This window comes from Mauremys mutica, chromosome 6 (genome assembly GCF_020497125.1).
Source record: "Mauremys mutica isolate MM-2020 ecotype Southern chromosome 6, ASM2049712v1, whole genome shotgun sequence".
Taxonomy (NCBI): Eukaryota; Metazoa; Chordata; order Testudines; family Geoemydidae; genus Mauremys; species Mauremys mutica.
This window is the reverse complement of record NC_059077.1, coordinates 18,211,760-18,283,848: the sequence shown is the minus strand read 5'-3', so window position 1 is coordinate 18,283,848 and position 72,089 is coordinate 18,211,760. Positions and strand designations below refer to the sequence as shown.

General features: G+C 41.4%; 2 long non-coding RNA genes across 3 annotated transcripts; both read left to right on the top strand.

The window, feature by feature from the left end:
• The first annotated feature begins 35,234 nt into the window (after positions 1–35,234).
• Positions 35,235–43,579, top strand: LOC123373005. Of its 2 annotated transcripts, none has more exons than XR_006580514.1 (3): positions 35,235–35,352; positions 35,514–35,685; positions 43,534–43,579. It is a non-coding gene; the product is annotated as an uncharacterized LOC123373005 (long non-coding RNA). The 2 variants fall into 2 exon arrangements; XR_006580513.1 differs by lacking the exon at positions 43,534–43,579 and adding an exon at positions 39,103–39,197.
• Positions 43,580–43,857: 278 nt separating this feature from the next.
• On the top strand, positions 43,858–63,981 carry LOC123373006. The gene is made up of 3 exons (XR_006580515.1): positions 43,858–43,939; positions 57,040–57,206; positions 61,884–63,981. It is a non-coding gene; the product is annotated as an uncharacterized LOC123373006 (long non-coding RNA).
• Positions 63,982–72,089: the final 8,108 nt, after the last annotated feature.

Here is a 72,089-nt window from a genome sequence, read left to right as displayed (position 1 = left end):
TCTAAATGTTTTTTGCTTATTTTTAGATGCAAATCTAAAGTGTGAACTAGTGGGAGCAGATGGATGGGTCTGTTCTACTACACCAGGGCAAAATATGTAATTCTTTGCTTTTGCAAATGGGGGGGGAAAGGTGCAAGTTTTTTCGAAACCAGCTTCTTCAGGTTTCAAAATGTTCATCTGCATCTTTCTTCAAAGTCACTGGAAGTTTTGCATCTCCGATCCCACAAACACTTAGATCGTTTTCCCTTTGTGTGCGGACTACTGTGTGAAAACACATCCTTGAGAAGGCATGTCATGGGTGAAACTACAGTATGGTAATCTGCAGAAAGACTTCAGAGGGTGAGTAATTTAGTAACCTCTTTCTGAGTATAAGAGCCTATTTTAAAGTTCTAAATGGCACCATAAATGTAGTCAGGCATATATTTCCATACTGATACTGGATAATAAACACAGTAGGAGTCTAAAGTACCTTGAGGGACATCCTACTGTGCTTATTATCCTGTACTTCTCCACTAATTACTAGAGCCTAAACTTTAATACTCATGTATTTGTTTACCTACCACTTTATCAGCTGCCGTATCGTAGCTTTTCTATGACTGCACCTATGTTGCTGCATTTTCCTTTCAGAATGGTCTCCAATATTTTGGTTACCCTCTGTCCTTCCTCTCATGTATCATACAGTATGCATTGCTGTGCATTCAGAGAGACCTGCCCCATTGCCCCATGGCTCAGTTTGTGAGTTCAGTGCCTTGCTGTGTGACTCATTTCCTCATGTTCATAGGCAGGGTAAATGTCAATAAGGAAGAGATTAGGTGAAGGTGGTAAAGAGAACGGCATGTTGTTATTGGCTGGATATTCAAAGGAACTTAAGCACTCAATTCCCATTTAATTCTCCACCTGTTATTTCTGATGCTTTTGCTCATTTACTCAGTATATTTTCATTAATGATAGCTGAACTACTTAAACAACAACAACAACAAACACTACCCCAGCTCTGTCCCCCAAACGGTACCAAAGATTCAGAAAAGTGCTTCCATTCACTGAGTTTCCCTGGCCCCCTGTACACTAACGCCCTCTCTGACCTCCAAAAGATCATGACTTCCAGTTCTCTCCAGCAGACCCTTAAATGTCAACTCCTTCTTGTGTTCAAGCAAATTTCCTGGCATACAATTCCTGTTCCCCTGGCAATTAGACACCCGTGGCTGGCCCATGCTAGCCAACTCAGCCTTGTGGGGCTCTGGCTGCTGGGCTGTTTCATTCCTGTGTAGACTTCTGGGCTTGGGCTGGAGCCTGGGCTCTAGGACCCTGTGGGATAGGATGGTCTCAGAGCTCCTGCTCCAGCCCAAGCAATGAAACAGAGTAAAACTGATTCACATCAGCACTCCAGCCATGAGCCCCTACCTCCATGGCCTACACCTACAGGCTCCCTCCCTACTGCTGTTGTAGTAGCTCTACAAACCTCAGGGGAGTGGGAGTGGGGCTATTCCCTGGCGACTCTTTCTGACTTCTTTATGCTGCCAGACCAACATACAGGGGCTGAGCAGCAATGGAAAATCAGCCCCAGGGATTCCACTCAGAGGCAAATTACCGAGAGCCACGAGTCTCAATCAGCTGGCATGGGCCAGCCATGGTTTTGTCTTTGCAGTGTAAACATATCCTAAGTGATATCCCTACCCTCATGTCTAATAGGGCTATACTAGTCTTGCTGGTCTCTAGCAGGTGTTTTCAAAGCTGGTGTGCTCCAGGACTTTCCCATGGCAGAGGTACATCTTTATTCTCCCCATATTTTGGGCTGTGCCATGGCATATCTGGTCCCTGGGGCAAGTTAGTGGAGCCCTGAGGCTCTTCCAACTTATGCTCAGTTTCCTTGACCACTTCTAGGCGGTGGGGACCAGAGTAAAACTGATTCACATCAGCACTCCAGCCATGAGCCCCTACCTCCATGGCCTACACCTACAGGCTCCCTCCCTACTGCTGTTGTAGTAGCTCTACAAACCTCAGGGGAGTGGGAGTGGGGCTATTCCCTGGCGACTCTTTCTGACTTCTTTATGCTGCCAGACCAACATACAGGGGCTGAGCAGCAATGGAAAATCAGCCCCAGGGATTCCACTCAGAGGCAAATTACCATCCATGAACCATAGTCCATCGGCCTGACTCCACAAACAGCCTTGCTGCAATGAGCGGGACTACTCGCAGAGTACGGTACTTGCTGAGGGTAAGGGGAACAGAATCTGGCCATGAATGAGATGAACATACCCAATGTTAACAAGAGACAGACAGGAGCACACATGAGCTGACCCCACTTTTAACAGTGTTTCCTGAAACATGGTGAATTTTGCAGTGCAGATGGGTCGCAATTGGTGTGTCCTTCATCACTGGAGCCTTCCTAGGCATTTCTTATGAATTGCAAGCCATTCTGCGGGAAGACCGAGGTTGATTTTCTTCAGGCAAACTTCCTTTAGGCAGGTATTCAGGGCCTGTTTTATGAGCCTGACCTATATTGGTACAGTGCCAAACACACACATCCCGCTGGTGCTCAAATAGCAAACATATATAAACCTATAGGTATAGATACATATAGAGAACACACATGCAGAGGGCCTTATCGTCAGAAGGCTGAGCACCCTCATCTCTAGTAAAGCCAATAAGAACTGTAGGGGGGCTCAGCACCACTGGAGAAACAGGTCCCTATTGGGTTGAATTCCCCACTGCAGGAGCAGCTGCAGCTACATTGGCTTCAGTGGTGTTGCCTCCCCTTCATTTGCTCCATTGGCTGGCTGTGACGGAAATAGCTGTAAATCATTGCCAAAGGACAAAAATAGCTCCTGACATTGTGATATGTTGCCTGCAGCCAAAGACACAATTGAAGGAAGTACGGTAACTTTTTCTTTTTGGATAGTCTGTTCTATTGCTGTTGCTTTGGAAGACAGTACGTATTTGCACTGTTTATAGTTAGGGGACTTCTCTACCTGGTGAGAGCAAGTTCCATTGTCTCCTTAATCCTTGTAGGAGCAGTCTTTGGAAGACTGGGCAGGTTCTGAATCAGGGCAGGGGAGGTTGTGTAGCTGGAATCATTTTTGTTTTAGGGATTGGACAGGCCCTAGGCCCTTTGATTTCTCTAGGAGCAGTTGTGGGCTGATGATTGAGCCGACTTCTGCATAGTTATATCCAGAGACTGCAGTTGTCTTGGAGGTGGGAGGGGGTGTGAGTGAGAGTTGGAATCCATACTTAGGGGAGAGATTCCACAGGAAGGAGACACTGGAGCCAGCCAGTTTGTGTCTCCACTGAGAGCTTTCAGGAGGGCTTTCCTCTTTGCAGAGAGATCTTGGGGCCAGATATTTCCTTTGAGACATTAGGCCAATTCTGGTTATGCAGCAGAGTTGTGGTACAGTAATCAGAGTCATAGTACCAAAGATTTCTGTCTACCAGTACTAGCTTTCTTTTACTACTAGCACAGATCTCTTCCCAGGTTAGAGGGAAACATGCATTTCTGATGTACATAAATGCCTCTCACCTGTGCTGCTGTCTCGCTTGCTGGAGCAATGGCACACTAACCCCACATTGTGGAACACTGCTAAATACTTGCTGCATTTCACAGACTTTGGCTGCATTTCAATAGTGGATAAAAGCCATTCCTGCATGTAGTTCCTAGCATGCTTAAGGACCATTTGGGACACCAGGTGGTACACAAATATACATTGATATCAGTAACAACAGTAGGAAAATACTGTAATTTTATAAAATAACAATATGGAACAATGTTGTGCTGAGGACCAACTCTTTGGTGGCTTCTAGTTGGTCCTTGTTGGCTGTTGTCCTTCATTTGGCAGACAGCATACTGCTGCATGGCACCTAGAAGTGCTAATTTAGCTGACAAAATTCAAAGCATTCAAGTCCAATAAATTGGATTATCACCCTTTTGTTGGATTAAGATGAATGACTTTCCACATTTTTGGCCTGTTAACTTTGGCTGTGCTTGAATCCTGTGAACTCTGTTTCTGATAACCATGTTAAAAAGAGGGATACGTGGAAAAAGATTGAAATGGAAATACATAATCAACAAATTACTTTCTAGATGGTTTTGTTTTGTCTCCAAACTCTGAATCCCTCTGTAATTGCCTTCATTACTCTTGACCTGAGAAGTGAATTCAAAAGGCAATTTAAAAAGAGATTAATAAAAGGATTTATGAGGAAGAGAAAGTATTACAAATAATTTTCATGTCTGTCCTGCATAAATTCAATAAAGTTTTCCATGAGGTAGACAGGATTACTGAATAGCTGGAACTCTGGCTTTGGCTAAATCATAATGCATACTTGCTGAATCTCTTTACTTAGCAGAGAGAGGGTCTGGGCTTTTCATTTGCAATTTCATTTGTACTTTCCAAACAAATCCCCTGTTTGAAATCTGTTCATTGCTCTTTTAGTTTGTAGTGCTGTAAATATACTTTCCATTGCCAAACTTAAATCACTGAAAAGTGGTACAAAGCCATAAAAACACAGTTTTAAATCCGCAAACTGCATGGCCTGAAAAATATATCCAGGGTCTTAATTTTTAACAATGTATTGTCAAACAGTGATGATATTCTGCCAGAGGCAGACAAAGCTGAGCCCCTGGAGTTAAAGTCCTAGTATTTCTAATGATTGGTGGGCCTGAACCAAAGCCCCTTCAAGTCAGTGTCAGTCCTTCCATTAACTTCAGTGGAGATTGGATCAGGCCCGATATGGTAGAGGCCCCAGGCCAACAACTATTGATGTTATGCCCAGTTACAGGGCCCAAAGCCGTAGTTATCTGTGTAGTCTTTACTCATAGGAGTAGTTCCATTGATCTCATGTGAACTTGCAGTGTAAATTAGGACCATTTGAGTCCTAAGACCACACCTACTGCTGATCTTATAGCACCCCACTAGATGACTCCCCCAAATTGATATATTGCAGTCTATTATTACTCTTTGTTTGCAGTCTGTTCTGATGGTTTCTTTGATTGTTTTTCAAATATGATTTCATCTGCCACAGCTTCAAATGCTTTGCTAAGGCCTGAATGTATTGCATTTACTCTGGTCACCCCAGGTAAGACTGTGACTGGTAATCATGACTGTATTTAACATGGTTACACCCAGGAGTGTAAGGGGGCATTGAGATATATCTTGCTTTCCTGTCCACCATCCCCACATCACTGACCTGTATGTGGGAAGGAAAGCAGGTTGGTACAGAGGGGCAAATTTGCTCTTGGTATTCACCAGATTACTTCCCCATGGAGCAAGGAGAGAACCAGGAAAGCAGTTATGACTCTCAGACCTCCAGAATGACTCTTATTCAGACTGAAACACAAAGTTTCAATCTTGTCCTAAATTTACATTCAGTCAAATGAGAGAAAGTGACCAGTTTTTTCATTGTCTTTATAAAACCTCTGGCCAGTATTTTCAAAACTCAGTGCTTAAAATGAGGGAATAGGAAGTCCATGAATATCATAGGTCATAAGCACATTTGAAAACCAGGTCACTTATTAAGGGAACTAATATATGGATATAAATGCCCAGCTTGGGAAATGTTGGCCTAGGCTAGTACTAGCTTATAGATTGTTTATTGGCCAGATTGTCAGCCCTGATGGGGAGTCCCTCATTAAGGCTGTCTTCATCGGGAACCTGAGACTAGCATAAAGATGCCACAAACTCCCACCACTCATTGTAGGAAGCATATCAGGTCAGGGATGGTGTGAGGAGGGGGCTGGCCAGGCAAGATGGAGCAGAATACACAGCATTGCCTAGACTACTAAATTATCCTGGGGACTATTCTGCCCCTGGTCTGGCTGAGAATCAGAGGTGTGAAACCTCCACCCCAAATCCATCAGCTTGGAACAGTTCACGACCGAGTCCCAGATGTCTATGGATTATTTTTCTTTTTATATTCTTTCCATTATCTTAATAGGCCTGGAACTTTGTCTGATCAGTTTTCAAAGTTAGGTGTGTGCAAAGCAAAGGTATGACACACAATTCTTAAAAACCTGAAAGCTTTAAGCATTGTAAATTGCAGGACTGAGCCCAAAACACTATTGGTGCTCCTTCTTCCCTCACCCAGCCTGTGTTTCCCCCCCCAAAGGAAATATTCCTATCATGGAACCAAATTCCATTTTCCATCTGACTGGAGTATGAGTTGTATGTTTACCACAGGGTAGAATCTGGCTTATGATATGTAGAGGGCTCTCAATAGCCCATTCACGAGCATAGTTATCTGTCATGGCACTTTGATCAAACACGCTATTGAACCAGTTGAAATCTTAATTTCTTCTCAGCAGAATAAAGTCACCCCTATTAACATCCTTGCTTCCCCGCAAAAGCTACTTTTAAAAGGATGGTCCTGTCCTCCCGTAATCCAGTCTTTGTGTGTGATTTTAGTTCCTGAAGTGCCTAAAGGAGTAAGCTTTTCATTAGGATATGCTACAGAAGCAAATGTCAGAGTTATTATTAGTACTTATGTAATGCCAACTCACATGGGGGCGCCAGCAGTGGAGATCAATCCTGGGAACTCTGGAGCTAAATGAATGAGCCTCTACTGCAGGGGTGGCCAACCTGTGGCTCCGCCCCTGAGCCTGCCATGCCATGGCTCCTCCCTCTCGCCCCCCAGAGCCTCTTGCATGCCACAAAACAGCTGATTAGGAGGTGCGGGGCGGGAGGGGGAGGCGCTGATTGCCAGGGCTGCCGGCGGGCAGGAGGCACTGGGAGTGGGGAGGGGAACTAATGGTGAGGGCAGCTGATGTATTACTGTGGCTCTTTGGCAATGTACATTGGTAAATTCTAGCTCCTTCTCAGGCTCAGGTTGGCCACCCCTGCTCTACTGGATGAGCTAAAAGACACCACTCTGTTAGCCCAGGCTGTAGCAGGCTCAACAATTGCTATGAGGCATAGCCACCACTAGAGGGGGAACAGAGTGCCACTCTGAGCAAGCAGGAGTTATAACAATATTGGAAGAGCCAGTCTGTCTTGTGCTGCTTTTACTTGCTCAGTATACTTTGGAATGTATCTCTGAGAGCTCATCCTGCAAGTCTCAGATCACTGGTATTATTATTTCATCTCAGTCCTCTCCATCTCTGTCCTCCGTTCCTGACATGCACATGTCCTAGATAGCTCAAACCATGGGCCTGATTCTCCTTTACCCATCAACATCAAACAGGCATAGTCTACTAATGACCATTGTGCCTGCCAGAGTGACCTCGGCTGATGGTGTCATATCATCACCAAGACCCCTTTATGCCACTCGGGCTATGTAAATGTCCTTAAAGTGGATATAAACTGCATTTGTACCAAGTGTAAGACAGTAAATGAGAATCTGACCCTATCAGTTTATATAATCATGAATTTTTAACAGAATGGTATATTTTGCCCCTCTCCCATTGTTTGTTGCTGTGGGAGCTCAGAGTCTAGCTGGGCTTTGATTTCTCATCTTCTCCATTCAGGACTTCTCACTATTTCTCCTCCTTTTGCTGCTTGTCATTGCTGCTGGTATGGGGAGAGAAGGGAAAGTCTAACTGCTCTCTCTTCCTATGCTGGTGGTACCACATGAATGGGGAACCTGATGGACCAGTATCAGAATCAAGTGGAGGCCTCAGGAAAAGCTTCAGCACGCAGCTCCTAGCACAAGCATTAACCTGAGACCCCTCCCTATCACCAAATGAGCTTTGTGCATTTGCTGGAACTAAGAAACATAAAAATATTGAAATGACCATTGATGATGAGACAGAATTCTGTCTCTAACAGTGGCCACCACCATGTGCTTCCCAGAAACCTTATCGAGCTCAGTTACGGAATAATGTGTTCATATTATAGCAGTGGTAGGCAACCTGCGGCCTGTCAGGGTAATCCGCCAACGGGCTGCGAGACAATTTGTTTACATTGACCATTGGCAGGCACGGCTGCCCATAGCTCCCAGTGGCCATGGTTCACCGTGCCTGGCCAATGAGAGCTGTGGGAAGCAGCGTGGGCCACTGGGAGCTGTGGGCAGCCGTGCCTGCGGATGGTCAATGTAAACAAACTGTCTCGCAGCTCACCAGTGGATTGCCCTGATGGGCCATAGGTTGGCCACCACTGTATTATAGGCTGGGCTGGTAGTGTCATCTATTATTAAAGTTGCCCAACACTTCCTATTATTAAACCCAATTTTCAGTTGCTCCAGGACTTGTTGGGGTTGGGCACTGGAACTAAGAGCAAAAATCCTTTCTCTTGTGCTCTCGATAACCTCCTTCTGGCACCTCGGCAGAAGGGAGGTAGAAGCTATCTGACTGACTGAAATGCAAAGGGTACAAAAGTCGGACAATGGGGGAAGAAAAGGAGCAGATTGAGACAAGGTGTCTGGTGAGACAGAAACTGGAGGCGGGGGGGGTGGGGCTGGGACTACCTCCCTAGGGAGGGAGACTAGGGGTATGTCTAGAGTACCCGCCGTATCGGCGGGTAGCGATCGATTTATCGGGGATCAATATATCGCGTCTCATCTAGACATGATATATCGATCCCCAAACGCACTCCCGTCGACTCCGGAACTCCACCAGTGCGAACAGCGGTAGCAGAGTCGACAGGGGGAGCCGCGGACGTTGATCCCGCGCCATGAGGACGAGAAGTAAATCAATCTAAGATGCTTTGACTTCAGCTGAAGTTGCGTATCTTAGATCGACCCCCCACCCCCAGTGTAGACCAGCCCTCAGACTGGGAGTGTAGGAGGTGAGACAGATTGGAAGAGGATCTGGGAAGGGAGGAATGGGACATTGTGGGCAAGGAGACTGGGACTGGGAAAATAAGCCTGAGGAAGCAAGGAGAATCAGACTCAGATAAGGAGCCGGGTGGGGAGAGAAACAGGACTAGGACAAGAACCAAAGTTAGGTAATGCCGGAATTAAGGTTGCCTGTGGAAAAAGTGTTGCAACCACGATAGGAGAATTCTATATTAGGCTTAGTCTTGACAGATAGAAAGGAAATGATCACAGAACTAAAAATTAATGATAGCTTAGGTACAAGTCATCATGACTTGATCACATTTATAATGTGCAAATGGAATAAAGGACAACCCAGTAATATATATTAGGTGCTTTAAAATGGCCAATTTTACAAAACCAAAAACAATTGTGAGCCAAATCAGCAGGGAGTAAGAATGTAATCATCAGAAAGGGAAAGATTATTGGAAAGTGTTTAAGAATGCTTTACAAAATGCTCCAAATGCCACAATCGAGGAAGAAGGCCATATTGTAAAAAACAAAACCAACAAAATTACACCTAGTTTAGAAGGGAAGTGAAGGCAGCTCTAAAAAATAATGTATATGTGTATATAACATATGAAAGAAGGGGGAAGTTGATAGTAATAAATATAAAGCAAAGGCACACAATGAGAAGCCTATGGCTAGCAGAGTTAGCACAGGAGTTTTTAAAGTATATTAGGAACAAAAAGAATCCTGACAATGGTATTGGTTCATTATTAAATGGACATGGTAGAACTGTCAATACAGAAAAGGCAAAAAGGTTCAATAAATTTTTCTGTTCTATATTTGGTGAAAAAATGAATGATGTAGTCTCATCACATGATAACACACTTTCCGTTCCAAAAGTATGTTGGGAGGACGTTAAATAGCAGCTACTAAAATTAAGAAATTTTAAAATGAGCTCACTGGACCATTAATGCTGATTTTCAATAAGGCTTGGAGAACTGGGAAAGGTCCAGAAGACTGGCAGAAAGCTAATGTTGTGCCAAGATTTAAAAAGGGTAAATGGGATGACCTGAGTAATTATAGGCCTGTCAGTCTGACATCGATCCTGGACAAGAAAATGGAGTGGCTGATACAGGACTAGATTAATAAATCATTATATAGGAGGGTAATATAACTAATGCCAATCAACATGGGCTTATGGAAAATAGATCCCATCAAACTAACTGTTCAATGTTGACAAGCGCAAAAGACTACACATTGGAAAACATAATTCCAAGTATACATACACAATAATTGGGTCTAAATTGGTTGTTACCACTCCAGAAAGAGACCTTGGTGTCATTGTGGATAATTCTCTGAAAACATCCACTCAATGTGCAGTGGCAGTCAAAAAAGCTAACAATGTTAGGAGCCGTTAGGAAAGGGATAGCTAATAAAACAGAAAATACAGTAACTCCTCACTTTAAGTCATCCCAGTTAATGTTGTTTGTTACGTTGCTGATCAATTAGGGAACATACTCATTTAAAGTTGTGCAATGCTCCACTCTTGCGTTGTTTGGCTGCCTGCTTTCTCCACAGCTGGCAGCCTCCCTACACCCGCTCCCCACCCCGAGCCTCCCACCCGCTGGCAGATCCCACGGATCAGTGCCTTCCCCCTCCTCCTGCTGCCTTCTGCCCGTGACAATCAGCTGGCTTGCGGTGTTTTGGAGGCAGGAGGGAGGGGGGAAGAGCGAGGACTCAGCACGTAGGCTCCCCCTCCCTCCCCTGCCTCCCGAATGTGGCAATCAGCTGTCTTGCGGCATTTAGAAGGGAGGGGAGGGAGGGGGGAGGAGCCAGGATGCAGTGTGTGAAGTAAAGGGGGAGGTAGTGGGGGGGGGAAGAAGAGGTGGGTCAAGGGTGGGGGCTTGGGGGAAGGGGTGGAGTAGGCGGGCTGAGAGTTGAGCCCCCCACCCCTGGTGCTTGCAGCGAAGGGGAAGTTACCCATTCTCACTGGGTAAGTGTGCAAACACTTCTGGCACAAATTATTGCATGTGCATATTTAAAATTCAGTCTGTGTGAGAAGCTTTGACATTGGCTTTCTATAAACACTTGTGCCAGTTGAACATGGTCACTTGCATGTCCGTGAAGACTAAATGCAAAAGCACAATGAGCTTGTACAAAATAAATTAATTAAAAATTCAAACAAATATTCACAGTTAGGTCTGCAACCAGATAAAGAGAACAGGATGTTATGTTATTTCTTGGGTATCAAACCAAGAGTTGTGAAAAGAATAAAGGGTTTCAAGAGGCATTTCCATTTATTGTAGTCCGTGTGTATTGGGGGAGAGATGATATGATGGTGTATAGACACAAAGACTTCAAAGGCCAAGGAACAGAAGTGACAGCACGGCTGACCTAAGTGAACTCCACAGACATTCTTCCAGTGCTAATACAAATGAAGAAAGGTGAAGACTGATACTTGAGCTCAGCTAATGGTTGTGCAGATGGTGTGGAGAGGAGTGTTGTTGGATTCACTGAGTGCTTTTTTTGATGAAAGGCAATGGTTTGGAATATACACAATCTCCACTTAAGCAGCTGGGTTACCACCTTCTGGGTTCAAAACTGGCAGGTTTCTTAGGCAAGCTTTTAGGTTGGAAGGGAACAGAAGAGTTTTTGGGTAGTTCAGAAAAATCTGCCATGTACCTTTTTAACACAAAGCTAAGACAGAAAAGAGAAATGTACAACAACAGAAATACCAGGACTAAAAGATATTATTTGTGTACCTAAGCATCTAACTACATATGCAAGGGACATTAGCAATCCTCATCATGGACACATAGACCATTATTGATACGGTATTTGTATGCAGAGTTCCATTCTATACAGATTATATTTGGATCCCTGAATATCACCTGTTCCCTCTGCAAAAGATTGGAAGTTTTGTCTTCCCTTGTGAAAGACCCAGTCCCTCTTACCTCTCAGTATCTTTAGGGGTGAGTGTCTTGGTGGCATTTACTGTCCCTTCTGCAAACCATTGGCTCAGGCAAATTCAGCAGTGCAGAATAAATGAAAATAGTAGAAAATGTTTAAAATACGAAGACGAGCTACTTTTAAAAGCAGGTAGTAGAGAGAGGAATAGCTACTAAATAGAACATGAAGCTCAAATTATTTGGGAACCTGCGTAGGGTAAATATTTTATTCTGAGTCCTTCTAGCTCTAGTTTCCTCCCTCAAAAAGTTTAAAGCAAAAACCGTAAAAAAAATAATAATACAAAAACTGATTTAAGTGCTCTGGCAAATGACCACAGACTACTTTCATTATATGCTACGTTCTCTTCTCATAGGGGTTGTAACCCTTAAGGGTTAGAGGCCTGGTGCCAGCTAACCCTAGTTGCTGTACTTAGGAAGCGAACCTGAGCATGGAATTCAAGTGCCTCCAGAGTAACTAGGGTTGGCTGGCCCCAGCCCTCTACCCTTTCAGGGGCAAGCCACCCAGTTACAGAAGCCATCAGTGGTGTCTAGTAATGAGGGGCTAATGGGGCTAAACCCTGCCTTTCTTTGTAGCAGGTGTCTCTTTTCTCACTTTTCTGCAGCAGCACAATGGAGACGAATACTAGAGATGAAATCCTGGCTTCTTTTAAGTTTAATGGGAGTTTTGTCATTGACTTCAGTGGGGCCAGAATTTCATCCTGAGTCCCACCTCAGTCCTAGCGTACCCTGACTTTCAATCTAGCCCTTACTAGGAAAGTACCTTTTATTATTGTGTTGAAATCTGCATCTGTAGTGCTGCTAATGTGAAGAGTCAAAATGACTAATTATGCAAAAAACAACTTTTAAAAACAGTAGCTTTCACTAGATTCTCTAGTTTACTGGCTGTGATCATTTCACACATACGTTGGACATATACATGTCAAACACAAGCTACAGATAGAAATTGCCTACAGTTTCAGTTTTTTTCACTCATGATCATTCCTGTATTGACACACAGTGAGGCCCAAGCTGTAATGTTCTGATCCAGATGTGCACTTCCCCCAAAATTTAGATTCAGGTTTTGATTTAGCCCCATTTCTGGAGAGAAGGCTAGATTGTTCAAAATTAGGCATGTGCAATTTTGAGCAAATACCACATGTGCATGTTTGCTCTAAACAGGAATGTGTGCATGCATGCCCAATGAGGTAAATAACATGCATAGCCATGCATGTGCGAACACACCTGACTTCTGGGTATTCATGGGATATATGTTCAAAGCTAGGCATGTGTAAATTCATATATGCAATTATACACAGCCAACTTGAAAAGTCTGGCCAAGATTGTCCATTGTTACAATCAAATAGTGAACCTACTTTTGGGCTCTGGCCATCTGATCACCCTGCTTCTGATAGGAAAGGAATTAATTACATAGTTAAAAGGTATTTAATGGAATTGACAGCTACCGTCTCTGTTGAACACTGAACCCAGGCTAATGGGTTTATCATGAGAACCTATTTCTAAAGGACAGATAGTCCCAGCCCAACATGGAGAGTTAATTAAGAAAGTTGTTTCTGATGACTTTGACTCTGAGGCTTTCTGACATCCAGTTCAGAACATGTGGAAGGAAAAATGATTTTTTAAAAAGAGGAATTAACAGTTGCTAGGAGAGAGGAAACTGAGTATAGTGTATTTTATTTTTAAAAGCGACCAGGAAACTTACAAGAAATGTGCTAACTTTCATCTTGATCACTGTAGTTGTATGTTGTATCCCCTCCCACTTTTCCATTGGTTTTTAAACACAGTAAGATCATCAGGGCTGGGAACATGTTGTTTTGTGTATTTGTATAGTACCTAGTGCAGTGATGCTCAGACTGCAGCTCGCAAGCCACAAGTGGCTCTTTAATGTGCCTCCTGCAGCTATTTGCAGCACATGATAGTAAAACACTGGATGCTTTTATTCTGTTATTAACCATTTAAGTTATCAACTTGTCCTAAGTTATTAACTTCCTTGCTGTGAGAATAATATACCCTAAATATTTCCCCCGTCATACTGTTTAAATATGAACAGTACTATAGTAAATGAAACAATGAATTCACACTATTGTGGCTCTTTAGGTAATGTTGATTGCTAATTTGGCTAATTGGCTCCTGAACCACTGAGGTCCGAGTATCACTGATCTGGTGCAATGTAATGTAATTAGTGGCCATAGGCTTATTAGAATGCAAAGTAAATAATAATGATAATTAATAATACATCAGACATGAACAAAGCCTATATTAGGTGAAGGAGACAAAATCTTTTGGGGCTAGAGTCAACTCTCACTGAAGTCAACAAGAGTCTTTCCAGTGGCTCAGCAGGAGCTGGGTCAGATTCTGGGTGTACATCCTGGAGCTACCTTGTGTCTGCTCTTAAGTGCTTCTTTTTATCAGCCACACCTACTGTGACTCTGCAATCTCCCATGATAGAAATAACACTACTGAATGGTCCACTTTTCCCGGCAGTGAGAGGGGGGTTGACAAGCAGCAAATCTCACTTAGGAAAGAAAAAGGGCTCTCCGATGACAAGGTGTTGATGGTAAAACAAAACAAAAAAAATGTTTTTGAAACCACTGAGGAAGGAAACAGGGGAGAATAGAGAAATGCATAAGAAGTTGTAAATGATCAAAACCCAAAGGGCATCCTTGAAAAACTTACTTCCTCTTATTCTCTAGGGCTGTGTGTCATTAACACAATCACACCCATCCAAAGACATCTGAGCCCATTCCAGGTGTCTTACCAAATGGGAAGATATAGCTCATGAACTTGTATTTACAGTGTGAATTTCAGATGTTTGCCAACCCTTTGAATAAATGACCCAGGGATAGGTTTCCTGTAAGTTAATATAAACAAAAGAAAATGAAAATGTCTGAAGTCTGGGGTAAACATGTACAGTGGTCAATCAATTGACACATTTATGCAAGCAATGCTACTATGGAGCATTGTAATGCATCTGTCTCAAGGGACAAGGAACATACCTAGTTAATGTGTCTTGTTTTAGTTGTCTTAAACTTTAATTTTATCATCAGAAATATAGCCAAGATCTTATTAGTTTATCAGGGACTTTATTAAAAAAAAAGAGCAGGACTGAGCCTGTCAAAAATGGCTAGTGATTTTGGGTGCGTCACTTACCGAGTCCCCAACTTGACAGCTTTAAAGCATGTTCTGATACTAATCGTCCCTCCTTCCTGAGAGGCATCCTGGGATGTAGCTGTGACACTACCAGGTCAGGTGGTGCTGTCACCTGGTACAAAATACCACCTTGGACACTGCTGGTGCTTTTCCTCTGTAGGGGGATGGGGATCAAACAAAGGTTTCCTGCTTTAGGTAAATCCTTGTTAAGGCTAGGGAGGGGATTAATGTGGACTCTCCTCCATTGCCTACCCAAGAAGAAAGGCTGCTGAAAATACGTGACGGGACAAAGGCGCTAACTTGAGGGGAAAGGCGAGGGGGAGCTCAGACTGGGGTCCAGTCTATAAGAAGAAATAACTGGAACTCTAAGCTACAGAAACTTGCCTAAAATAACATTTAGGGTGAGAAATTTACTTCTTGAAACCAGTCTCTTTAAGATCTTAAGCTTAGTATGCGTGTTTTGTTTTATTTGCTCAGTAATCTGCTTTGTTCTGTTTGCTATCCCTTATAATCGCTTCAAATCTGCCTTTTCTAGTTAATTTGTGTTGTTTATTATTTAAACCCAGTTTTGTGCAATTTCTAATTGAGGGGCAAGAAGTTGTGCATCTCTCTCTTCACATCGAGGGAGAGGGCACATTTTTATGAGCTTGCGCTGTGCAGATCTTTTTATACAGCACAAGACAGGATTATTTTGGGGTTTATTCCCCAAAGGGGGTGTGCACGTGAGTTCTGGGTGAATCCTCTCACAGAGCTGACTTCAGTCTGTGTCTGCAGCTGGGCGCGCGTGTGTGTGTGCAAGAGGCCGGAGAACCTAATTCAGCAAAACAGGGAGAGGGAATCCAGGCTGGTGGAGCAGGAGGGGCTCAGTGAAATCCCAGTACATCAGGTGGCACCCCAGAAGGGGGGTGGTGTCTAACCTGTCACAGTCACAATAACCTATTATGACAAATGTTGATGGGAAAGGGTACAAAAGGGAGACACTGAATTAGTCCAACAAAGAGACCTACTGATACAACTCAAGGACTGTGTTAAGATCATGCTTGGTGAACAAGAAAAGTGTGAAACCAGATATCAGTGAGCCAAATTGGTGTGTCAAAAATTAGGCCTAATTGGTGGACAAAATAACGAGGGGATGGGCTGTTCCACCCACCACTCCCTGTGTGGGTCCTTAAAGAAAGACACTTTTGGCGGGGAAATTAGAGCAAGTTTCACCATCACCTGGGACCCCAGGCCTTTGACATCCTCGTCCTGAGAGATGTTTTGACCAGACTGGGCTGGAGAGAGGGATCCAGGTGAGACAGCCACCTCTATGGCTCCAGCTGAATGCCAAACCCCTGGGATGAAAGGGGATCACATTTTAACAACAGCAGTAACTACTCCTTTCCCCAAAAGGGCAGTTATTACTGTCTCTGATACCATCTAAAAGACTGTCAAACAAGGGGTGGGGGGTTGCTTCTAAAATCTCTCTCCCGGGAAAGGGCACAAGGGATGCCGTTAAAATGAAAGCTTTATTTAATACATTACATGTCAAATACTTTAATTGTTTTTCCTTCTTTTCTTTATCTTTAATAAAAAAACGTTTAAAGGATTTTTTAATGGTGCGTTTGCCATGGTACAAAGCAGGCTGAGGCCCCAAATCTGTTTAACACTGTTTAGTGTTCCACAGGGACTGAGTTATGTTTAGCCCATATATTCCATCTACATCAGGGGTCGGCAGCCTGTCAGAAGTGCTGTGCCGAGTCTTCATTTAGTCACTCTAATTTAAGGTTTCACGTGCCAGTAATACATTTTAACATTTTTAGAAGGTCTCTTTCTATAAGTCTATAATATACAACTAAACTATTGTTGTATGTAAAGCAAATAAGGTTTTTAAAATGTTTAAGAAGCTTCATTTAAAATTAAATTAAAATGCAGTGCCCCCCGGACCGGAGGCCAGGACCTGGGCAGCGTGAGTGCCACTGAAAATCAGCTTGCGTGCCACCTTTGGCACCCGTGCCATAGGTTGCCTACCCCTGATCTTCATAGAATGCAACAGGGAGCAGATCCCTGACTCCACCCTTATTTATCCACCCACTGGGGGAGTATCATGCACGCAAAGCCACAATCTGAAGCAGACTAATGCAGAGGACTGGAGCTGAGGCCTTCTCTCCAGCACAGCTACATTAGACTAAGCCCCAATCCAAACTAAAGAAATAACTGGTGTTTAGTCCATAACACTTGCAACTTTACATAGTTAGATGGAGGAACAATGATTGCTATTTTGGAGAAAGGAAAGAGTTTGCCGGAATCACACATTCTGGTGAGAGTACTACAGGTATTTTGTCTTCACCAGTTTTACATTTTTTACTCTTGGGAGAGTTAATTACAAACAATTTAATTAAAATCTCTCTCATTAATGTTCTAGTAGCTTAGCAAGTTTGGGTTAGCTCAGCAGGTTGCAAAGGTTTTATTCTTTCAGTTATCCTCCCATTAAGTCATGCAGCATCAGTACTGTGCTTGTTTATCCTTCCCTGCCCCGGGTATCTAGACAATTTGAAATATCATTAAAGGAAAGATTCAAGGATCTCTCTATTTTTGGGTTGCCACCTATCCTGCTGAGTGCAGGACTCTCCTTCTCTATACTGTGCCTCATACCTGGCCATAAGCTTTACAATGTTCCACATTTAATCTTTACAATATCAGTCATGAGGGTAAACCAGTTGTACATGGGAGAGTTGTAATGGCAATGGTCAAATCTTGCATTGTGGGTAATGTAGTTCTTCAGGGGTGGGCTGTACAGTATTTCCCATAGCATACTGTAACTGCAACTTTGTAAGGGTTACCGAGAAAAGGGTTGAGGGGAAGGATTGGGAATGACTGGATAAAAAGAAAAGAAAAAAATCTGTTTGGATTTTACATCAGAAATTTAGGTCTTATTTATATAGGGGAAAATCTTTGGTGCCTGAAGAACTAGTGAAACGATGTCAAAATAATAGGCAAAAGACTGAAAAATGAGAAATTGTATTTTTAGTAGACAGTTCAAAATTCTTTGCTTTTGACTGTGATTTAACACCCACTTAAATTCAATAAGCAACGCTTGTGCAATGTATTGTGGTTTCCATCTTGCACTCTGGAGATGGTTGCACTTCAGCTTAGAAATAACCCCAACAACAGCAAAACATCAGTTGCTTCTAAATTGAGCAAATTTGATTCTGAGACCATGAATGTGAAATCTCACATTCCACTTTCACAGGCCTCTTAATGGAGTAGTATCTCTGAAAACCATCCTCTCTGACTTGTATCATCCCTATATGGTGATTAGCTGTAATTGGCATAGTCTTTTCAGCTATCTCTATGCCTCTGGTTTTGAAAGCACTTGTCCCACTGAATACCTAGGCAGCATAGAGATATACCACTGTCCCACTGAATACCTAGGCAGCATAGGGATATACCACTGTCCCACTAAATACCTAGGCAGCATAGGGATATACCACTTTCCCACATGTCTTTTATGATAAGAAATTTCAGGATTGCTCCTAGGAATTGCGCTTTTTATTCCAATCTTGGAAAATAACAAAATGTCAACCACAATCTGAAATTATTGTCTTTGCTTGTTTGTTTGATTAATCAAAACTGAATTCAAGAGTATCAGGCAACTGTAACTAGCATTGGCTTCATTGTATTTTCCTCTCTCAGGTTATTTAGATTATGGTCATGACTACCCTGGTAAATTTCAGGAAATGCCTCACAGATGCAGCTCAATCAGTGGCAGCAGTAGTGGGAGACCTAGTGTAGACAGGGCTCAGACCTTTTTACTACAAAGTCATGCCTAGAGCTCTGACATGGGGATAAAAAATGTCAATGGCTGGTCCTTAACCCATCACTGGTACCACTGATGGAGCTGCATCAGGTACAATGATGGAAGTCTGCTCCAAAATGGCAGGTGTAGATGCAGCCCCAGAGAACGTGGCACATGGCCTCTCCAGTTTGGCTATAAACAAAAAAGTATCATGGATAATGTATTCACACTAGCAGTGATGATTCAAAGAGAACCTCTCAAATGGGTGCCATTTCCAGAGCTGTCTAGGTGACATGAATATCAAAGACTACGAGATCCAAGTGTCTAACCTACAGCAAAAGCCAATATTCTCTCTCAATTTAAAATGGTTCTCAAATGCATGTGATTCTCAGAGTGGAGGGGAAATAATCTAATATGTTGAAGAACTTTGTTTATCTTGCTATAGTGTTTGGCAATGTTATGTATATTGATTTGATTTTTGTTTTTGCAGCATCTGAGTGAATGACATACATCTGTATCTATCAAAACAGTAATGCCTGCTTTCACAGCTGCTTGTCAAGCGAAAATTTCTGCATAAACCATTAAAACCAGTCTCACAGGAGAGTTGGGCAATGATATTTTATTGTGATCTAATGAAAAACTAACACTATAACATGTGGCACAATTTTCTTTTCATAACGATTGGTTAGAGAGTGTATATTTAGTAATGTACTGCACTCAGTTGTACGGCATTTGTTTGTGTAGCTGTTACACAATCAAATAAGCTGGACAAGTGTTTCAATTGTAATTGTCTGTGGTAATATTTGTCCCTGGTCTATAAATCTGTTCTCAAAAGCCTTCAATCAGGAGTTTTTGCTCTTATGTGGCCAGAGCCACTATCTGATGTCTAATGCAGAGGTGTGAGGGTTGCTCACACAGCTATAATTAGACCCTGACACAATCCAGCCAAAGGGAGGAATGGCTTTTGGTCCCTAATAATCGCAACTTTAAATAGCTAGAAGTAGGAACAATGATTCCTTTTTGGATAAAGGAAACAAGGTTGAGGAATAACATGCTCTGGAGAGAGAGCAGATGCAACAATGGATTTGAGCTGCGCAAGGTTCCAAAGTGCATCTGTAGACTTACAAAACCTCATAGTACTTACGGATTGTCACTGTTCATGTGTATTCCACTGTGAATAACTATATAATACTTCTTCAGTGATTCCTTAACAAGAACAAAAACCTCTTAGGTATAAAAGACCAATTTTACACTGACCATAGAGCTGAGCAAAATTCAGAATTCCCATCCCAGGGAATGATTGACGTTTCTTTACTTGTTTCCATCCTGAAATGGGATGAATTTTTCATGGAATGGAAATTTTGAAAAAACACGAGTATCCATGCTTCATATGTGAGCAAATGTTCTCTGCTCCTCCCTGTTAGCTGGCTTAGATTTATATGATTCAAGTATTCCCTGAAAGTTTTGTGTGTGTGTGTAGCAGTTCAATTAAAAATAAGTTTATAACAAAGATTGTTTGCTATCAGAGTAATTCACAACTTTGTGAAATATTACTACTTTCATTTTAGGTTGAATCATTTATTTAATAAGAATTTTTTCTTTTGTGTTGGGTCAAAAGCAACTTAACCTGTGATGTTTCTTGAGTGCTCAGATACAATAAACAAAGTATTCTTTTGATTGTGTGCCAAAGTCATATTTGAATGGAAGGAAACAGACTGCTTTTTAATAGCATATTTTCTACTGTATTTTCCGCCAGGTAGAAGCGACTCATAGTCAACCTTTTTTCACTATTAGCATCCTCAGCTTCTGAGTATGACAAATGTTAACTCTGTGTGTGTTTGTGTGTGTGTCTGAAAGAGAGCTCTGAGACGAGCTGAAAGAAAGAGAGAAAAATGAAGAAAATTAATGAGTGTGACTTAGTCACATTTATTGTTTTCCATTCAAACGGTCTCACAATTGATGAATAACATTAATTCATGAAAAAATTATTAATATTATTAGGTTAAGACAGGTCAACCTCCTTTTGCTTCAGGAACTATGACATACAAGTTGTCAAATTTAAACATTTTTAAAGGAAAAGCACAACTTTCTCCTAGGAAGGTGCCAGCCTTTAAAATATTTGTTTGTTAACCCACAGCCTAATCAGACATGCATGCAAAACTCCTTTTGCAGTCGGGAGAGTTGTACATGCACACTCTCAGGGGAGATCTGCCCTGCAACCTTACTTATTACCCACAGGATGGTTGTTAAAAGATGCTGTACAGACTTTCAGATAATATATACAACTGAAGTCTGGGCCACGTATGGCCATTAAAGCTTCCATGGCACTTTTCAAAAGAGCAGAGAGGTATTTAATCTTGGTGGCTTGGTTAAATATCGTTTTAAGTAATTATTATCTTCTGCCAATGTAAATTACTCCTGCAGTTTCAATTGGATATATTATTTTTCATTTCCTGCCTTTAAATCCTCTGTAGTTTTGCCCTACAATGTTAAACAACTGACATTCTCCACCTCAGCAGGGGCTGCATGTCTGTGATGAGTGAAGTTATTAGTGTGTATATATGGAATCTGATTCTCCAATATTCCTAAAGAGTCTGAACCCTGAGACTGGAAATTAGGTTAGTGTGCAGCATAAATAAGTAGGCTGAAGACATCTCTCATTTAAACCAGCTGCTGTTGTTTCCCTGGGGCTATTAGAGCAGCTAGGGATCAGCAAGGCATCAAAGAACCCAGGCTCTGCCTCCTATTCTCCTACCATGCCCCTCACGTTGGGAGCCAGCGAGAGATTGGTTGAGGAGTTTGTTTGGAAGTGTTATTCCACTCAAGAATCTTCATACCATAAGGGACATGCTCCATTGCATAGATTTGCCAGATGTAGGGCTGATCTGCACCAGTGCGTGGCAGAAAGCAGCCTCTGTATCTGAAAAATCAGTGCTGTTGTTGTAAAGTCCATTGTGATCCCTAAGAATGAAGGGTACTAAAACATTATTATTTTTATCACTGTTTCTTGGGTACCATTGGATTTTCTACCCATGTCCTTCCTACAGCTGGCTGAATAATATTTGCTGACTAATTTACTAATTTGGCAGAATTTTTTTAAATACTTTAAAGATGGTTTTTTTAAACTCATAGATCAACATGACTAATTCACCAATTTATTGGTATAATAATTTACCTGATGAATTTTCAAGAAAAATTTCACATGACAATGCTGATGAATCTTTTTTTCCCATTATCCTCCCAGCTGTAGGCAGATGTTTTTAACTGAAGCAAAAGTGCTACCATCGCGTTCAGAGAAAACTCTACACAACATCTGCTGCAAGACCTTTATCTCTTGACCATAGCGCTAGATCTTTCAATAGTTTATTCACAGGATTCAAGGGAGAAAGGAGGGGGGGGAGTCTTTGGATACAATCTAGCTCCTTCCGAAGTTAGCATCCAAACTCCCATTGGCCGATTAATAGCAGAATTGTGCCTTTGAAGATTGTTTACCCTGTTTAGGAGTTAATATATCCCAACCACATTAAGGATGTTTTCTTTTGGTGAATTTTTCCCCAGTGATGCTGGATGATCAGCAGCACAGGAAGTATTTCTAAGACCATTTTCCTTTGTTTGTGGCAGGGCAAATCTCCTCCTCATACAGACACACCCGCCCATCAGTCACAATCAGCCCCAACTTGCTGCACCTGTGAAGTTTGCCAGGCTTGGGGGAGGTCCCTTAAAAGGGAAGAACTCAGGCCAGTTGGGGTGCCCCTTTGTACCCAGGCTTAGCGGGTTACGTACTGAAGAATGGCTCAAGAGCACTACCAGGCTGTGTCTACTGAGGAAAGGAGGTAGGCCAGTTTGTTTCTTTTGTTCCAACTCCTAGGACTAAGGTTTGGCTTTTAGCTATGCAGGGGCTGAGACTTTCTGTGAAATCCGAAAGACTGTTCCCCCTCCATTGTGTGAGGGGGCCTGGCCCCTTGTGAGCTGTGGAACTAGTTTCACTTTGTGTTTGGACAGTTTTGTTACCCCCTGGAAGGGGGTGGATTTGCAAAGAGGTGCAGTTGGAAAGCTATACCACAGGACTACTGTGACCCAGGGAATGATGTACAATGTAAGTGAATATGCAGTGAACTCAAGACATATCCTTTGAAGTGTTCTAGCATCTGTGATTGCTATTTGCTTCTGGTAGCACCCAGGATAGTGCTAAATGCTGTGTAAACACACAGAATATGGTCCCTTCCTTGGAGAGCTTACTGTCTAAACTGGTTGGACCATCAGCAGGGGCGGCTCTAGGTTTTGGGCCGCCCCAAGCAGTCATGCCCGGGAGGCGCCCCCGAGCCGCGGGAGCAGCGGACCTCCCGCGGGCATGACTGCAGAGGGTCCGCTGGTCGCGCGGCTCGGCTGGACCTCCCGCAGCTGCGGGCGGTTCGCAGGTCCGGCGGCTCCGGTTGAGCTGCCGCAGTCATGCCTGCGGGAGGTCCAGCCGAGCCGCGGGACCAGCGAACCGTCCGCAGTCATGCCTGCGGGAGGTCCACTGGAGCCGCCGGCCGAGCGTCCCCTCCGCAGTCATGCCTGCGGCAGGTCCGCTGCTCCCGGGGCTCCGGTGGACCTCCCGCAGGCATGACTGCGGCAGGTCCACCGGCCCAGCCTGCCGCCCCCCCGGGAAAGGGCCGCCCCAGGCAGGAGCTTGCCCCGCTGGGCTCTGGAGCCGGCCCTGACCATCAGTGAGTAGAGTGAAAGGCTATAACATGCAAGCAAATTGTGCCAGGCCATCTGGAGGGATTTGTTTGCCAGGGGAAGTGTCCTAGAGGGACTAAGTTTCTATTCTTATGTCCATTGCATTCTGGGAGTTTTGCCACTGATTTAAGTGGAAGCAAGATTGGGAAGTAAGATTCTATACCCAGTAATAGTAGAAATCACGACAGTAGCTGTGGCCATTAACTGTGTCTCTTGAGGTGGTTCCCCCCGGCTCCTCCAGCTCTTGTGATGACCTTGATGCAGCTTACAAAATGTCTGATTGGGTAGATACAGATTTCACTGTTCTGCTGGGATGCAAATCTATTTCAGACTGAAATGAATTCAATTCAGCACACACGTAATGATGTCAACGTTGCTATATCATATAAAAGAAGAGCATTATGCTCTGAAAGGGTGGTTTGGGATTTACTGAATACAATAAGGAAAAAAAATAGATGTTTAGAGAGTCACCTGAAGCCCTGATTGAAAAATAAGTTACATTAAATATTTTCTTAATTTAATTATCTTGATCATAACATTACTTAGATGGAGTTCAATATCTGAGCAAATTAGTTGTGCCACTGTTATTAAAACCTACTTAGAAATCTCAGTGAGGTTTAATACATACTATGAACATGATGGGATTTTTGCAGGGGGATGTGGGAGTAAATGAATTTTTATGATATAGATGTATGACATAATATTGTTTTAGGAACTATTTTTCAGTTTAGCTATGCTTAGCAGAGCTGGGTCTGTGAAATGTAATATAGTTGGTCATGGTCAATCTTCACACTGACCTGATTCTCATTTACATTAATGCCCCAGTGCTGGTAGTATAAAGGGATCTTAAGGTAGAGTGCACTTATTATTTATATGTAAATGATATTTACACCCATTTTACAGATCATAATGCTAGAGTGATGTAAAGGGGCCTTGTGGTATGTGAGAAATGGACTCAGTTTAGTGTAGCAGGTCTTTGTATGTGTTTGTATAGTGCCTAGCATAAGTGGATGTGGGGGAGACTATTGTAATATTTGGGCCTACAAATTTGCTCTAATTGTTAGTTCAGTTGTGAAAAGCAAGTAAAAAGTTCATAGTGTCACAAGAGCCCATAACAATAAATGTTGATGGGGAATAGGTGCAAAGGGGAGACATTTTGAATTAATCTGAACAAAAAGACCTACTGATATAACTCAAAGACTATGTTAAGATCATGCCTGGTAAACAGGAAAAGTGTAGGAGTAGAAATGAATGAATTAAAATTGGTGTATTGGAATTTAGGCCTAACTGGTGGATGAAATAATGAGACGATGGGCTGTTCTACCCACCATGCCCAGGGACCTTTTGATGCCAACTGGCAGAAGGTACAGGTGGTATTTAGGATTTTATTGGGACCCCGTGGATCAGGTATGTACATATTAGTTCAACAAATGGTGGCAAGTAAGGATCCTACCAAGAGCCAGTAGCTTCCTGGTCATCATAAATCATTGCAAAATGGATGTAAGAATAATATTGGAGAAGTTATGTATCTATACTGGAAAATATCTATACTGGAAAATATGTTCTTAAAGTCTTGAAGGTAAGGCAGGTCACCAGGAGGTGCCCTGCCTAAGACAGGTTCTTTAAAGACAGGGGTAACAAACACTTATCTCCCTGTCTGGTCATTTTGGGTATTGTGTACTGTGTGCTTCACCATGTATGCCTATTTATATACTGAGCCTAAGGCTAATCAATAGATTCCAAAATCTACAAGAAAGAAAGTATACAGGAAAAACAAACAGCAGGAGGGAAGACAATGGATTTATGGAGTATATCTAGGAGAGCAGAGGCACCCCTTGAATCTTCCTCTTAAGAGGCAAGCTGACAATATGACTTGTCTCATGGACAAAAGATCACAGTCAGGCCTGGCTGTAAAATGCTGGAAGGACCTGGGGTGAGCATTGATCTATAAAACAGGAAAGTATCTAGTTAAGTGAGTCTAGGCTCTCGAATGTGTGCTATGATTATTTTATATTTAACAATTTGTTTCCAATACTTCTACTTGCTATTACTTGAATCTCTATACTTTGTTAAATAAGCGTCTACTCGTTTTCACTATAGACACATCCAAGTGCTGTGTGTTAAGGGGAGAGGCGATCTGAGGTGGAGGTAAGATGGGCGGGTACTGTTTCTCTGGAAGCAGCAAATCTGTGAATACTGTGAGTGAAACAAGGGCTGGACGTTCCAGGGAGACACTTGGAGGGTTTGGGAGCCTATCGCTAACCTGTAGAGAGTCAGTGGGGCCTGAGTAGGCCTAAAGGGAGTGTTGCCCATGGCTGGTGGAGTTGGGGAGCTGACCCATGGAAGGCACAGACAAGGTTGCCTCATGCTAAGCGTATGTGGTAGCAAGATGCCTCATAACCCTGGCTACTCCTGGGAAGCGTCACAGGCTTAAAGAAAAGTCTTTTTGGGGGTGGGGGGAATATGTAGCAGCAGCTGTCTGCCAACAACCACGGCAGTGAGATCTGCCACGGTGGTATAGTCGAGCAGGGTCTGTGCACAGCTGATTTCTTTGAGCTACTGGTAGTGATTTTAAGTGAGTTTTAAGTGTGGTGGCTGGAGAACAGACCAAGTGGTTACTGGTTTGTTATTTTCTGTTTGCTTATTTCGGGCAAGGGAAGTAGGGACAGAAAAGGAAGCAAAATAAATAAGATTGAAGATCAGAAGACGCTAGAACTATACAAGTTGCAAATTGCCCAGAAAGGCTGAACACTGGGCTCTGGGAAAGTATCAGTTAACTAAGAAGCCCTGAGCTCGGTGCATCTCAGTTTCAGTGAACTGCAGACGGGTGTGGCCCAATCTCTGTGTCTGTGCTGAAGCTGACTGGAGTGTCTAACTTAGCAAGACAGGAGTGGAGGGGTGCCTGTTCTGGCAGGAGAGGGATCTCTGTGGTATCCCAGCTCGTCGAGTGATGGTCTCAAGGGAAGACACATGGAAATTGATGTGTAATTTGCTTGGGAAAAGGCTGCCCTGGAAAAAGAAAAATTCTGCCCACCAGCAAACCCTGGACTTAAAAGACAAAGCAATTCAGACCCAGAAGCAGGAACTGGCTGTAATGGAATGGAAGAGGTGACAGGAACATGCATCCTGGAACTGGAAGTTGGGGTCCTGGTGACTGCTGCAGTGGGAACAGACCCCAAAAACTCTGTAGCTGGAAGCAAGTGCAACCTGAATGAAAGGGGCGGGGGGATTTTGCTGGCCAGTGAAAGGTCTGTCATAGCTGGTAGCTGTAAGCCTACAGCTGGATCAGGGCCTCTTTCCCTTTTGGGGGACACAGGAGTGTCTGTCACAGAGGGGAGCCCAAAAACTAATTTTAGATATACCGCCTCCACCATGGTCAGTGTCCAAGTCGCTGGCAGTAAGTTCAGAAGGAGGCAATATATATGATTTTATAAAAATATGCTAATGAGTGAATATAATGTAACTGGAATACGTTTCATGCAAAAGGTCTCTTGTAAGGTATCATTACAAAGCTTATAATCTACTGAGTGTGGTCATCCTATTTATATAAATGTACCACTCTTGTATCTGAAACTAGAAATATAAAATATAACTCTGAGGGCCTACTGTAGTTATGCAAAGTGGGGGCCATTAATGGTGGTTTGGAATCTTGATGACTCCCGTTAACCAGGACAATTGCCTGCAGATGGCTCTGATTTACCTGTAAGTCTTCCTGTATACGTGTGTGCTGGCAAGTGGTAATGAAGTCTTACAGTGATGTGATCATGTCACCTGAACTGGAATCCATCTTTAACCTGGTGCTTTTCCATTGAGAAGGGCGCGGGAGAACCCAGAGGGACAAAGGATTCCCACCTTATGCAAAACTTAAAGAGAGCCATCCTGAGAAATCCCTTAGCTACCACCTGAGCTGGAACAAGGGCTGTACCAGGGGAAAGGATTGTGCCCAGGCTAGGAAGGCATCCAGTCTGTGAAAGAAACATATTGAAACACCTCTGAGGGTGAGAGCTTATCTGTATTCAGTTTCTTACTGTATTAGACATAATATAGTAGAATTCTGTTTTATTTTATTTTGCTTGGTAATTCTCTTTGTTCTGTTTGTTACTACTTGGAACCACTTAAATTCTACTTTCTGTATTTAAGAACATCACTTTTTACTTATTAATTAATTAATACCTGGAGGGGTTGAAGGGGGGGAACAGCTGTGCATATCTCTCTATCAGTGTTATAGAGGGTGAGCAAATTATGAGTTTACCCTGTTTAAGCTTTATACAGGATAAAACGGATTTATTTGGGTTTAGACCCCATTGGGATTTGGGCATCTGAGTGTTAAAGACAGGAACACTTCTTAAGCTGCTTTCAGGTAAACCTGCAGCTTTGGGGCAAGTAATTCAGACCCTGGGTCTGTGTTGGAGCAGACGGGAGTGTCTGGCTCAGCAAGACAGGGTGCTGGGATCCCGAGCTTGGTAGGGAAAGCAGGGGCAGAAGTTGGCAGCCCCAAAGGGGTTTCTGTGATTCAACCCGTCACAGAGGGATCCTGATGACATTACCACTGCCACTGGCTCTGGTTGAATCCCAAACCCCACCAGGGATGTGAAACAATTGTTTCTCCCTGCGTGTCCTTTTCGTCCCCACCTTATTTTCTTCTCTTTCCTATTCCCATCCTTTTTTCCTTCTGTCTAATAAGAGACTGGCTTTGGTGGCCAAGACAGTATATTTTGCAACACTGCCGTAAGCCTGTGACCAAAGAGGTAGCTAAAAGCAGTGCCCTGAACAGCCTGATGCTGGTACAAATTGGCCAAGTCTTGGAGTAGCTGATAAAACCAGGCGCTGTGCCTGTGTTTTTCTAGCAATGAGATTGCAAGCGAGAGTCAACACCAAAGACAGAAGCTTCATCCTCTATCTATACTGTTCTTTCCTTTCCTCTTTTGTGTTTATCTTATTTTTTCTTCTAGGAATCAGGATAGGTAGGCAACAATAACAGCTCCAGGCCAGCTCAACTAACTTTTTCCTCTCCCCCACCCCCAAAAGGACTGTTGTTATCATCTAAAAGACTAGCAAATAGGGTTTTCCTTCCAAAAATTCCCTCCAGCTAAAGAGAAAGGGAATAAGGGATGTTGTTAAAATGAAAGCTTTACTTAATACTTTACATTTCAAATGCTTTAATTATTTTTCCTCCTTCTTTACATGTAATACAAGATTAAAAGGATTTTTTATAATGTTTGCGCCTTGGTACTAAGCAGGCAGAGGTACTTGTACACCAAACTCTGAACCTTGTTTTATACAGGACCTCCTTGTAATGTTGGACAGGATCATGTTAACACCTTTAACTCTTATATTCCATCTAAATTAATACAACAAGCCCTGATACTGATTGGGGTCTGGGTGCTACCTCAACTGTAAGTATTTTCAATTATATGGTCCTGTCCCAGGTAGGTATGTGGGATGCAGGGTCCCATCCTTATGCAAAACCTGTGGCAATGCCTTCTCGCTTATCAATTCTCCATTTGAACTTGTGTGGAGTTACTCCCTGAAGCTTCTCATTTGAAAAAAAGCAATTTTAGTTGTCATGAGTTCTACTCATAGGATTTAGAGGCCTGAGTTCTCTTGTTACAGCTCTGCCATATCTTCAGTTTTATTATTCCTGGTTAAGGCCAGGTCTACACTACAAAGTTTTGTCAGCATAAAAAAAACCCCATTCTCTAGCTAACATAACCCCCAGTGCAGATGCCACTGTGCTGAAATAAGAGTGCTTCTGTTGGATAGCTAATGTTGTTTGGAGAGGTGGTGCTATTATGCCGACAGAAAAACTCCTTCTGTTGGCAGATGCTGCATCTGTGCTAGGGAATTCTGTTAGTATAGCTAAACCAGTCTAATTATACGGGCAAAGCGTTTGTAACATCAAAGGCTATGTGCTGACTCAGCAGGATTTGATTTAGGTTATATTTATGCTGGTGCAAATGCTCATGCAAAGGACCTGGAGGAGAAGAGAGACTGCATGGAGCCATCACAATGGGAAGCCTCGCTGCAGGGTCATCATGAGCAAGGTAAGTTGGGATTCAGATTCAATGTATGTCTCTCAGCAGTCTCCAACTGTAGGGCTCTGAGGACATCCTGGGAAAAAAAATGAAACCAGCCCCACTTGTCCTTGCAGCAAAAATCTGAGGGAACTCAATAGTGAATGCCCCTTGTCTTCCCTGAGATGCAAGGAACCCAGCTGCTGCAGGGAAGGATAACCAGCATCCCCGGGCCCCAGCACTGGTGAGCACAGACCAATGTCTCCAAACAACTCCACAATAAGGCCAGTGTTCAATTTCCCTTTGCTCACTTTGTTTTGTAAAGCTGCTAACCCATAACACAGGGGATGTGGTGCAATAAAATGCACAATTAACTCATCACTCTGAATTTATTTCCAGTTTGTCATTAAAGCAACAGTCAACTACCTGCCATTTGAGCCTAAGGCCAATGGCTATTATCCTAATGCTTTACCAGCACAGCAGCCAGCTCTTAAGACGGGTTCATGATTCTCCTTAATCAGTAGTTTTGCTAAAGCTATATAACTTACCTGTATACATAACCATCAAAATATCTTGGGAAAGGGGAGACTGAGGCATTAAAGATATAACAAAATTTCCAGATGCTTGTGTTTCCCGTAGCATTATACCTTTAGCTTCACATCGATAATGCATATAGGGACTGATTCAAAACCCTATCCAGTCAGAAGGAATCTCACTATTGATTTCAGTGAGCTTGGGATCAGGTCTGTAGTACCCTCAAAATGTTTCTAGTGCCTGTTTTTTGGTGCAAAAGAGGCTGGTTACATACTTATTTGAAACATTTTTTATGCTCAAACTTGTCTTTGCACGTTAGTGCTGTCTCTTGCTGTTTGCTAGAGGTAACTACTTTAAATTAGTTTTTGCTGAATTTTTTCAGGATTTTTGAGTGAACACCAAAAAAATATTTGCAAACATAAATTTGTTATCAGCTATTCTTCATTCTTGTGTGTTATATGCCTTCTGTCCATCCAGCGTCTGCCTTCTCTATTTAGATTATAAACTCTTTAGGGCAGAGACTATCTGCAACTGAGTGTCTGTACAGTGCCTAACACATCTGAGGCCCCATTCTTGGGTGGTCCTTAGGCACTACCTTAATAAACGTGATTATTAAGTTTTGGTGGAAAAAGCCTGGTAATTCACTTGGATGGTAGTCTGATCCCTTTTTATACTTGCTCTCTGTACACTTCCGTACAAATGAAATGTTTGTTTGGCTTAAATTTGTTCCCAATAATTTTTGTGGAAAGAGAACGTGTTATGAATGTTGATCTGAATGTGTATACACACCAGGATTTGCATGCAGAATTCTAGAAATACTTACCTTTTATAAAAGTTTCACTAATCCGACCAAGAAGCAGAAAATATGCAATACAAGCAATTATGCAAATAGCAAATGCCAGACTGTGAATACTTAATAATCAATGTGTTTATGGATAATTCATGAACAGATAAAGGGGCTGACGTATCTGATAAAATGTTCATTGTAACGATATTGCCCAGCAGTAGTGTAAACTTAATGATGTACTTTAATGTATTTTCTATCAAAGCAGCATTAAGAGTATGTTAAAGTTACATTGGCAAGAAAATACCAAAGTAAAGTAATTCATATGCAGTAATCACAGTTAGCTCATGATTAACTCACGTGAATAACTCAAAAAAAGTAATCATGATTAATTGCACTGATAAACAATAGAATACCAATTAAAATTTATTAAATAATTTGGATGTTTTCGTAGATTTTCATATATATTGTATTCTGTATTGTAATTAAGTTAAGAAAGGTGTGAAACAAGGAGACATGATTTCACCGGAAGTCTTCACAGGCTGCCTCGAAATGGTAATGAGGCAGATGAATTGGAAGGTGCAATCAACATCAACAGAGAGAAGTTAAACCATCTCAGATTTGTGGATGATATTGTGTTGATCGCTGAAAATACTATCAAACTACAGAAAATGCTGCAAGATCTCAACACAAGAAGCAGCCAAGTCGAACTGAAAATTAACCATGCAAAACAAAATTTATGTTGTCTGATACCTTGCCAAAAGCCCAAATAAAGGGAGAACAAATAGAGGAAGTTGAGCAATATGTCTATTTGGGCCAAGAAATTAACATGGTCCATGATTAAAAGGTGAACTCTTGCGAAGAAAGAAAGCAGGTTGGTGCACAATTCTATCAAGGATGTCCTCGAAGGAAAAATCAACAAGGCAACACGTGCCAGCCTCTTCAACTCAACAGTACTGCCAGCAATGTTGTACAGCACTGAAAGACGAGCACTGACAAAGACAGAGAAGCAGCAACTGTCTGTCATGGAGAGGGCAATGGAAAGAAGAATTCTGGGAGTTTCAATCCGCGATCAAGTTCTCAATGAAGTATCAGAGGGGTAGCCGTGTTAGTCTGGTTCTGTAGAACCAGCAAAGAATCCTGTGGCACCTTATAGACTAACAGACGTTTTGCAGCATGAGCTTTCGTGGGTGAATACCCACTTCTTCGGATGCATCCGAAGAAGTGGGTATTCACCCACGAAAGCTCATGCTGCAAAACGTCTGTTAGTCTATAAGGTGCCACAGGATTCTTTGCTGGTTCTCAATGAAGTGATCAGACATAAGAGTGGAGTGCAGGACATCATTCTTGAGAGCAGACATAGTAAAATGCAATGGGCCGGGCATATAGCAAGGCTCACTGACAATTGATGGAGTGCAGCTGTCGCTGAGTGGTACCCAAAGGAACTGAAACAACCACTTGGCCAACCTCCAAAGAGATGGGAAGATTTTATTGTGAAAAGACATGGCCGCACATGAAGAAGGAAGGCCAGGATACAAGAAGAATGGAGGACGTGTTGTGATCAGCGCAATCTATACGAGGGCTGAAGGACAGATCGATCAAGATGATCCAGGTGTTGTAATTGAAATCAGTGTATATTATTTTTGTATTCTAAATATTTGCACCGTAAAAATGATAAATATTTTAAAAGAATAAAAGATAAATGATAATAGAAGAAATAGTATTTTTCAATTCACCTCTATACAAGTACTGTAGTGCAAGCTGTGTGTCATGAAAGTGAAATTTACAAATGTAGATTTTATTTTTTTTGGTTACATAACTGAACTCAAAAACCATACAATGTTAAATTTCAGAGCATATACATGCACTCAGTCCTACTTCTTGATAGGTCAATCGCTAAGACCAACAAGTTTGTTTACATTAACAGGAGATAATTCTGCCCTCTTCTTATTTACAATGTTACCAGAAAATGAGAACACGCACTTGCATGGCACTTTTGTAGCTGGCATTGCAAGGAATCTATGTGCCAGATATGCTAAACGTTCGTATGCCCCTTCATGCTTCGACCACCATTCCAGAGGACATACTTCCATGCTGATGACATTCGTTAAAAAAATAGTGCGTTAATGAAATTTGTGACTGAACTCCTTGGGGAAGAATTGGATGTCCCCTGCTCTGTTTTACCTGCATTCTGCCATATATTTCATGTTCTAGCAGTCTCGGATGATGACCCAGCACATATTGTTTATTTTAAGAATGCTTTTGCTACAGATTTGACAAAATGCAAAGAGAGTACCAATGTGAGATTTCTAAAAATAGCTACAGCACTCGACCCAAGGTTTAAGAATCTGAAGTGCCTTCCAAAATCTGAGAGAGACGAGTTGTGAAGCATGCTTTCAGAAGTCTTAAAAGAGCAACACTCTGATGCAGAAACTACAGAACCCGAACCACCAAAAAAGAAAATCAAACTTCTGCTGGTGGCATCTGACTCAATGATGAAAATTAACATGCTTCTGTCTGCACTGCTTTGGATTGTTATCGAGCAGAACCCGTCATTAGCATGAATGCATGTTCCGTGGAATGGTGGTTGAAACATGAAGGGAAATATGAACCTTCAGCATATCTAACATGTAAATATCTTGTGATGCCAGCTACAACAGTGCCATGAGAACACTTGTTCTCAATTTCAGGTGACATTGTAAACAAGAAGTGGGCAGCATTACCTCCTGCAAATATAAACAAATTTGTTTGTCTGAGCAATTGGCTGAACAAGAAGTAGGACTGAGTGGACTTGCAGGCTCTAAAATGTTACATTGTTTTATTTTTGAATGCGGTTTTTTACATAATTCTACATGTGTACGTTCAACTTTCATGATAAAGGGATTGCATTACAGTACTTGTATTATGGGAATTGAAAAATACTATTTCTTTTTTTACAGTGCAAATACTTGTAATCAAAAATAAATATAAAGCGAGCACTCTATACTTTTGTATTCTGTGCTGTGATTGAAATCAATATATTTGAAAATGTAGAAAACCTCCAAATATTTAAATGGTATTCTATTGTTTAATCATGCGATTAATCGCAATTAAATTAGTTTAATCGTGTGATTAATTGCTTGACAGCACTAATTCAGACATTATAATACATATTTTTCTCTTCAACCTTAGATAGACATGTGCAACAGCTTCTATTGCTGTGGACTACTGTATGAATGCCAGACAAAGACAGTTCATGAAGGTAATTTATATGCAAGATGCTCTCTGAATGAGTCAAGGCCATTTTATCAATGCGGAGTCTTATTTCTGAGTAGTAATGTATTTGTTATATCTAAGTGGGTCCAACTGTGTTTAAAATAAGAGCTAGCCCTCATATTCTCTCAACACTCAAATGGAATCGAAGCAAAACCATATTTGAGATTTAAAGAAACTGGATCATTTTTGTCTTGTTTCAGTTTTCCATTTCTGCATGTTCTTCATGGCAGTCACAACAGGAAACATAAATATAAAAAAAAATTGCAAAAAACTATTCTCACAGTATTTTGAGAAGTCAGTTCAAACCCCAAAGTTCAGGGGATATTCAGATCTGGAGTTCTCATTTGAGCCTCCGCAAACATATGGGCCAGCTATGGAATTGAAATGTGCATCCTCTTTCAGATTCCATCCCTCTGACCAGAGGGCCTGCAAAATAGGGCAATACATCTTGGAATGGAGATACAGTCCAATTTGAATAAGCAGTGTAGTTTGTCAAATTTATCATAAGCAATTAGATTTAATACCATAGTTTATCCAGGCTGTCAGACTTACAATGGGCCTAAAAGAAACCAAATGTCAGAAATAGAAATAGCAAGTCTAGAGACATGGAAAGAGAAAATGCAAACAGTTAGATTTCAGTCCATTTTCTCTTGTCAATTTCATTGTAGTAAAGCAGAGACAGCTGCAAGGCATCCCAGTGGCAAAATGCTGAGAGTGAGATTGTGGAGCTCTTACTCACCTTGGAGAACTTACTCATGCAAGTAACCCAATAAAATCAATAGGAATATTTAAGCTTTCCAGTGTGAAGAAGGGCTTCCATATTCTGGCTGTTAATGAAGTCTCAGGTATTTACTACATAATTCTGGATTTGAAGGCTAGCTGGTGGTGAAGATCTAAAAATATGCAAGAATATTTAAGAAAATTAAGTAAAAAATTATAAGCTATCGGTACTGTGTAAAAATACAGGACTACACGTGTCTCTGTATTAGTTGCATATTTTTATATGTATCCAAAATGTGATTTATCATCTTGTTTCCTGAGAATGTGTTAGAAATGCAAAGAAGCACGAAAGGACCTCACCTACTCAGCCAACATCCATACCTTCCCCAATGGAGGAGACATACGATCAGGCCAGTGACTACAATCACTTTTTACAATCTATGAAGACCTAGTTGGTGCAACCCCAAAAGAGTGGAGCAGCCACCATGGGGACAATCTCTTTTTGATAACCTCTTCTGTGTGCTCTTGCTCACTGGGGTTGGGGGAGGGGAATTGAGTCAATGGGAGACTTCACATCAATTACCAAAGAAAACGCCAGCTAACGTTGGCAATGATTGCCTCTACAGAAGCAGAACCTCTCCTGTACTTAGAGAGACTCAAACAAGACAGAAGGTGAGCAGGCTAGAACAGCAGGACGTGCTGTCAACTTGGAGCAGGGTGGCTTACCGGAACATCTAACAAACTGTGAGTTGGTTCAGTTCCTTTTTGTAACTGAAGAGAACAGCCTATGTAATTTACCTTCTAGTGAGGCATCCGATTAGCTGGGACTACATATGCACATAGGCTGTCATTTTCAAATCCTCTATTCTTTGTTCCATCTGCTAAACATAAACTTTGTTTTGCAGAAGGCTGTTGGTCAAAATCATTGGTCGCAGCATTGGATCAAGCAAATTCCTGAGATTGGCATGCCTGGTAACAAGTGGCTGGCAAACATGGGATAGTGTACCTGGTCCCCGTCTAACAGTGGAATAATCCTGATATTCCGTTCCTAGACAGGGCAAGAAGCTGAACATGTGGGTGAGTGCACTCAGAGATACTCGAAAAGAGAGTGAGGTACAGCTCGCCGCAGAACTGTGGTATAGTGCATGTAGTTTTATTAAAAACAGAATAGAAAAATTAGGATACAGTAGTAGCTTGGGGAAAAGGAGAGTAAAGATAACTTAAAATGTATGAGGAAAGGGTTCAGCAAAATATATGGCACTGGAAATGGGAGGCTTTACAAATGCACGTTTGTCTCTAACTTCCATTTCCTCATAATCAAAATCTATTTTCCTCGCTTCTCATGTAAGGAGTTAGATGTTGCAAAATTTATCTATCATGAGGGCAGAGACCAAAATGTAATTAAAACAGCAGCTGCATCATATATCATAAATTCTTGATGGATCTTTCACCTTCAGACTTTCTCAAAAAGAACAGGAGTACTTGTGGCACCTTAGAGAGTAACACATTTATTTGAGCATAAGCTTTTGTGGGCTACAGCCCACTTCATTGGCTGCATCCAGTCTATTAAGAGAAGGGTGCTGCTATGAGTGTGGGGGCATAGTGCTGGTGTGCTGATCATTGCCACAGGAAAGAGAGGGCAGGAAGGACTCTGTCCAGCCTGAAATGCTGACAAATCTCAGACGCTCAGAAGGAGTGAGATCAGGCTACAGGAGGGTGTCTCTCGGAATGTGTGTCACTTTTCAAAGAGCTGTGCTCTAGTGCTTTTAACAGTGACGTGAGTGTGGCTAAGTCTGTGATCCTTGCCTTCCCGCCATATTTTCCCCCAAAGAGGTTAAACTAGAAGCCCAGAACAACCACAGCCTCAGTGGAGCTCTGTGTGAGCATAACTGGGGGAGAAGGAGGGTGAGCTGGCTCAGGAGGCCTCAGGCACTGGTTTCAGGGTCTAGGGTGGCTGGATTACAGAGTCCTATGTCCCAAACAAGGATATTAGACCAGAGATCTAAGTGTCTGTGTATATCCTGTAGACCCAGGTCTAGAAACCGTGATTAGACTCTACCCAGGCCACTTGACATGCAGGCAGGTGGGTTCACTTGCAACAGACTGATGACCATACAGAGAGGTAGTGGGCCTGGTTGTAACAGTGACCACAATGGGTCAAGACCTCAGTTTCATGCCTCCTTTGCAAGACACACTCTCTGTAACACCATTCCATAATATTGATAGGAAACCCCTTAGGTAGTTTGATAGAACCTGGAAAAAACAAGAACTGTTTTGGCAGCACTGAAATGTTTCATGACTAGGACAGTGACCGGGCATGTGGGAGACCCAGGTTCAAGTACCTGCTTTCCCAGATCAGAGTACCCTTGCATGAAAAACTCTGCCCTGAAGCAGACAGAGCCAGGAGCCTCATGCTCTCTTGTCTATAAAACCTCTTTTGACCCAGTTCGAAAGGTTTGCGTTTGGATTAGGAAATTAACATCTCAACCAAACTCTGTTTTTGTGCAAATGTAAACTTTGGGTGGGCTACTTTACTTCACTGCCCTTCTCCTAGTGCCTAAAAGCAACTCCCATAGAAAAGCACATGGAGACCCAGAATTCAGTCACTGAGGCTTTTCAGCAAGGATTGCACAGGGTCAACCTCCCCACAATCAAGTCCAAAAGGAATGAACTTAATTCTGAAGTACCAACTTTAAAAAATCTTATGATGAAGAAGCATAAATAACAATAACTACAACTTAATTTCTACAGCATAATTACTTTATAATCCCCATACATTATCTTCACAGTTATACATACATATATGTAAAGACAAATTAAATCTAACAGGTCCGTCCCCACAGAAGCACAGTGAGATGAAACTCAGAGTTCCCAAAAACTTTGGTTGAGTTCATCTGAGTCTCAGTTACAATCCTTGATCACCAAAATCTCTACAGTCTGCTGAATCAAGAGAACTGCAACAATAACTTCTTTCCTCTGCTTGCAGAAACCTCCACCTTGAGTCCTCCTCTGCTGAAATCACTCAGCTAACTAATTAACCAACCACTTGGTTTAAGTATATAGATAAAAAACCCTATTACAAGAAAAACACACACCTACTACTCTGAAGCCTGAAACAAAATATAAGTGACTTTCCCCATCATGACATTCAAATAAGAGAAAAGTTGGCAAATGATACTAGTTGAGACAATTTAATGAAAAGAGTTTGTCTAAAGTGAAACAACATTCAAATACACAATTAAAATAAAATATTTCCCATCTATAATTAACACTGTCAGGGCTTCCCTGTTGCAGGGTTAACAATATCATTAACCTGCTGCAAAGTGCTTCAGGTTAAGGGAAAACAGCCTTTCTGCTCCTGTGGCTCTACTTCTCCCAATCCACACACTGCCCATGGCCTTTTGCAAAGCAGCTGCCCTGACTGCTTGCCCTCATGTAGTCTGAGTTCAGCAACAAGGAACCTATTGAGCATACCCAAAATTACCACACCCAATTCCAGAAACTTCTGAGGGTAGTCTACACTGGCAATGCTAGTGGCTTGTGTGGTCACGACAGAGCCACCTCCACGAGAGGCGTAGCTACCAGCGCTGGTAGCGTGGCTCCCAGTGCTGGTGCACTGTTTACATGGGTGCTTTACGGCGCTGAAACTTGCTGTGCTCAGGGGTGTGTTTTTCCACACCCCTGAGCGAGCAAGTTGCAGCACTATAAATTGCCAGTGTAGACAAGCTCTGAGTGTAAACAGCTAACTGTGCATCTGCCGAGCAACAATGACCCAGACACAACTTATTCCTACCCACCCTACAATAGATTTCTTAAGGAGATATCGCCCTATTGGGTCATGTGGGTTGCACAAGGTTTTTGTTTTCTACTCAGTGTGGAATGAAAACACATTCTGAAACCTTGAAAAGTTGCTGTGAAACAGACTTGTCATCCTCTGATCAGCTCTAGTTGAAACCAAAGACCATGCTGTAATAATACATACATATAAGGAGGCAGACTCAAGTTGCTCTCACTAACTTAACTCTTTTTTTCCTGACTTTAAACGTGCAACCTTCACGCTTTGTTAAAGTATTTTGCATAGACTATATTTTTGTGTGTTTTAGTCTGTATTTGTGTAATTAAAACATACATATTAACTTTTCAGCTGACATAACAAGATACCCTTTCAAAGTATTAGAAATTTACTCAGGAAAGAACACATCTTCATGTCCTCCATTCTATAAAAAAACAAGTGATATTTACAGGAATGCTTCTCTATGTAATTACACAATTATTAAAAACATAGTAGTGAAGTAGGAGCTTTTATCAAGTCATTTAAATTAGAGCTTTTCATCATAATCACTATCTACTTGAATATGTATTGCTTGGATGTAACTGTAAAATGCTCATTAAATAAATTTTTCTTTAAAATTTAATTACTGGGAACTTCTTCAGAAAATAATGATTGTGGCTCATAATTAGGATCTTTGTTTCTGTTTGTTTTTATACGAAAAGGTATAGACTAAGAGAAAAAGAGAGAAATTGCAGCTCCAGCATTTGGAAAAGAAGCTGTCAGAAGAGGAATGGAATGTTAACAAGCCAGATCCAGCCTTACAAGAAGAAAGATGGAGCTATAATTTGATGCATTTATTTAAGTCATTCATTTTGGGTGTTAAGCAGGCTTTATTGTAGTTATCTTCTTGGAAATGTGGGATGCCGATTGGATGGTGTTTCCATTCAACGTATCTGTGTGCACTAACTTCAAACAATGATGCACTTGCAACTTTACTTTGGCAATTAGAGTTTGTCCAATATGTGATTTTGTATGCCTCAGAACCTGTGTAATATCCAGCACTTGCACTAATCAACACATGGGTGCATATCAAACTAAATCCCAATATATATCTATATCTCTATATATAGATATATACACCCCACCCCACCCAAAAAAAGAACTGACAGCCATAGACATGCAATTTAAACTGAAGAATACTCTGCACACTTCTGTTAGGGAATAAACATAAAATGTATAGGCCAGGAATATTTTTTTCAGGGAAGACATAAAAAGGTAAAAATTATTTAAAGCAAAAATGGAATAACCCATAAGTATGGTCAATTAAAAATAAGTTGGGGGGGAGGGATAGCTCAGTGGTTTGAGCAGTGGCCTGATAAACCCAGGATTGTGAGTTCAATCCTTGAAGGGGCCACTTAGGGATCTGGGGCAAAAATCAGTACTTGGTCCTGCTAGTGAAGGCAGGGGGCTAGACTCAATGACCTTTCAAGGTCCCTTCTAGTTCTAGGAGATATATCTATCTCCAATTATTTATTTTGTTTTTATTTATTTAAAGAGTCTGATCTCCCAAATCCTTCCATGAGTACTGCCCTTTATCACACGAAGAGGCCTACTGAAATCAATGAGACAGCTCAAATCCTAGAATATTTTTTCTGTCAGGGTTGTAAGACATTAGACTTACAAGTAAATATTAAATGACAAAAGTAACCATTCATTTTCTTACTGATTTTTCATTTCATTTTTAAATTGGTTTTGTTTTAAGAAATTTACTTTATCATTTCTTCACATCTCTAACTTTAGTATGACATTCTGTGCCCCAAAGAGACACCTGACACCCCCATATTCACCACTATCATATAATTATATATTTTGTACAAAGTATGTCTTGTGAGGTATCATTCTAAAAGTCTTAATCTGCTAAACATTAATAGCTCATTGGATTATATGTGCTATCAGGGTATGTGAAGTTACAAAGTTTTGCTATGTATGTGTTACTGAAAGATGTGAAGTTGGAAACACCCACAACTAACCTTTCAGGTACAACAGTGAAGATGCTAGACAGTGCTAATGGCTTATCAACAAAGACAATGGATCATGGAAAAGGATTGTCTTCACCTGAGGAAGCTTCAGACAGCCTATGGGCAATGGCTGCCATAACTCATCAGGAGCATGAAAGGGCATGTGACCAGACCACATGATACTGAACTCCATTTTGGCACCTGTATCTTTCCACAAACTGGTCTGGGAACTTGGCTTAAAATGAAGGGTTTCTGCCATATGGAGAAACTATATAAGGTGGGGAGTGATGACATGACTCTCCAAACAAGAAAACGTGGAAACATCTGAGGAACAAAGACTAAACTGGGGGAAGTGCTGGTCCCAGGATAAAAAGATTTGTAGCCTATGTATGCTTGTATCATCAGTCAGGGTGAGAGATTGCTGATTCAAATCCTATCTAGTATATTAGGCTTAGTTTGCGTTTTTGTTTAACTTCTTAGGTAACCTACTTTGATCTGTTTGTTATCACTTATAATCACTTAAAATCTATCTTGCTGTAGTTAATTATACTTCACTCAAAAACACACTGGTTAAGATTAAAAAAAGTTTATTTAGAGTTATAGACTTTAAGGTCAGAAGGGATCATTATGATTGTCTAGTCTGACGTCGTGCAGGAGGTCAGACTAGATGATCATAATGGTCCCTTCTGACTTTAAAGTCTATGACTCTTAATAAACTTGTTTTATCTTAACCAGTGTGTTTTTGAGTGAAGTGTTGGTGAAAATCTCAGCTCGGCTAGCAAAGGCTTGGTGCATATCTTTCCCACATCGCGAGGGAAGCGATCTATATTAATGAACTTGCATCGTATAGATCCCTGTGTGGTGCAAGACAGTATAATTCTGTGTTTATACTCCAGCAGGGGTGCAAGGTGGGGGAGCTGGGAAAATGGCTGGTGCTCCATTGTTGATCTATGAGCGGCTTAGGAAAAGCACTCAGGTAACTAAGTTGGGTGTGTGGCACTACATGCTGTCATGTTGGGTGATAACAGGGCCTGGAGAGGCTGGCTGAGTCACCAGCAGAGCAGTGTGAGAGGGGCCAACCCAGTGGAATGGTTAGGTGGCACACTGGTTCCCATGGCTCCCAGACTGCACCCCAAGGGGTACAACCCGTCAAAATAGGTATCTACAAAGACACTAGAAAGACAGAGGACAAAAATGGAAACCTTAATTTTCATTTTCCTCCTAAAACTCAGAGGAGTTTCTAATAACTTTCTCTTTACATTAAAGACAGGCCTGACCATTTAGCACCTTGAACCTACAACTCTAGGTCTGATATTGGCAGGGCCGGCTCCAGACCCCAGCACGCCAAGCGCGTGCTTGGGGCGGCATGCCGGTCGCCGGGAGGGTGGCAGGTGGCTCCGGCAGACCTCCCGCAGGCATGCCTGCGGAGGGTCCGCTGGTCCTGCAGCTTCGGTGGAGCATTCGCAGACACGTCTGCGGGAGGTCCACCGGAACCGCGGGACCAGCGGACCCTCCACAGACACGTCTGCGGGAGGTCCACTGGAGCCGCGGGACCAGCGACCGGCAGAGCGCCCCCCGTGGCATGCCGCCGTGCTTGGGGCGGCGAAATCGCTAGAGCCGCCCCTGGATATTGGCATTTGGATCTGCATTTGATTTACATACACTATTGTCCCCCATCCTGAAAAATTGTAAAGAATGCTAGATACTTTATGGGCAAGAGTATGACACTTTACTCAAGTTTGGTAGTAACTTGCTGTGCAGTACAAGCAGACTCTGCCTTACTGATTTATCCTGCTCTGAGATGCTGACCAGCAAGACTCTGAACATCTTGTACTACAGTGGGTGTGTCAGAACTGATGTTGAAGGGCGAACCGGAGCTATGTCAGTTAATGCCACCTGGGGATCTGGCCCAATGTAGTCAAGCTAGGATCTTTGCAGAGGATTCACAGTCTAAGTCTTTTAAAAGGAGACTGGATGAAGAAATTTAATATATAGTGCAGGTAATAAACCTGCATTGACAAGAGTATGCACAAGAAGATCTGATATTTGGAGAAGATAAACTATAGTGGTTACCACTAAAGAATCAGCATTTGTCCATGCATACAGAACAATGATAGCTGAGTTATCACAGTTTCTCCTTCTGCTTAGAATGATAACATTGAGATAGCTGTTGGCAAATGTTTATGATCATGAAGGAGACCAAGAGACTGATAGCACTAATACAAACCTACCAAACCCTCCATGCCTGACTTTTTTTCTCCTGGGAAGGCTAGGGTTATTGCAAACCAATGAAAATAAATAATGTTATCTCTTGCATAAGGAGTGCAAAATATTTGACTCTTTACAGGAAAACTGTGCCTAGCCACCAGCAGTTGTTATGTGTGTCCCCTGAGGTAAGAGCACATGGTTACTGACATCATGGAAAAACTGACCAGTTACATTATTTAAGCATGACTGCAACATCATGAAAGCCACAGAAAATGGCATCTTTACATATAGCCCCGGTTTGGGCATTGTTTAAATCACATATGAAATTTTCTTGGGAGCAATAAAAGTAACTTAACTGGCACTCAAGAATGTGCTGAATTCTTTGTGTTGTCTGCTTCAGAAGTACTTCTGCAAGTACAGCTAAAACAAACTGGGCCCACAGATTGAAAATTGACAGAGGAAAGCAGTATGAAGACGGTCTCTACATATTAGTGCACAATAAAGCAGCAGATATTCATTGGATCTTTGAACAATGGGTGCTAATGGATCATTTGTGCTGTATACTATAGCCTTTTGAGTCAGTAACAAGAGAAATCAGCTCTGATGATGCTTATATCAGCCAAATTCTCTTAATCAACCAGATTAGAAAATGAAGACATCAGTGAATAAAACCATCTTTTATAAAAAGGAGAGCAAATTTGGTACTCAGTTGTAATTAATCTACTGGGCAGGTTGGAAAGTGATTTTTAGATTATATGGGATGGTGTATCTGCAGGATATATACTGTCTACTCTCCTTAGTCCATGCTTTAAAAACTTTCTTCTTCGGGATTAATGTGAAAGGGCTTGATTACAATCTTAGATGAAGAATGCAGGGTAGAGCTTTTTTTTTTCTAAAACAGCTCGTATTCTTTCTTTTGTCTGAAAGGTGAACCCTAAACATTTCATTCCCATGTCCAGAAGAAGGAGAAGACATTTTAGGGCTTGGCTACACTTACAAATTTGCAGCGCTGCAGCAGGGTATGAAAACACACCCTCTCCAGTGCTGCAAATTACGGCGCTGCAAAGCGCCAGTGTGGTCAAAGCCCCTCCCAGCGCTGTCCGTTATTCCCCACAGGGAGGTGGAGTACGGACAGCGCTGGGAGAGCTCTCTCCCAGCGCTGGCGCTTTGACTACACTTAGCGCTTCAAAGCGCTGCCACGGGAGCGCTGCCGCGGCAGCGCTTTGAAGTGTAAGTGTAGCCAAAGCCTTATTAGCCAGAATGTTTCATAATCAACAGCATTGTCAGTCTCCGAGGACGAAAATATTCAGGAGCCCTTATTTCCTATAGAATGGTATGTAAGAAAATGACAAAATCTGATCTGTTTGTTGTTGATTTGTTTTAAAGGCATTTTGCATGCACTTTTTCCTTCAGAACTGGAGGTCAAACTTGAAAACTGAGGTTAGGTTAGGAAAATGAAATGAATCAGCAAAGCTCTCCAGAGGACAGGAATGATACATTATAAACCAGTCTGAGCAGTAAAATTCCCTCTACTCTCATGGGAGGAATACCAAGTGAAAATTATGATTAGAAAATTTTGCCCACTGGTCTCACAAAACAAAACTGATGAAACCGCAAAATGCTGGACATGTCATTGTGTAAGGAATCATCTTCCTAGCCTCTGGGTTTTTTGAATTTGGGATTAGTAAACTAATTCAAGATATATTTCAGGTATATAGCCCCCACTTTCTATTAAGGGATGGGCCTGGGAGATAACGTTTCAGTCTCGAGGTGGGTTAGCGTTAGGATAGAATTTATGTTTCAGTCCAATTCAGGGGTAGTGTTCTGTCTTTGTTTTGAATTCAGTGGCACCAAACCTTCAGTCATAAGTGATTATATGATTATTCAAAAATGTAACATAAGACTGAATCTCTTGCACCTTTTGGCAGTTTTGTCTCGTGCCTATTCCATTCTCTCTCTCTCTCGCTCCAATTAAAATATGGAATTTTCAGTGATGATTAACTTTTGGATTCATGGTAGGTTTAGAAACAACAGGGATCAAATTGCATGGGTAGTCATGGAAACAAGACAATAAAAGCTCATACAAAACCAGAAAGATTTCTTTAAATCTTTATTTTAACTATGAAACCTTTGGCATTATTAGCCACTGCTGCATAAAACCCTCAGCAAAAATTTGATTGTATCAAACATATACATATCAGCCCTGGCCCTAATCCAAGCTGATAAAAATGCTACCGTCATGGTATCTCCTTGATCAAAGAAAATGTCTGAAACATGCCATTCTTAAACGGCAATTCTACTCTGAAAAATGACTGCATTTAGGTAGCACCTTCTTCCTAGCATATATTTTATTTTTTTATGTGTATTCACCCTGCTGTAACTTAACTGCTAACTTAACTAGGTCCAGGATCAATTTACAGGGCCTGCGTTTAGGAAAAAACATACCTTGACCTGTAAACTGAGCAATGATCTAGAAACCATGCAGAAATCAACATGGAAACCCACTATGCCAGTTTGAGTCACTTTTTAGAGCAGAATCACTTTAATATTCTTGTGATGGTTACACTGCCACCGTTCGTTTATGGTAACTCATCTGGGAAAACTGAAAACATTCTTATGTATTTGTTTCTGCCGCATGGTTTCAAGAGAGGCTGCTTGTTTCCTTTTTCTCTTTTATAACCAAATGTATCAGGTTACAAGGATAGGATAAAAAAGATTGATTTATAGTTGTGATGCTGTACGGAATATGGGAGACACTTTGATATGGTTAATACCAATATTATAAAATTGCAATGAATTGCAAATATGGCATGTGAGGTATCTGCGAAATTGTTATAATTTGCCAAGTATGATGATCTTGTTTATATGTTTGTATCATGAGTTATAGATATGTAGGTTAAATCTATATTTCCAAACTTGTGCTGTGTGTCTGGGTAACACGCTTACACAGAATGGCATCAGCACTGCCTAGCCTGTTTGATGGCCCATCAAGGGTCATCAGCTGCACAATGAACCCATTGAAAGGTGTCAGGGGTACACCTTATGACTCAGCAGGACTTGTAGGGGCATGCCTGTGGGCAGAGATCTCTAAGGGCTTGTCTACACTGGCAATTTACAGCACTGCAACTGTCTCATACAGGGGTGTGAAAAAACACCCCCCCCCGAGCGCAGCAATTTTCAGTGCTGTAAAGCACCAGTGTAGACAGTGCACCAGCTGGAGCCCTGGGCCCTTTAATTCACCCCTGAGCCCCAGGGATCCCAGCCGCCTCGGCAGCTGGTAGCTCTGGGGTGATTTAAAGGCCCTGGGGCTCACAGCTGGAGCCCCAGGGCCTTTAAATCTTAAAAGGCCACGCCTCTTCTGGTTGAGGCCACGCCTCTTCTGGTTGAGGCCACACCCTCATTCAGGACTCCGGCATACCGGTAAGTCCTTTAAGTTACTTTCACCCCTGACAGTAGGTTACAATAGTCATAATGATCCTGAGTTTTTCATGACATCAAAATAGACCAGAACTCCCCATTATCTCCAGGAGACTTTGGGCCAGATCTTCAACGAAATTAGGCACCAATTGAAATTGTTGGGCGTTTGGCACCTTTGACTGGACTTTGGAGCCTCAAGTCTAGCCCTGTGCCTCACATGCAGCTCCGCACTGGTCCCAGCACAGGTCACAGATTTAATGACACAATCTGTCCTTAAATCTTCCTGTAACTGTGCCTTAGTGGGTCACAACTGAGGATGCAAAATTCAGGACAAACTGCTGAGAAATAGCGCAAACATATTCTTTTATAAGATATACCAAACCAGCCACAAAAGTAAACTCCTGTTTCACCACACTGGCTAACAAGAAAACACAAACGCAGTTTCCAAAGGTATTCTAGTTCTTATATCATCATCAAAAATACTGAATTCAGAGATGAGTGGTTTTTTACATCCAGTCTGATCAAATAATAGGTTCTTCTGATCCTAAAGGACCAGCCATACACCAGGTCAATATATAACTTACATCTTACCCAAAAATCACGCTGATGCCAATCTTCTAGTATCTAAAATTGAAAGGTTTATTTATGGAAAGAAAGAAAGAAAGGTGAGAGTTAGAATTGGTTAAAGGAATCAATTACATACAGTATTGGCAAAGTTCTTGGTTCAGGCTTGTACCAGTGATCTGGGCCGGCTCCAGGCACCAGCCTAGCAAGCAGGTGCATGGGGCAGCCACCACAGAGAGGGGCGGCACATCCCGGTCTCCAGCGATGGGTCCCTCACACCCTCTCGGAGCGAAGGACCAGCCACGAAATCGCTGCCGAGGAATGAAGTGGGAGCGGTAGGGCTGCTGCCAAACTGCTGCAGATCGCGATCATGGCTTTTTTTTTTTTTTTTTTTGGCTGCTGCTTGGGGCAGCAAAAATCCTGGAGCCGTCCCTGGCAGTGATGAAATAAACTGCTGGCTTAAGTCAAGTCTCTGGAGTGCATCCATAGCTGGGATAGGTCATTGTCTTTTGTTCCGAGCTTCAGTTTTTGTAGCAAAGTTCCTCCAGAGGTAAGAAGCAGCATTGAAGACAAAATGGAGAAGATGCAGCTGCTCTTTATAGACTTTTGCCATGCAGCCTGTGCTTCCTTTATTTCAAACACAAGCTTCCCAGCACATGGCTTGGAAGCCTTAGAGTTCTGTCCATGGGCATGTCCCTGCATGCCTTGCTGAGTCATAAGGTGCATCTGCCTTCTCTCAATGGGTCAGTTGTATAGCTGATGGTCCTTAGTTGGCCATCAGGCAGGCTAGGCAGTGCTGATGCCAAACTGTCTGGGGGTGTCACCCAGAAGCATAGCATAAGTTTGTACATACAAATCTATAACTCATAGTACAGAGGTGATACAGACATATAAACAAGATTAGCATATCTGGCAAATTATAACATTTTTTCAGATATCTTACATGGCATATCTGACTGTGACTGGTGTCCCAGTGTGGGATATCTGTGGTCACACAATTAGGGTGAATTGCAAAGAATGGGGCAGACAATCCCCATAAAACTGGTGGATATTCCAATACTTATAACTTCAAATACAAAAATGATACCTGCATATAGATATCATAATCATAACCAGCAAAACATAACCTTTTCATAGACACCAATTTGACAACCTTTGTACAATATTTGCTGCAAATATATAACAGGGTTGCAACAATGATCTATATGATCATATTTTAATCAGATAACGTCACACTTCCTAAATCCTATAGTCCTAAAAACTATTTGTTCTTATCCGCAAGCATGAATGTCTGCTGTAGGGGAATAAAAAAATAAAAGCAACGGCTAAACCCACATCAAAGCTGGGTAATCTTTCATCAGTATCCAGAGGTTTGTTAGAAACAATAGGTGTTAAATTTAGCAGTGAAAGAGCTAGTTAATCTGCCTGCTAACATATAGTTATTTGTGACACAGCTAACTGAACAAAACATTTGTCACTTAAATTATGTCAAGCTGTATCGTAAGGTCACCATTATAAGCTGGGTGTTATAAAGAGTACAAATGTCACCGTATCCCTGCCAACTCATGTCTTCTCCTTAGTCTTAAACTTTTCATTCACCTGCAAGAACCCATTGCAATAGATTGGGAGAGGACAGCTCTGTGCCTGCCTCATTTGACTAAAGCAGGGGTAGGCAACCTATGGCACGGGTGCGGAAGGCGGCACGCAAGCTGATTTTCAGTGGCACTCACACTGCCCGGGTCCTGGCCACCGGGCTGGGTGGGCTCTGCATTTTAATTTAATTTTTAAATGAAGCTTCTTAAACATTTTAAAAACCTTAGTTACTTTACATACAACAATAGTTTAGTTATATATTATAGACTTATAGAAAGAGACTTTCTAAAAATGTTAAAATGTATTACTGGCACATGAAACCATAAATTAGAGTGACTAAATGAAGACTCAGTCACCACTTCTGAAAGGTTGCCGACTTCTGGACTAAAGCCATGAGTGTATACGGGATGTGTGAGGAAAGGCTAGTCTTCAGAACTCCTTAGCGTTCCTCTCTTTAGAGGAGGAGGGATTCTTGTTTCTTTTTGGTGCGGTCTGCATAAAACACCCATACAGCAGAAGTTTTCTTAAAAACAAGATTTATTAAAAATTAAGAGAATGGTAGTAAAACCAATGACACCGTTTGCATTATATACCTCATATGACTACTTTGCAAAAGCCCAGTAACCTTTGTTTCCGAGAAAATAAAATCTTGCATTTCACTAAACTGGTCTTACTCTGGTCACTCCCTGGTTAGCCTGACCGACTCCAGTCGCCGCGTCCACAGATCTCTCCTACCTCTCTTCTCCACCCTCTCTATTTATCAAATCTTCGTCTTTAGATTTCATCATCATATCAGGGTGAGGTTTCATCAACATTTCCACAAATAGTGTTTTGTCAGGATGAAATGCCACATCTTTGTCTCCCAATCCAGCAACTCAACAGGCCAGCTTGCTCTCCAGCTCCCTAGAAATACCACCCCAAGTGAAGGTGTTTAGCTTCTGATTTGCATCTTCACTGTTCTCAGCTGTAGGATTTCTCAACTTCATGCCTCTCTCTCTCTGTTCCTCTGGAACAGGAAATACACTGACAGACCCCAGGTGATCTGTCACATGTTTATATTTCATTAGATAGGACAGTAGGGCAATGAATTCTGTAATTTATATAGAAGTGCTTGGACTAGAACTGGTGAGAGAAAACTTTTTACAAAGTAGAGAAAATGGGGTCTGTAGAGGGGCCAGGAATCACTAATCAGTTGTTCCTTGTTATTTAGAACCAACTATTTTATTCCTAATGTAAGCATCTTTGTAGTCTAGTGAATAGTGGCTGTATTTGTGAAGAGACACCACTGATATCAAGGCCAGTAGCGCAAGCCTCATCCAATTTAGCCATTATTTTATTTTATTTCTTATTTGTCTTACCATAGCACTTACAAACTCTAGTCATGTACGAGGACCCCATTGTGCTAGGAGCTGTACAAACACAACATTAAAAGATGATCCCTGCTCCAAGGAGTTTACAATCCAAGTATAAGACAAGAGGTACCAAATGGATACAGACAGACTGGGGTGTATAATGAAGTAAAGATACAATATTTCTCAGCATGATAGGCAGTGGGTTCAGCACACCAGCAACCTAGGCATCATGGTAAAGGAGTGTTTTGAGGAGGGCTGTGAAAGTGGAAGTGAGGTAGCTTTGCAGATATTCGCGAGGAGCGCCTCTCAAGCATGTGGGGCAGCACAGAAGAAAGCACTAAGGTGCTTTTTTAAAAATTTAATAAATGGTCAGTGGAGGCTGGCATCATGGTCCAACCGGAGGTGAGCATCAGCACCTTGATAGCAATTTCTTTACCAGCTTTGAAGAAGACATGAGCACATGCACGAGGCCAGTGTCTTACACTCATCTGTAGACAAGCTTGTCATGAACATCTGAGGTCTTCAGGAGTTCAAGTTTCATCTGGGGTGCCATTTGCAATGCACCATGACAGCTTACATTAGGGTGACCAGACAGCAACTGTGAAAAATCTGGACTGGTGTGGGGGGTAATAGGAGCCTATATAAGAAAAAGACCCCAAAACCGGGACTGTCCCTATAAATTGGGACATCTGGTCACCCTAGCCTACATACAAACACTGTACTACACTGGCTGGGACTTGCAGCACCAAAAATGAAGGCCCTTGTTACTTGAGCTAAAGGAAGATTCCTTTAAGTGTGAAAAACATTGCAGGTTATTTAATCTGTGGGGTCTCCTACTGGACATAGACCCGATGAAGTACCCAGCTCATTGTATTGCACTAGTAATGCAGAAAATGGCTGTTGTGCTGTACCAAAATAGATAAGCTATCCCTGGTATGTGACTTAAGCAAACATTTCCAGATCCAGAACAAAAATTGATTATTTGCCGCTTACACCAGAATCCTTTAAATTTTGTTGGGCGGGGGAAAAAAACGATGCATGCTCATGTCACTAGGTTTCATATTCAATATGTTTAAATCCTGTGGGATGCAGAGTTAGCCATTCCTTCCTTCCCAAGTTAATCATGTTTCTGAGAGTTCATTTGCAAAGTATTATAAGATGTATTATAATTTAGGAGTAAATTAAAGATGACCTGGACAGGACTAACGGGTGCATTTGAATCATAAAATATAGAAATTGTGATGCGCTAACAACAATTTCCTTTGGGCCTTATTCACGCTGAATAGCACCTTACTTGACAAGTGGCCCATCGATGCGGGGGACTACTCATGGAGGAATGTACTAAGCACTGTGAGTAAGGATATTACAGTCCAACTCTTTGTATTTCTTAGGCTTGGTTACTCCCTTCTCTACTGGTCTGTCCAAATGAACCTAAGCTATTAAGATAACATACCTGTTTGCTTATGTCTCAGTTCATGTGCTGTTTTTGTCTCATGCTATGGTTCATTATTATTTATTATTATTATTATTTATTAACTCATAATCAGTGCTCTGAAGGTTTTTATTTATGGTTCTCTGTAATAGAACAGTGCCTCCATCAATGCTCTCCATTTTTAATGCCTTCCTTAATATGTTTTCATAAAAGCCCTTTTATTACAGATGGATGCAACCATAATTACTGGATGTATTATAATGTTATTTTTGAAATTCTGTGATGCAAAACTGTAGCCCTTTTTGTTTATTTATTTATATATTTATTTTGCGTTGGTGTTTTGGGAAAAAACACCAAAGCGCAAATTCATACATTTTTCTTTTAGAGGTGAATCATAGGCAATTAACAGGGACAATTCTAATTAACTGACATAATTAAAAAACTAATAATGTTTAACATTATTGTTTTATACAATGACATTAGCTTTAACAGCCTAGCAACACATCAAGACTTCATTTACATAGTCACTGAGTATATTATTTATTCCTGGTTTCTTTGGTAACCAAATTGACAATAGGAACAGCAGTGTGAATTCCTAAATTGTTTTGCCATATAGTTTCATAATTTATGCCATTGGCAGTAATTGTAATGTCTGTATAATTTCCTTTTAATTATCAACTAATGAAATTTACATTCATTTGGGTAAAAAACAAATATTCACATTCAACTTTCAATCACCTGTCCAAGTTTTCATTCAGTTTGCTGATGTTTGGTACCTTAGATTTATTTATATTTTAAATGTCAAACTATGAAAGATGTATTGAAATCTCTTTGATTATTAATGATTGGAGGAATATTGATTACTGTATATGTTTCTATGGCACTCTTCTGCCTTCAAAGTTTTAGAAGATGCTTCTTTCAGAAAAGAAGAGAGATACTACTGGCTTTTTCACATTAAACTCTAAGGATCTTAAGTGAATTAATTCCGTAAACTTTAATTGCACAATAATCTCTGCCTGTTCCCTTATCTCTTGATTTATTACATGCATTTATTTCTAGTTTGAAAAATTCTCATCAGTTTCCCAGGGAATTAATTTAGATTTCCAAAAAGAAAAAAAAGAAAAGAAAAAGGAAAAAAAGGTGGCTGGGTGGGAAAGGAGGAAATTGCTTCTAAATTCAAATTAAGATGCTAATTACAATAATTATTTCACAAAATTATATAGAAACTTTATACAAATGAGTATAGTCATTTTGGAAAAAATGAGATTTGCAAATAATCTTCTTAAACCTTTTGAATGGAACAACGCTTCAATTCAGTTTCTCTTAAATAATGACAATTGGGGAAAAGCAGAATAGACCTATTAATCTGCTTTTAGGCCCTGATTCTGCAAACGCAAGCCTTTAAAGCACATACCTAGGTATCTGCAGGATCAGAAACTTACACTGATGCAACCCCATTGAAGCCAATGGTAGTCCATCTGTGTAACTAAGGAGAGGATTTGTCCAGGTGGACCAAATTCTTTGCCTGGTGCAAGCTCATTGTTGCATCAGGAATTGATTTGGCTGGCTGTGTTTAGTGGGCATAAGTGGCAGGGTCATCTCAGGCAAGATGCTAGTGAGACAAGTGAAACCACTGAATTTAGTGACACCAGTGACTCAGTGGGCCAGGTTCTGGGAAACTCCCAGTAGCAACTTGTTAAAATGTTGGTCACCACATCGAAGGGAAAATTAAGATAATTTCCCTGGTTCTGGCGGAGTTGCCAGTTCCTCACCCCTTTTCTCTCTGCAACAGGTTAAAGGGGAGAGTGACTTTTGGGGCTAGTCTACACTTACCTGCCGGGTCGACGTGGAGAGTTCGACTTCTCGGAGTTCGAACTATCGCGTCTAATCTAGATGTGATAGTTCGAACTCCCCGCGTGCTCTGGTCGACTCCGGAACTCCACCACTGCAAACGGCGGTGGTGGAGTTGACCTTGGAGCCGCGGACTTCGATCCCGCGGCATCTGGACGGGTGAGTAGTTCGAACTAGGGTACTTCGAATTCAGCTACGCTATTCACGTAGCTGAATTTGCGTACCCTAGTTCGACCCCCCTTCTTAGTGTAGACCAGGCCTTAGTGGAAGCCCCTGGATGCAATGCTGGCAGCACACCGGTGAATGGACTACATATAAAGTGAGCAGTAAAGTCCATTATTGTCAATTGCCTATAAGTGATTAGAATATAGATCGGATGTGAATCCATATGAGACCAATTAAATCAATTAGTGGATAATCTGGGCTAATCCTTGATGTGAAGCACACATTGTGGTTTGTTTGTTTTTTCCAAACATGAGTCTTGCACATAGAACCTATTAAACCTTTTTGATTAAAATAGGAAAGCTTGACAATAATAATTGCTAATGTGCTGTGTCCCTTGACAAATGATGTCTGTTGCCATTACTGTGCTGAAGACTGAATCCAAACCAAGATTTATGCATGGCTCCCCAGAATAGAACAATCTACGTATTTAAGGGGCCAGGAAAAGCCTCTGCTGAAAAAGGTAGCTGTATCAGCATACTCTTTTGTAGCTATTTTGATATTTTTTACAAACTATAAAAGATCATCCATCCACATAAAAAATATACTAAATAAACAGACCTATCAGTTCCTCCAGATCAAATCAATTACACTGTGGCAAGAGAAATATATTGACCCCACACCCAGTCCTCAGAGTCCCACACCCAGCCCACCCAGCATGCATCTGCCTACGGGCAAGGGAGAAAAGGTGGGTCTTGCAATGCACCTTGAAGGCTGACCTACATGGTCTGTTATGGATCTAGGTAGGAGCATGTTCCAAGGATCTGGGAACACAATGGTTCATGTCTATCACCCTGATCCATGTTGAGAAAACTTTATTCTGCAAATTGTTCTCTCATAACCTGATTCTCTCACCTTGACTGCCACTGAGTAGTTTCCTTACTTTGCAAGTAGTCACCTGTATTAGCCTTTGCAGAATGGGGGTACTATTCTATGTGAAGCCAAGTCCTAGAACTGGGGTTTGGGGAAAAATAGTCCTATGCAGAGGAGTTTCATTTATTTTAATCTGATCCCAGTGTTCTGAGCTCCGCTTTGTAAGGGCTGCTTCAACCATTGCTGACATGCAATCTTGTGAAGGTCCTATTTGTTGGGATACCATAACAATTAAAAAAAAGCCCAAGGCCTAAAAACCAGAGCACCTAAAAATTGTAACAGGAAAAACTTTGGACTTTGAGTAAAATAAATATTCCCTGACAAATTTGTATTTGCAGAACATAAGAAATGTTGACATTAAAAAATCATAATGTGCTCTTCAAAATCCGCCTCCTAATAGATTAAGGGGGAGAGTAATATACACATACTGATCTACAGTAAAACCTCAGAGCTACAAACATCAGAGTTAAGTACTGACCAGTCAACCACACACCTCATTTGGAACTGGAAGGAGGCGATCAGGCAGCAGCAGAGACAAAAAAAATAAATAAAGCAAAACAAAACAAAAAAAACACACACCCCAAAAAAATGCAAATACAATACAGTACTGTGTTAAACGTAAATTACTTTTAAAAAAAAAGGGAAAGCAGCATCTTTCTTCTGCATTGTAAAGTTTCAAAGCTGTATTAAGTCAATATTTGGTTGTAAATTTTTGAAAGAAACAATCATAACGTTTTGTTCAGAGTTCTGAACATTTCAGCGTTACGAACAACCTCCATTCCCAAGGTGTTCGTACCTCTGAGGTTCTACTGTATAACATGAAATGAAGAATTTCTAATGATAACATTAAATGCTTTATTAGTTATATTATTAATACATTGTAATTATGGATAGTGAGTAAATATATACATAAGGTAACATGCTGGCCAAGGCTTCACCTAGCATAAGTGTATTTTTGTTCGTTTGTTAATTTCTCTTTGAAAAAAATTGCTGATTTCTTTAAAATGATATTGTTGGCAAGGTATGTAATGTGTTGTTTTGGAAGATGTAAGAAAGAGGTACAAACATGTAATGATAAACAAAAACTTCCTTTTTCTGGGAAACTGAGAAACAGGGTGTCCAGGGCAACATGATGCAGAAATTGCAAATTCAGCAGAGAAAACTTGGACATTAAGAGATTAAAGCTTGTGCATGCATATTGTAAAGGTTATGTAAAAATAAATGGGTAATGTTTTGAATGGTGATTGGAAGAAAATTAGGTAATGGAGAATGGGAAAATGTTTCAGTACATGTAAAATGGGCTCCAAAACTGGAAACTGAAAAAGGATCCTGAAGGATCAGACCAGGAGAACAGGTGAGGTGATGGCCATCCTGGAGGTGCCCCGGTAGACAGTAACTTGGGCCCATTTCCCTATTCCGTCTTGTCTGTTATTACTTGTCTGGCATGAATGTATGGCCAGACATTGTAAGTAATTCTGTCTGAAATTTTATTAAATAAAGGCAAAAACTAATTAAGCCTAAATTGGGTAGATGCATGACTCAGTTTCCCACTTTACACTCCCAGCATAATAATGTACAAGCTCCTTAAAATAAAAGGAATGGGACACTTTTAAGAAATGAACATCTGTGATCAAACGAATTATACTCAGCAAACAGCAATGGAGATCCATGTCTGGGTCCACTGAGCAGCATTTCTGTAGCAGTTGAAAATTCATTTCATTTCATTATCTGAACTGTTCAAGCACCCCAGTTTGGATCAGAGAAATCTTCTTAAACCTGCAGGAAACCTATTTACCCCTGCTGAGGCTGCAGCTTCCTTTCTTTTATTTAGGTAGAGTTGTCTTGCTTACCCACTCTTATATATAAGATTTGTATCGAGGAGAAAAGGAACATTTGCTGAAATCTGCAGTGGATGGGAGCTGTATTATTACTCTTTTCTGTTTTATTGAGGTCTGTTTCAAGGCTACTTTACTGATCTCTCATCTGTTACAAATACAGTTCTTGATACATTAGAAGGCAGAGAGCAGTCTCTGAGGTGAAGCAGTGTAGAACAAAGAGAACAGCATCTGCCCTCTGAGATTTTACTAACGAAGGAAGTTGTGGTATCATTAACTCAGAAAGAAAAAAAATGCAGCCATCAATGTGGAATGTTTTCAATTTAGGGAGAAATTAATGCATGAAATGTTTGTAGCTGCATAGGTCCTGCTTAGTTCACCTGCACAGATCAACGCTTTGCTCTCCATTCCACACTGCAAATCTTGACCTAGATGCAGCTCTCAGTTACATAGGTGTAAATTCACAGTAACTTCGCTGACGTCAATGGATTTATTCCAGATTTGTTCCAATATAAATGAGATTACAATATTGCATGTGCTGCACCCATTATGAATATTGAGCTCCCACGAGCACAGAACAAGTGCGGAATATGTAATAGGTTTCCACGGTCTGGGCCAGTGTCTCAGTCTTGGTGCAGCTGTATAAATCCAGCTTGAGTGCATTAACCTCAGTGGAACAGAATTGGATGTCTGCAGTGTCATCTGCAGCAGCTACCTTTGTGGCCTGAAATGACTAAATGTAACCCTTCTGCCAATGGCGTCAGCAGCAACTAGCGCTCAGGTCCTTATTTTAGGGGATTCTCTATAATATCTTAATGTTTTTTTTTACTTGAGCCCCCACCCAGTAATCTATAAGCATTCTGGGCACCTTTGCTAGGCAGATCTGTACCCACTTGTGAGCACAAAGGTTTAAACAAACAAACTTTATTGGGGGGGAGGAAAGAAAAGGGAAAGGCTTGGTTGAACCGGGACAAGTATTTCAGTGTCACACCTTCCACCACCGTTTACCTCGGGGTACATAATTCACACTTCCTAACAATTGGGACCTAGAATGGCTGATGCAGTTTGTTCTGCCTATCAGGCTCCCACTCTCATTTCATAGGTCCCCAACTTCCTCACTTACAGCTTATAGTTCCAGGAGTCCAGGAAAATCATGGTCCCTGTTTTGTAGGCAGCTCTGGGGCTTCACCATGTGTCCTGCTATAATGATTTCACCAGCTAGCACAGGGGAGACTCACCTGCATTTTTAGGCTGATGTAGACAATTACTATGAATTTCTCTTCTCCCACTACAGTGCATGCAACTGATCTCACTCTGCTGCTCACCTGCTGGAAGCTGTAGCCCAGGGGTGAATCCAACTACTGCCTTGCTCTGCCTGCTGTCAGGTGACCGGAACTGCTGTTGGGGTCTGACAGCTGTTTTCTGCTAGCTAGACAACTGGGACCTCTAGTGAGCTGTGAGGTAATTATAGCTCTTAACTTAGCTCTTTCCGATTTGAGGTGATCAGTAGCCTTAAGAACTCATCAGAGCCCCCCCCCCCGAGAGGTATTCCCAGCAGCAAGCCACGAATGTGCAGTCTTTCTTCTTTCATTCCTAGCTCTGTGCAGGGCCTCTTACCCACCTTGGCAAACATCAGGTTTTTTAATCAGGATGATCCTATACCCAGCAGAAGAATCTCCAAAGTACAATACTTAGTCATACCCCAAACTACCTGCAGTTCAGAGGTAAATAAGGTACTGACTCACTCAGCTGACTCCCTTTAGTCTCCAGTAGATGCCATAAAAGAGCTCACTCAATCACCTCCCTTCTTTCATAGGTTTCAGGCTACACAGCTTAAATAAAGTTGAGATGATACATACACACATGGAATAATGTACTGCGTCCAATTACTGCAATCAAGAGCAGACCAATGTGTTTCAGAGAGGAATTTCCACATGGGAATATGTTTCATGAGTCAGAATGAATGAACTATACCCTCCAATTTTATGAGTTCCTCTTGAGTTCTTTTTCCAGATCTGTGCTCCAATGGGTTCCAGTAATGTAGGAGAAGAATCCTAGGCTATTAGGCATTTCCAGGTTATTTTGTGACCTTGGACAAATCTCTTAAGACCTGATATTCAAAACACCAGACTATGCTGACTCCTAATTCCTGCATGCATATGGCCAGTAAGACACGCAAAAGAGAGGGAGTTTGAGAAACAGAAGAAGAGGGAAGAAAATAATAAAAGGGAGAAAGAAAAGAAGAAAAATGAAAAATGCTACAAAGGTGTAAATGGGAGATAGTAGGAGAGAATAATGGAAAAGATTAAAGAATGGGGAGGAGGAAATGATCTTCCTATGTGTGGGGAGATGGATGAGTTGACCTCTTGATGTCCCTTCTTGCCCTACATTTCTATGATTCTATGGACATTAAGGCTGTGTGTGTGTGTGTGTAAGGTGGTGTGTGCATGTGTACGTGTCTGTGTGTAGGGTTCCTACAGTGTTGTTTGTATTTCCCTGTCAGCAAGGGAAGGGTCAGTGTAGGGTTGGAGAGGGAAGAGTATGGTAGACCCACCTTAAGATATTTAAGCACAAAAGGTAACTCTTTTGGCCTATCAAAGTGTGTGTGTGTGGAGAGGAGTGGCTATATGTCACAGAGAAAGAGGAATATTGGGGTCAGTCTAATCACTGTCTGAAATGAACATAAAGAGATGGGAGTGAGGGGCATATGACTATATTTTTTCCCCAACCCAGGCACTGTTTTGGAGACTACTGCTTTCTTGGACTGAGCAGTGGCCCTAATGAAATTTGTATCTGTTCATCTGTTACGCAGGCCTCTATCTTTCATGGAGTATGTCTGTGCATGTGGTTCTGTATCTGTAAAACAAGAGAGAGAAAGAGAAGTGGTCGCCCAAAAAATGCCACATTAAGGGAACACTTTGGCTGTACAATTAAGTACTTGAAAATAAGAAAATGCCAATGTTGATCTCAACTCCGCCCCCTTTTACATAAATATGATGATAGACTGTGAGCTTTTCAGAGAGGGACCATCCTTGTGCATGGAAAGCAGCTAGGAGTCAGTGAGTGCATCAGAAGATACACAGCTGTAGTAGTAGTACTGTATTTACACAGCAAACTACCGATGAAGCACCTGAACTTGCAAACACCTATGGACATATTTAATCTTAGGCCTGGTCTACACTAAGAAGGGGGGTCGAACTAGGGTACGCAAATTCAGCTACGTGAATAGCGTAGCTGAATTCGAAGTACTCTAGTTCGACCTACTCACCCGTCCAGACGCGGCGGGGTCGAACTCCGCGGCTCCCCCGTCAACTCCGCCACCTCCGTTTGCAGTGGTGGAGTACCGGAGTCGACTGCAGCGCTTCCGGAATTCGAACTATCGCGTCTAGATCAGACGTGATAGTTCGAACTCCGAGGGGTTACGGTGGACGAAAAGCTGAATATGAGTCAACAGTGTGCCCTTGTTGCCAAGAAGGCTAATGGCATTTTGGGTTGTATAAGTAGGGGCATTTCCAGCAGATCAAGGGATGTGATCATTCCCCTCTACTCAGCACTGGTGAGGCCTCATTTGGAGTACTGTGTCCAGTTTTGGGCCCCACACTACAAGAAGGATGTGGATAAATTGGAGAGAGTCCAGCGGAGGGCAACAAAAATGATTAGGGGGCTGGAGCACATGACTTATGAGGAGAGGCTGAGGGAACTGGGATTGTTTAGTCTGCAGAAGAGAAGAATGAGGGGGGATTTGATAGCTGCTTTCAACTACCTGAAAGGGGGTTCCAAAGAGGATGGATCTAGACTGTTCTCAGTGGTAGAAGATGACAGAACAAGGAGTAATGGTCTCAAGTTGCAGAGGGGGAGGTTTAGGCTGGATATTAGGAAAAACTTTTTCACTAGTAGGGTGGTGAAGAACTGGAATGGGTTACCTAGGGAGGTAGTGGAATCTCCTTCCTTAGAGGTTTTTAAGGTCAGGCTTGACAAAGGCCTGGCTGGGATGATTTAGTTGGGTTTGGTCCTGCTTTGAGCAGGGGGTTGGACTAGATGACCTCCTGAGGTCCCTTCCAACCCTGAGATTCTATGATTCTATGATTCTAAGTCGAACTCACCGCGTCGACCCGGAAGGTAAGTGTAAACCTACCCTTAGTCTTGTTAGGTTTCAGAGTAGCAGCCGTGTTAGTCTGTATCCACAAAAAGAACAGGAGTACTTGTGGCACCTTAGAGACTAACAAATTTATTTCAGCATGAGCTTTCGTGGGTTACAGCTCACTTCTTTGGATGCATAGAATGGAACACACAGACAGGAGATATTTATACATACAGAGAACATGAAAAGTTGGGAGTATGCATGATTGGACTCTTCCAGTTGGTATGCATACTCCCACCTTTTCATGTTCTCTGTATGTATAAATATGTTATGTAAATTTGTTAGTCTCTAAGGTGCCACAAGTACTCCTGTTCTTAGTCTTGTTAGTAGCCCTGTTGAAGTCAGTTCTTGGTTTCAGGAAGTTCAAGTTTCACTGATGTCAGTGCTAGATTTCAGGCAGTTCTATGCAGAGTGAAGTGATCAGGCTGATATTTTGATGTGTTGTATTGAGACAGTACTAATGTAATACAAGAACTGTGGAAAACGTTTGGTAAATGCAGAAGCGGTGTCAGGGTTTCTGGCGCCCTAGGCAGAACACAGGGCGTGCGGGAGCTTCTGGTTCCACTCCCATCGCGCACGTTGGCAGAAGGTCCTTCTTCGGCGGCGTGACAGGAGCGGAATCAGAAGCTCCCGTGGAGAGCGCACAAAATGCCGCCCCCCGAATCCTGGCGCCCTAGGCGACCGCCTAGGGTTGTCTAATGGAAGCGCCGGCCCTGGGTAAATGGTAAGTAGTAGTGCATGAATATTCTGAAATCCTAACTAGATGTTTCCAATAACAATATTGCACAAACTTCCTGATTATTGAAAGATAATTGATACGGTCAAATATTTCCTTTTTTTCAGTTAAAACATTTTGAAAGAAATGAGAGGCATTTTTTCTTGAAAAAAAAATCCATTAAAAATTTCACATTTTAGGTCTCATAGTTTGGAACTGCACACACTGATGCTATTTTCTGCCAAAGCATGAAGTAAAAATCAGCAATGAAGTAACTAACATAGGCCATGACCCTACAAACACTTAAGCATGTCTTATTTTTATTACTATTTAATCATTGGGAATATTCATTGTAGTAACGTTAATAAATATGGACGTATTTGCAGGAATGGAACCACAGAGAAAACCAACAAGGGGAAAAAAATCTTTTAAAGAAAACAGAACCAGTTAAAGCTGTTTCTCCCCAGCACATCCTATTTCACAGCTTTCTCTCTTAGCACTGCCCATATTCAGTTTAAAGGAAAAACTATTTCATTCATTAGAACTCTAGGTAGGCAGAAGAGTTTCAGAAATATTGCACCTGCATAGACTCAAGATTTGGCATATTTATATGGAACATGAATCCCGGCAAAAGTTGGAGACAACAAATGGTCTTGCTTAAAATTTTGGGGGAGGGAAGAACATAACACCCTTCTTGTGATTGTTCCTACGTCAGTGCCAGGTGGTTTGGACTGACACGTGGGCCACCTGACCAGGAGTAACGATGTATGACATCCATAACACAATGGATTTGATGCATTGCAGGTGGGGTAAATGCACAGAAGCAAATTCCCTGGAGACAGAAGTGTGCATGATTCCATTAGTCTTTAATGGACTTGACCTTGCTTATCTCATCAATGAATTTGCCCTCCTGGAGCAAAGAGTCTGCCTGGATAGTGCTCCACTGCTACTTTTCTGTGACTCAAACTTTCTAATGATGTACCTCCTTGTCTTTTGTAGAAACAACACTAGGTGGCAGTATATTGTCATATTACTGTCACATTACTCTCTCCAAATGCAGCTCATGCAGCTATCATTAAGGACTATCTGACTGAAGAGTGAAGGCTGCATTGATTCTTACATATGGTATTTAAAGCAAGGGGGACTGTATTATGCTGGAAAGCCTCTTTACGTGTGAAAGGGCCCTTCCAGCTGTCCCACCAAGATAGGATACTTAGTTTTAGCTATCTGTGAGTATTCATTTAATGTTACCTTTTCATATTTGGAGCCTTTTGCTTTCTAGGTAAACACCACATACCACAACTATGCAAGGTCACTGCAGATAGAGATCCTCGATTTAAGAAATGGTCTGAATCACTAACATGGCTTCTCACTGCTCAGGCCAGCTGACTCCCACTGATTTCAATGATCTATGAATGAAGCCTCAAGAAACCACCCAAAGTATATACCTGAAATTGTAGCACCGTTAAACTCAATGGCATAACTCCCATTCACCCCAATGGGCCCAGGATTTCAGCCAGTGAGCACTACTCTGCTCCTATTAGAAGCGGAACTGATCTTTGTTGGACCCTGGAGTGGTCACATACATGGCATACCGTTTATTTCAATTCACTTTCAGTTACAATGAATTACATGATGGCACATTGAGAGGTAACATTAACTGTCTTTGACTGCCTCCCATTAAAACCACATATAAATTCAAGGTAACCGTCAACTTTACTGGATTGAGTTAAACCTCTGGAAATAAGGACTTTAATTGAACACTGATCATCAGCTAAAAATGAAGAATCCCTTCAGAAATCATTTCAGACCACAAGTCACCTACCATTGTTTAGCAGCTGCTCTTTGTCTTACTGGAGCCTAGAGATAAATTGCACAGAGACTGAATCAGTTTTCTAACCCAAAATGAGTTGGTCCTTTTGAGTCCTATGATCAGTTTTATATTGCTCAACTACCGTTATGGTCTTTGGAATTCTGGTACAAATATTTCTTTCTCATGCTCTGTATTTGCTTTACTGTCCACCTTAGACTATCCTCCCTTCTTATATGTTGGTGCCCAGTACTGTGTTCTGTCCTCGCTCGGATCCTCCAACTGTGACCATACTCTTCAGAAGAATAGCTGGATAGCAAAATATTGACTCTGAATAGAGGGATCTCATCTTTAATTAGAATAACAGTTATTTTACCTGAAAATATTCATTTGGGGCAAGTATGACACTTGCCAAATGTTATTGAACAGAGGATAATAGGACCTTAAATACCCCCACTGCCACCTCATGGGTTAACCACATCAGCACAGGTAAGACAGCAACCTCTGCAAGGCTGCTACTTGCCTTCCTGAGTAGCAGTGGGAAATGGGTAGAGAGGCTTGACCTTCTGCCATCCAATGTGCCAGTAGATTTAAGCTGGTGAGGAGGAGGAAACCAACTGTGCTGGTAAAGGGAGAGCTGAAATTATTTTCCTCATGAAATAGGATGGAGAAATGGACCAAACTGTGACTCTGAGTCACAATTTGTTCCCTGGCCTGCTCCTTTATTCCAGCTATTGGGACAAAAAGTTTTTGAAAGTATGTGTGAGTTTGGGAAAGTTAGAGAATGAGCAAGAGATTAATATGTCCAGCTTTTCAGTTTTGTTTAGCTTTAGGCTATAATGGTAACTGATCAGGTTACAATTAAATGTCACCCTGGTAGTTTATCAGAATCAGGCTTCTGTAAAATCAAAACAGAACATTTCAGCAAAGGAAGTACGTATGATCAGCAATCATGTGTCAATTCCTAACCTCTTGCTATCATAACTCCACCAATCATTCACACGGACATTCTGTAATCTCATCTCCACCTCTGAGCATTCAAGGTATTGTTAGTCACAAGTAATTTTTCTGAACTGATGAGCCCATCTCTAGTCATAATCCTACATTTTTGTTCCAACTTTTACTAAGAATATTGTAAATATTAATCTGGTGTTAGGGCATCTCAGGGCAGAGTTCAAACAGACATCACCCTTTGGCTCAAGTGGTCAGCCAGAATTTAAGGCTACCCTGCTAGGGTAGTTTCTGTTATGAGGAGAAATCAGTAATGTGACACAGATATATTCTTGGTGCAATCTTGTTTATTTACAAAAATGTACACAGGGTCCCATTTGTCTGAACACAGTAGAAACAAATCATAGCAGGCAATTTTCTTGCTCAGAAATCCCCAGGTCTGCCATTCGTGTGAGCTCTGTGCCCAAGAAGCAGCTCTGTTTCTTTGCTTCCTCTCACAGTCATGATTAAAACTTCTTCTCTAGGCTTTTCTGCTTCCAGCACACACAGGCTAAAAACAAATATCCTAGCCCTTGTGTTTGCAACCAGGGAAACCTCTCAGGCCACATAGCTTATCTCTGACTTGTCATGTGGTCTAGTGCCTTGGATGGCAGCCTCCATTGTTTGCAGCTCTCTTTACTACATAGAGGGTCTTCATTGCATCTTCTGTTGAGGCTGAAGGAGGGTGCTGGATGTAGCCATTGGCTTTATCAGGGTCTATGACTGTCTTCAGAACCAAGACTCCACTGATGGCAGCCATTAACACCTTTCAGAATAGCAATTCTTTTAGGCTTCCTCCTAATGCAGATCAATCTAAGAAGTTTCTGAAAGTTCAAAAAACAAAAATCACTAATTATTTTTTCATGTGTTTTATCCCTTTATTAGTACTTCTTCCTCCTCAACAGATAGAGACCCTTCCAGGAGCCTTACACCTACATGACATGAGTAGTTCCATTGCCTTCAGGGGGTCAACCCAAATGAGAGCCACCAATGTGAATAAGGGTTTGCAAAACTGGGTCCTTTAAGGCTCTCTCTAAATTGCAAGTCATTCAAATAAATGTAAATAAAATAAAAAATATTCTGAGAAAATTACATATTTACAAAGTGCTTCATCATGTTTTTGCACGTTCTTGAGTAGTTTTATCATTTCTCATTGGACACTATTGGCAAAATATTTCCTGGCCTGAGCACACATTGAAAACAACAAGATGTGAGAGGCACATTAGATCAAAGATGGAAGTGTCTGCAGAAACAAAGGCTAGTCAGTCCTACACATATGCAAAAAGTGTTTCAGTGCTGGTTCAGATACATAAATTAAACCATCCAACCAGTTGGCTATGGGTTGGTTGAAAAAATGGAAGTAAAATACCATGACATATAAATATAGGAACAGTAGGAGAATGCAGCTGTTTCCTTCTAGCTCAAGCTCTTTCAATGGCCTCTAAGGAATAATATAGTACAAGACTATGCTGCAGATTTATAGACACTGAATCCCTAAAAAGGATTCTGACAATACCCTTCCCTAATTGTAGACAAGTACTTGTGTGTCTTGGAATTATCTCATATTTTCCAAACTAGTTTAGCATATCTAACTTCATAACATTCATCTAGCACATCTAACTCTTCATACATTTTTGGCAGCTCAAGTACAGTGACTTTGGCCCCAGCACAGTAAAGCACTCACATGCTTACCTTTAAGCATGTGAGTAATCCTAGCAAAATAAGTGGGACTACTCATATGCTTAAAGCTAAGCATGTGATTTGCTGGACTGATGCCTTTCTTGCTTCATTCAGCCATAAGGAAGACATTTAAACATTAAAAAAAAAGAACAAGAGGCAGATTTAAGAAGAGTATAAAATCAGTAAAAAAAGAGAATAAAATGCAGAGTATGATGCAAGCTAATTCATAGATTATTTTTTCATTTGTCTATTCCAAAATATTCTAGAGGCTGGAGAAAAATAAAGACTAAGAACCACCTAACCAGACAATTCAGGAAGCAAACTTTACTTGGTAGTAGGAGAGGAGAATGTGTTTGAATCAGTTGTTAGTTTAACAGGTCTTCTCCTTGGCCAAAAAGGATTTGCCTTGGACATTCTTCTTCAGCATTAGGCTACGAGAAAGTTTTTAACGTCCAAAACAAGAGCCACATTTGCTGTGAAGAAATTCAGTGACTATTATGACCGAAATTTTCAAAAGTGCCTAGTGATTTTGGGTGTCTCCATTTTTGGGTGTCTAGTTTGAGACACCATAAAGGGGCCTGATTTTAGAACAGTATCCTTTAAGGCATCTTAAATTTGGCAACCAAAAACAGAGAGCACCCAAGACCACTGGTCACTTGTGAATATTATTTAAGCCCTTATGGTTTCCTACATAGTTTGTTGATTGAGTGCTTTCAAAAAGGCACATATGGGGAATAGCTGCCATATTCTTCACTATGCATGGGCATCAGCCCTGGGGTGACTCATATTTGTTGCTGCTTTGGTTTTGCACCATGATCTGCTACAAATTAATGTGCACTTGAATTCCCCTGAGGTTTTTCTTTTCTTTTCCCAGTACTGTGAATTCTCTTTGTTTCATTATACTTTACAGCTGTATTATATAAATAGTTTAAATTATATTATGAGACAATTACATAATTGTTTTGATTAAATTGTTGCAAAGATTTTTCATTGAGTTCTAACATTCGGTACTTAACATGTCTGATACCCCATCACATTTACATAGCTCTCTTTAAAGTGCAAATCAGTGGGAGAAGTGGTCTCTAAAACTTAATGTCCAGTGCCAGGAGCCAATCCTGCATCAGGGAGCATATTGCTTCAGCTATTGTCCACTGGTGAATGAGTATATTTTAGAGAGCCTGTAGACTGCTTTGAAGTATCTCAGGCCTGGCACTGGAAGGGTCCCAGAATCAGAGATCTGCAGCACCTACTTCCCATTGCGCAGCAGATATAGGGCACAGCAGAAAATCTGGCCCTATGACTCTTAGGAGGCTAGGCATGCTAGGGAGGAAAGGAAGACCAGGTATTCATCCGAAACCAAAGGTTACACTCATATGAACAAAAGCAGATAGGAAAATGTGCACCTGGCCCTGACTGCCACTCCGCATCTAGCACCAGCGTTGGGTCTGCACATTGAGATTCAGACATAATGGACATAAGCCATCAATTGAGGGTGACTGGTTTGAATTGAGCTTCACCCAGCTAGCTCTCGTGCAAATCCCCATGTCCTGTATGTGGTTGGTCATCCCCATGAAAGATCATTGGAAAGGACAGGAACCCTAATCAATAGGATAATGTGTCATAGATGTCAACCCCTTGGATTGCATTTGCCCAGACAAGGAAGCAGATAGACAATTTCAATATTTTGAAGAGCCATCGGTGTAATAGGATGGGAATATTTCGAAAAAGAAAAGTCAATTTTTGTGGGATTGTCTGTTTATTGACAATGGGCCAAATTCATCCCTGTTGTAATCCTCTGACTTAACTTCAATTAATTAAACTGAGATTATCAGTCACTTATACAAAGCACAAATATTTGCCCCATTTACCAATAAGAAACATCCAGAGAGGTGCCCACTCAGTCAGGAGTAAGCAGACTTTTTCTAACAATGGTTAATGGCTTTTTAAATTGGGATGCCTTTTATACAGTACAGGAAGAATCAGGACTTCATTCTTCTGTTAGCATTATGTTTTCTGTGTAGGCAGGATCAGAAGAACTCTGCAGCCTTTTTAGTTTCACCCAAGCTACCCATGCAACAAAATTCTTATCTTAAAAAAGACATTGACAGGAACAGTACTGTATAATTAAAGCAATAAATTAATTACCAGGCTTCCCCGATGACTATTAAACACTTGAGGCAAAATTGCTGTCTCTTACTCCTTGTTGAAGGATTATTACTATTTAGTCTCAACACTCGGCTTTAACAATTTAGGTTACTTCCTTTGGGGCAAATGAGTAGTCACAAAACAATATTTATGTGTGTGTAGGAGCAATTACCACAATACATTTTCCTTCCAGTAGCTTTGACACCATTCAACACACATTAACATTTGAGTGTCTGGATATTTTTTGGAGGTTGGCAAAATCCCACAGAGATGGACACATTCACCAACTATAGACATAGCAGAATGGCTGAATTATGCCTTTAAACTATAACTCGGCATAACACTGTATTGGGAACTCCAGGATCAATCTGAGCTGAGTCAGCTAGAATCCTTCCTGACATGCATGATGAAGCTGGGTATCTCCACCCTTGGGAAGAGGGCAACAGGTGCTCCTCTTTACATCCAGCCTGCTATGTCCTGGCTCCTTTTGGGAGGCTAGCGCTGATACTATCAAGGAGGATGCCAGAATCTGGCCCTTAATGCATGATTCTATTCCACTTGGGAGCAGTCCTGAACAGAGGTAACTCCTGCCAGGAGCATGACTAAACTCAATATGTGTGTGTGTGTGTGTGTGTGTGTGTGCGCAGCTCTGAGCAGTATTTATTAAATTATATTTTTACCACAGTGAAGTTTATTCTGTAGTGCTCTTTTCTCCTCTTTTTTGTGAAGGATTTAATTGGGTGGAAGAGTGGTTATACAGGGGCCACGGCCATACAATATATTTGCTCTCTCTCAGACCTTTTCTTGCCCTTAGGATTGAGATCAAGTGAACTATTTCACGTGAGGGCAGTCAATGTACGGTTTGTGTTAAACCAGTCTGATGCCAAAATGTCAGCTGTCTGTTATCGAAATAATTCCAACATGAATCCTTTAGCTAAAGAACATTTTTCTGAGGATGTGTGGGTAAATAAAAATGACTATTTAACTATTGTGCAGAGAACTCTGCTGGAAGGAACTGCCCTTTTAAGGTCTTCAGAAAGACCAGTTTCAGCTATTTTATTTGGAGTATAGCTATGGTTAAATGATGACATTATCTGTGATAATTGAAGGATAAAAAAATTAGTAGGTATGCATTTGATGGGCTCCATTAAGAAGTGGGCATTCCAGAATAATATAGACTGACATTCATGTTATGTACTAGGACCGGAAGAAACATGAATCAGCCAAAACTGGTTTTCAAGAGGAATGTATTTTGTTTTAACAGGTGTACTCACCAAGGAAATTACTACCTTGGTCTGACCTGAAAAGTGATGTAATACCAAATGCTAATTAAGACTTAAATCTGAACTTCCAAAACCAATAGATTATACTCAGAGGGCCTCCAGTTAAACCCAGAAGACAGATGCACGTAGTCATGTGATCAGACAGAACTAACAGGCAGAAACAGACAGTTTTTGACTGTGCAAGGAAAGGAATTTTTTTGTGTATCATAGGCAGTTCAATATTCTTCTGAAATTTACCCTCAATGCCAAGGCTACAGTCTTCACCCCTTCTCCAAAACATGCCTCTGTATTTGTCATAATCCTTTACCCTAGAAGTTTTGACTGAAAGAACATTTTGTCCACCTCCATTTATGTTCCTCTGGTGATTAATCCATATAATCCTATCATAAAAGAACTGTCCTCCTCTATTTCGAAGGGCTTTCTTGTGCAATAAATAAGTTCACCTGTAGTTCATTTGCATTTCTATAAATTGCTCTTGTAACTTGTATAAGAATGATTTTTTTTAAAGAGGATGTTAGTTCCTAATTGTGACAGACTTGGTAATTTCCTTGAAAAATCTTACTGAATGAAGTTGAAGTATCTTTGGGGTCCATTGTACTAAATGCAAAATGTTTGGATTATTATGGGCCAGCATTGTACTCAACCCCTCTAGAAGGAAGAAGTGATGTAAGGCCTGGGTGATCAAAGGGTAATGTGACAGACAAGAATGGACTTTTAGGACAAACTGTGTGAAGTGGATTTCCTGGAAAATACCTAAGGAGAGGTTAATGCAAATTCCCCACCTATGCAAAAACGTTGCCTTTTGAAGCTTTTTCTGCTGATCACATGTTATATGAGGTCAAGATCAAAGGGCCAAGTTGTATAAAGGAAAGACTGAACTATTCATGGTTGTTCTGGTTTGAATCTGAAACAGTTCTGAACTTGAAACCATGGGAAAAACCCCAGCTGTGCGTTTTGAAGGACTGACAGCTACCAGAGCCCAGAGTTGGAGTTGGGGTGAGCTTATTAGCATGTGTGTAGGTTCTTTTATTGTTTTTACTATGTTTTCTCTGCAATGTTTTCACCTTAAAATAAATGTGCTTTCTTATAATGATCTATGTGGTAACTTGTGACTGCTGGTAATTATAGCTGTTCGTCGTCTTCAGAAAGAAAGCAAAATGCAGACACTGTCCTGTTTAGAACGTCTGGCTTGCTGGGGATATCACAGTGTAGTCAGGGAAGTGTTCAGCCTGAAAAAAACCCAGTCAGGAGGGAAAGAGATATGTGTCTTTATCCAACAGAGGTGATGTTTGAGGAGCGGGTGGGGTGCCCTTGGCGAACCATCAAGGGGGAATACAGGTGCATTTGCCCTGCATTGTGACACTAATATGTGTTTTGGTCTTTTTAATGTTTTAAACTCTTTCCTAGCTATTTTCCATTTGACACACTCCTGCAAATTTAGAGCTAAATCAGCAAGTTTAGATTTTACACATAGTGTGCGCAATATTATACATATCTGTGGTCTCAGTCCAGTTCTTAATGAACAAATATCCACATCAACAAAACTACCACTACGATTGCTTCTAATTGGCACCATTGGGCCAAATTCTGCTTGATTTAATTTTTGCCTGGTTAAGGACCACACAGTAGCCTTTTTTGCAGTTTAGAAGCCAATGACAGGAAGGGTATGAGACTAAATTGTGCCCTCAGAAGGCATCAGGGTGGGTCTTTCTAGATCATGGATGAGGCATAAAAGCAGAGATGTGAGAGTAACCTTTTGCTATATCACTGTGTTATTGTTTGGATAAACAGTGCACCTCCTTCTCCATCTCCAGGATACCTATTTGGCTCCTTTCATGAGTATTAAATATAGGCAGACAGAAGTTTTGTTTATTCTTGGGCTAAGAAAAGACTTGCTATCCAAAGACTCCATTTCCATCTAAGTAAGCTATAAAATGTCAGAGTCAAGTCCACAAATCCATTAAAAGAGGAATGAGAAATTCATGTGGAGAATAATTGATCCATATGATTTATTAGACTTTCAGTAAAATAACAATCCAGTTTTCTTTATCAAACTATGAACAATGATTCAAAGTCCATTAAAGTTAATGGGAGTCTTTCCATTGAGTTCTACAGGTTTTGGGATCAGACCCCAAAATTCTGACTAAGCTTAAAGTTTTACTTGTAAAAAAACACAAATGTGTAGAATAGGGATGTGGGGAGGGGCAAGTCTATGCCAAAATATGAATTTCTCATTCCTCTTTTAATGGATTTGTGGACTTGACTCTGACATTTTATAGCTTACTTAGATGGAAATGGAGTCTTTGGATAGCAAGATTTAGAACTAAATCCATTGAAAAGCAATACAAGGGTTGAATTAGAAAACGAATTAGGAGGATTAGAAAATGAGCCTATAGTGACAGACTCAAGGACAGGGCCAGCTCTAGCTTCTGGCCGCCCCAAGCAGGAAAGCAGGAAGAAAAAAAAAAAGATAAAGCCGTGATCAGCAGCACTTCGGCAGCAGCTCCACTGCACCACTTTCATTTTTTGGTGGCAATTCGGCGAAGGATCCTTTGTTCCGAGAGGGACTGAGGGACCTGCCGCTGAATTGCTGCCGAAGTCCCAGACGTGCTGCCCCTTTGCATTGGCTGCCTCAAGCACCAGCTTCCTGCGCTAGTGCCTGGAGCTGGCCCTGCTCAAGGAGCTTAAACTATTTACCTTAACAAAGAGAAAGTTAAGGGGTGACTCAATTTCAGTCTATAAGTATCTACCAGGGGAACAAATATTTAATAATGACTTTCAGTCTAAAAGAGAAAAGTATAACACAATCCAATGGATGGAAGTTCCAGCTAGACAAATTGAGGCTAGAATTTGGAATTTCGTATATTTTTAACGGTGAGAGTAATTACCCATTGGAACAATTTACTAAGGGTCATAGTGGATTCTACATCACTGACCATTTTTAAATCAACATTGGATGTTTTTCTAAAAGCTCTGCTCTAAGAATTATTTTGGGGAAGTCCTATGGCCCTGTGTTATACAGGAGATCAGACTAGATGGTCACAATGGTCCCTTCTGGCCTTGGAATCTATGAATCTATAGTCTGACCTTTTATACAAAAGCTTATGTATATCTTAGAAAACCAGCTTCGTAGTAGCTGATTCAATACAGTATGTAATGAAAAAGAGCAGTGAACTCAGCACTAAGTTTGAGCCCTTAGGGTATGGAGCCCTCCTGTGTCTCTTGTTTGTTATGTGGGTTCTAGAGTTCTTATAAGAACCCATTCCGGTCTCTGCTGAAATACCTGTTCCTGTATGACTGCACATTGGACACTCAAGATTGCTTATTTTGCTGGAAAGAGGCATTTGGATTCTGGATATCTTTGTGTTGAAAGGAGCTGTCTTTTAAGAAGAGTCATGCTCAATAATTGTGTGGGAGTCAGTAGGACTTAAAAATAGTGATTCATTGGATGATTCTACAGCAGTCCTCCAATTCTAGTCCGATCCAATTATACCTAAGGCAAGTATCCTCACAGAGTATTTCAAATATCACTATGTTACGGCCTCATTGCTGTTTGGTCAGGTGGCCTATTCTTAACTAA